The sequence below is a fragment of the Cannabis sativa genome, chromosome X, assembly GCF_029168945.1.
Source record: "Cannabis sativa cultivar Pink pepper isolate KNU-18-1 chromosome X, ASM2916894v1, whole genome shotgun sequence".
NCBI classification, from domain to species: domain Eukaryota; kingdom Viridiplantae; phylum Streptophyta; class Magnoliopsida; order Rosales; family Cannabaceae; genus Cannabis; species Cannabis sativa.
In genome coordinates, this window is record NC_083610.1 from 45,700,559 (window position 1) to 45,772,647 (window position 72,089).

General features: G+C 33.6%; 7 protein-coding genes across 7 annotated transcripts; 2 read left to right on the top strand and 5 right to left on the bottom strand.

The window, feature by feature from the left end:
* Positions 1 to 345: 345 nt before the first annotated feature.
* On the top strand, positions 346 to 1,162 carry LOC115708669 (uncharacterized). The gene has a single exon (XM_030636653.2). The coding sequence runs from the start codon at positions 484 to 486 to the stop codon at positions 754 to 756; it is 273 nt and encodes a 90-aa protein (XP_030492513.1). The 5' UTR covers positions 346 to 483; the 3' UTR covers positions 757 to 1,162.
* Positions 1,163 to 22,985: 21,823 nt separating this feature from the next.
* On the bottom strand, positions 22,986 to 24,395 carry LOC133032225 (protein FAR1-RELATED SEQUENCE 5-like). Its single transcript, XM_061106099.1, has one exon. The coding sequence runs from the start codon at positions 24,393 to 24,395 to the stop codon at positions 22,986 to 22,988; it is 1,410 nt and encodes a 469-aa protein (XP_060962082.1).
* Positions 24,396 to 34,014: 9,619 nt separating this feature from the next.
* LOC133032520 (uncharacterized) lies at positions 34,015 to 34,757 on the top strand. Its single transcript, XM_061106493.1, has 2 exons — positions 34,015 to 34,307; positions 34,405 to 34,757. Exons 1-2 carry the CDS (start codon positions 34,140 to 34,142, stop codon positions 34,606 to 34,608), a joined length of 372 nt encoding a protein of 123 aa, XP_060962476.1. The 5' UTR covers positions 34,015 to 34,139; the 3' UTR covers positions 34,609 to 34,757.
* Positions 34,758 to 35,240: 483 nt separating this feature from the next.
* LOC115718858 (uncharacterized) lies at positions 35,241 to 38,286 on the bottom strand. Its single transcript, XM_061105852.1, has 9 exons — positions 38,079 to 38,286; positions 37,829 to 37,966; positions 37,096 to 37,736; positions 36,925 to 37,009; positions 36,756 to 36,851; positions 36,568 to 36,663; positions 36,272 to 36,415; positions 36,018 to 36,194; positions 35,241 to 35,862 (listed from the first exon to the last, which is right to left on the bottom strand). The coding sequence occupies exons 1-9, from the start codon at positions 38,145 to 38,147 to the stop codon at positions 35,596 to 35,598; spliced, it is 1,713 nt and encodes a 570-aa protein (XP_060961835.1). The 5' UTR covers positions 38,148 to 38,286; the 3' UTR covers positions 35,241 to 35,595.
* A 1-nt stretch (position 38,287) lies between these two features.
* On the bottom strand, positions 38,288 to 41,430 carry LOC133032226 (uncharacterized). The gene is made up of 3 exons (XM_061106100.1): positions 39,151 to 41,430; positions 39,002 to 39,056; positions 38,288 to 38,875 (listed from the first exon to the last, which is right to left on the bottom strand). Exons 1-3 carry the CDS (start codon positions 39,246 to 39,248, stop codon positions 38,288 to 38,290), a joined length of 741 nt encoding a protein of 246 aa, XP_060962083.1. The 5' UTR covers positions 39,249 to 41,430.
* Positions 41,431 to 49,061: 7,631 nt separating this feature from the next.
* On the bottom strand, positions 49,062 to 50,098 carry LOC133032227 (uncharacterized). Its single transcript, XM_061106101.1, has 4 exons — positions 49,964 to 50,098; positions 49,635 to 49,862; positions 49,230 to 49,294; positions 49,062 to 49,116 (listed from the first exon to the last, which is right to left on the bottom strand). The coding sequence occupies exons 1-4, from the start codon at positions 50,096 to 50,098 to the stop codon at positions 49,062 to 49,064; spliced, it is 483 nt and encodes a 160-aa protein (XP_060962084.1).
* Positions 50,099 to 57,330: 7,232 nt separating this feature from the next.
* LOC133032228 (uncharacterized) lies at positions 57,331 to 59,040 on the bottom strand. The gene has a single exon (XM_061106102.1). The coding sequence runs from the start codon at positions 59,038 to 59,040 to the stop codon at positions 57,331 to 57,333; it is 1,710 nt and encodes a 569-aa protein (XP_060962085.1).
* Between the last annotated feature and the right edge of the window lie 13,049 nt (positions 59,041 to 72,089).

The window sequence follows — 72,089 nt, forward strand, 5'->3', positions numbered from 1 at the left end:
TATAAAGAGGTTTTGCCGCAAATTTCTCTATACTGAATTATAATATGTGAGTTCTGATATTAAATTATAAAATGACACTTATCAATATGTGTATAAGTAGGATTAGGTTTAGGGTTAGGGCCACACACACTACTGCATGCATGTAAAAGCATAGAAAGAAAGAAAATTAAAAAAGAGAGACCACTTGGAGCCCCATAACTTGGTTGGGGCCACCACACCACACCACCAATGGCCCAAATGATTCTCTCCATTGTCACGAACCAAAAGCAAATCCTTTCCCAAACATCACATATGAGCTGCCTCTCATCATAATGATTTCACACCTAATACTACTATACTTTCCATTCCCCCCTTCTCTCTCTCCCTTGATCATTATATATACATAATTGAAATTAAAAGCCATATACAAAGGAAGTAACTTAACACACACACACACACCCCATTTCCCTAAACTAAAAATTAATTAAAGCTTGTTTTTTTATTATGGAGAAGAGTAGGTCATTTCCGGAGTACTCGTCGGCTTATTCGGGTGGCGAATTCGGGTTCGGAGATCGGTCTAATTCCTATAATTTCAATGGACCTTGCCAAAAGGGAAGTGGATTTGTAACTTCTACAGATCCAGAGCTCCAAAGAAAGAAGAGAATTGCCTCATATAATGTGTACACCACAGAAGGTAAGGTTAAATCAAGTGTGAGAAATAGCTTCAAGTGGATTAAGAACAAGTTTAGTGACATACGCTATGGTGGTGGTGTATGAGATAATGTTTTAATTTATATATTTATAGGAAAATCTTAATTAATTAAGAGTATCTCTAGACTCTATATATAGGTGATGTTTAAATTACCTTCTTGATCTTTTAGATCCTTTTCTTTTTGGGGGTGTTTTTTTTTTTTTTTTTTTTTTTGGATATTGACAATGTTGTTCAAAACAAAAGAGGGACAGATCAAAATCCCTAATGGTATTATTGGAAATATGTATCAAATTTGGGAGAAAAAAAAATAAAAACTCACAAAACAATGTATTAATTAGTATGATAATGATAGATGGGGGATTGTGCTTGCATTGTAACCACATGCAATATATATTTGGGCATAGATATTTGAGCTGATTTAGTTTGTATTTATTGGTGATGATATAAATATATATAATTTGACTTTTCTTATCTTTCATTTGTTTTTCATTCTCTTAAATTACACACCAAAATTATGTAATTTGCATGTGGATCTTTTGTCGAAATAGAATGGTCTTACTTTTTCTTTTTTCTTTTAAATAAGTTGAAAAATAACCGATCCAAATCAACAACAATTTCATCAGCTCGGGTAAATTTTCAAACAAGATTGAATTTTTGTTCGTGAAACTATTTAATATTCACATAATTTATCATCGTATATTAACAAGGTTCACTTGATAAGTAATTAACAATTTCACTCATGTCATCATAAATTAATTAATCAATAAGATATTTAATAATAATAGAGGGCAAGAAACAAGATTGGTTTCTGAGGAAACAAAATATAAGTAGGTAGGGTATGAGTGTATCCAAATTTAGATCATATACACATGCTAATTAATGCTAATACACACCCTGTTCCACTTCCACTTATTATTATTGGTTTTTCTCTACACAAAATCTGATCATCATATTCATATGTGATTATGTTCCAATATCTAATCATCATAGGTAGATTAACTCAATATATGTAAATTTACCTTCCCATATTAAAATAAATAGTATATACATATAATATAGACTCTTCACATTAATTAATGGACATTAATTCTTGACTAAATTTCAAAACGAACATCGTGATTGGAAAAGTGGTGATGGTATAAATATGATAGTTGCTAAAAAGTATTATTGGTGTCTAGTATCTTTCTCGGTGTCATACTGTTATTTGGTGTAATTAATTATTATATTTTATATAAAATAAAAAAAATAATTTTTAGAGAATATTGCTAACCAATCGTGAGATCCACCTATAAAAAATGCTAGACACTACTAGTACTCAATAACACTAAAAAAAACTGCAACTTTTAGTTACAACTTTTTAGTCACAACATAATTTTTTTGTGACTAAATGTGACTTTTAGTCACAACAAAATATTACTTATGACTAAAACATATTATTTAATTACAATTTGTCACTAATTTAGTTTTAGTCACAACAAGTATTGTGACTAAAAATATATTTAGTCACAATAAATTGTAATTTTTGCGACTAATACCTTTAGCTACAGACATTTTAGTCACAACATAAGAATAATAATTTATAATTAGTCACAATTTTTTTCACTTTTAGTCATAAGTTTTGTTGTGACTAAAAGTAAAAATTTTTGTAGTATAACAATGCTCTATAAATATATATAAATCTTGACTAAATTTACTCACATAAAAATAAATGGTAAATTTGCGGCAAAAGTCCTCAAAAAGTTCAGTATGATACAGATAAGTCCCCAACCTCAAAAAATAGCGGTAATAGTCCTTAAGCTGATGTTTTTTATTTGTCCGTTAGTCCCAATTTTAACTGAGCCGTTTATTTTTTCAAAATTGCCACGTGTCGAAATATTATTAGTCTAAATTATTATTTTAATTTTAAAAAATAAAAATAAAAATAAATAAATAATTTCAAAATAATTTTTTTTTTCTTTTTCTTTTTCTTTCTTTTCTTCTTCGTCGTCTTCTTCTTCTTCTAACCTCACCAGAGTAACCACCCTGCAAGCTTTGGGAATTTCAGACATGGTGGATCAATGATGCACCACCCTACAAGTTCAACCATATATAATCAAACAAGATTCAACTATGGAAATTCCCCCCATAGAATAAAACTAGTAATACCCATTTAGATATATACCAAACATATTCAAAGGATTTAGCTCCGTTATTATTCTTTTTTTCCACCCAAACAGATAAACAAAACAAGCCAAATAATCAAACAAAATCGATTAGTAGCAAATTAAAATAACATTTTGACTATGAAAAGAAAAACTCAAATCTGAAGACTACCTCTACCTCTACCACATCCTCTCATGGCTGCAACTCCTCTACGTAGCCGAAGACTACAATGGAAGAATCGTCGGATACGTTCTCGACAAGATGGACGAAGAGAGCAACGAGTGCCACGACCACATAACCTCGCTCGGCATACTCCGAACCCATCGCAAATTAGGGCTCGCGACAAAGTCATAACCATGCACGGTCATCATCACCATGGTCATGGTGGTGGGTGTTATTCTTGTGGTGAACCAAAGAGTGTGGAGGCTAAAGGGTTGGGGGTTGATTGTTTCTGGGATTTGGGAGAAGAAAACGACGACGAAGAAGACGAAGAAGAAGAAAAGAAAGAAAAAGAAAAAAAAATTATTTATTTATTTATTTTTATTTTTTAAAATTAAAATAATAATTTGTACCAATAATATTTTGACACGTGGAAATTTTGAAAAAAAATAAACAGCTCAGTTAAAATTGGGACTAACGGACAAATAAAAAACATCATCTTGAGGACTATTACCGCTATTTTTTGAGGTTGGGGACTTATCTGTATCATACTGAACTTTTTGAGGACTTTTACCGCAAATAATCATTTGGCAAGGCTTATTAATGGGCTTAATTTTCCTGTTAAATTTTGGTTATCCTTGGAGATTTTAATGTTGTACGTTTTGATGGTAGACAAGAGAGAAATTAAGTTTTAAGGGATGAGATTAAGACTTAAATAATTGACTAGATTTGGGGAAGGTAGAGTGTTTGAACAAAATTGGCTCCAATTTTACTTGGACAAACAATTAGGATAGTCATGAATCATGATAGGATATATTCTCAAATTTTTCATGTGTTTAAGAATGAAGCCTATGGGAAATAGTTTCATATCACTGTTCTTGTATTGTTACTTTTGTTGTGATTCAAAATATCGGTATAAAACTTTTTAGATTTTTTAATTTTTGGATAGAGTACAAGGATTTTAAGTATTTGGTTTCTAAAATTTGGTGCTTTAGATTGAAGCACCATCTAAAGAATTTTAATAATTGTTCTATAGAAGATGTTGAGGCTAACTATCATAAAGCTAAAGCTCTCTATAGCTCAATTTTAAGCCCAAGCTCATCCAAAACATGACTATTTTATTGAGGCTGCTAATTATAGTTCTCAGGCTAGAATTTATAATAGTTTTTTGTTTCAGAGGAGTAAGATCACTTGGTTGAATAAAGGTGATGAAAATACTACCTATTTTTATGTTTGCAAAAAGAAAAGGAGAGAAGAAAATAGGATAGCTAGTATGGCCAAACTGTAGACAACTACTCTGAGGTGGTATATCATTTTATTAATCATTTCAGGAGCTTCATTTAATTGATCACCAACTGAATTTGTTGAAGCCCTTTTCTTATAAAGAAATTAAGTTTGTTCTATTCAATATCCCTAGCTCTAAAAGCCCATGGGTATGGGTTTGTGTTTTTCAAGGCAATGTGGCCTAAAATCACCTTGGAGGTTAGCAATGCTATTTTGAGTTTCTTTAATATTTGTGAGATACCTTCAGAGCACAATGAAACTACCATCTCTTTGGTTCCTAAAATTAATAGCCCTACAAAGGATATTGACTATAGACTTATTTTTTAGTTGCAATGACATTGATAAGTGCAGTTCAAAACTCCTCTATTTGAGACTTGTTGAGATCTTAGCCTCCCTTGTGCATCAAAATCAGGGTGCTTTTGCTAAGCACATGTCTATAGCCCCGTAATATTTTAATTTTTTCAAGACTTAATTAAAAATTATGGAAGGAAAAAATGCATCCCCTAGGTGTGTTACTAAAATAGGCTTTAGTAAGACTTATGATACGGTAGACTGAATGTTTCTAGAAGATCTCTTAATAAAAGGCCTTTGCTTTCTTGCTTGGTTCATAGGGTGGGTTATGACATGTTTGAGAGGGTACTTCTTATGCCGTAATGATGAATGTTAGAATCCAAAGGAGATTTAAAGGGGATAAGGGAATAAGGCAAGGAGACCCGATGTCTCTTTTGCTCTTTGTTCTCATTATGGAATACTTAACTAGATGGCTAAAGCTTGAAGCTAAGTAAAAAACTTTTAGGTATCATCCTATGTGTAAAGGCCTTCAACTCACAAGCCTTTGTTTTGCAGATGATCTAATCTTCTTCTATAAAGGGTCCAAGCAGGCAATCAGTCATTTAAAGGCAACTCTTGATGATTTTAGCAGTGTTTCGAGTCTTGTGGCAAATAAGAATAAGTCTCAGATTTTCTTTGGGGGTGTCACTAATAATGTTAAAGCTTACATTATTCAGGAAGTCTAGTTTGAGGAAGGCAAGTTTCTCTTAAATACTTGGGAGTTCCTATGAGACATACTAAATGGAGAATGGAGGATTGTGGTATAATCCTTAAAAAAAATCAACATGAGATTGTTAATTTGGGCAACAAGACATTTATCTTTTGTTGGTCAAGTGCAATTGATCCATTCTCTGCTCTCAGGGCTCAGGAATTATTGGAAGAACATTTTTTTGCCTTAAGTGTTATCAAGGAGAGAGACTTTGTCGTGGGTTCCTCTAGGGCCTAAATGGAAACAAAAGAAAGTTCCACATAGCTTCTTGGGAGAAAATGAATCTTCTAAAAGCTTATGGAGGTCTAGGTTTTAGAGATGGTGCTATCTTGAATAAGGCGATCTTGGCAAAGTATGTTAGGAAAATCATGGAGAAGCATGATCTCTCATGGGTCAAATGGGTTAACATTGTTTATCTCAAAGGCTCTGATTTCTAGGAGTATAATTTGCAGTAGGACTCTAGTTGGCACTGGCGCAAATTATACCATTTGAGATAGTTTTTTTTATTAGCAAACAAAGTATTCATGCTGTTGGTTGTTTTAGCAAGTTTAAAGCTACTAACCTGTATAACGATCTTCTGCAATTGCTAATAGCCTCAGGTGAGTCAGGTGAAGTATAAGCAAGTTGTGTGGTGTAGATTGAGTATCCCGAAACATAGATTTCTGATTGCGGTAGGTAATTAACTCACACCTACTCACTCAAGATCTTCTTACTCAATTCTACTTTCCCATTGATTCTTTCATTTGTCCAATTTATGTTATGTAATGAGAGTCATAGCCACCTGTTTTTTGAATGTTGCTTCTCTGCTAAAGTGGTGAATTCAGAGTTTAATTGGTTGGGTTTCAGAGCTTGGAATTTTGATTATAGTGGTTGGACTATTTGAATTTTCAGTGATAGAATTGGTCAGATGGCTACAATTGTTAATGCCCTAATTGTAACATTCCCGCTTCAAGTCTTCATTGGGTCCTTACACCCACAGAATAATGTCTCTTATACACGAGTACATCACTCCGACTGCTTCATGGACTGACGAATGACCTTAAAAACCAACACGAGTGTTTTCAGCATGTTTTGTCCTCACTCGCATGCTTCCTAGAAAACTTCCCAAGATGTCACCCATCCTGAAATTACTCCAAGTCAGGCACACTTAATTGTGGAGTTCTTTCATGATGGGCTACTAGAAAACAAGATGCACCTTGTTGATATAGGTAGTACTAATCAATCCATTTAAGCTCTCTTCAACTGTGCAGTCCAATACCTACAAAGTCTCAGCATCATCCCACTTGACCTTCCCAGGCGGTGTAGGATGGCACAATTTACCCGGTGTTTCCCCTTACAGATCACAGAACTACTGACTCTCACACTTGAAATTCCGTATTTTAATATTTCCAGTTTGATTATTTAATTAAGTGATTAATTAAATGCGGAATAATGAAACTGGTACTGAAAACAGTTTTTCCGTAGTTACAGAATACAACTCTGTAACTCCAGAGAAATCCAGAAAAACAAACAGTGCATAAAAGTAAAAACACACAAGATTTTTGTACGTGGTTTCAACAATCCTTTTAGATTGTTACTAGTCCATGGGGCCACACCCAAAGATAAGATTCATTAGATCGGTATCAAAAATACAAAGTAATTGACTTATGCATAAATAGACTCCCTCTTATTGTATGCCGCAAGCTTGATGTATTCCACCTACTAACCGAATCTTGATAAAACTCCAAGAGCTCGAACTCCCTTCGATCCCCTTGAAGAGTGCTTGAATCCTCCCGATTCAAGGCTTAAAGGCTATCTCCCGAAAGCCTATACAACCATCTCCTGAAGGTTGTGTGCTTGTATCCTCCCGATGCAAGACTTCAAAAGCAATCTCTCGAAAGCTTGTAAATACCCTTCTCCCGAAGGTGCACTGATGTTCTTCTTCGTTGTAGACTTGAATACAGACTCAAGACAATACAAACAACAAATAAACAGAGTAAGAGTAGAACAACTCTTCTCTACAAAACAAAGACACTCTTTTCTTAAGATATGAAAGTGAATAAAAGAGTTCACAAAACCTAGCTGCTATAGGATGTATTTATAATGAATACACATCATATTGACAGCTTACAATCGGTCTGAACAAGACCTCAACCCACTAGAAACTTCCCTAAAATAATTCTTCAATCAGTCCAGGAATTTCCGTTTCTGTACCTATAGAATCGTGGGCAGTAACTACAACTTTCCTTTTATAGAAAAAGAAAGTTTAGCTCCGGTTTTCTCTTCAAGAAACCTGATCTAAGAAAATGGGAAACTCAACACAAGATCAGATTAACAGCTGGTTAGAAAAGAGTAAATGTGTAATCAAAACTTACCATATTTACCTCAATTTCCATAAATAGGAAAGCTAGACAACTTTCCTTCCAAGTTTAGATATACACAAATAGGGAAACCAAATTAAACACTCCAGCCAAAATATACATTAAATAATAAAATATTTTTGTCAATTAAATATGCCAAAAATGGAATTAACAATCTCCCCCTTTGGCACTTTGATTGACAAAACATTTTATTATGAGAAAACCTGCATCAAGTGTTAGAAACCAAAGCAAATAGCTTTTTAAAGATACAAGAGTATAGAAAATACTCCCCCTGCATGAAAGCACTCTAACACATAAAACCTAGAACTTTTTTTGGACGGAAAAGCTTGCAAACCGAAAACACAACTTTTTAAACGGAAAAGTGTTAAACCACAAACAAGCAACTCCCCCTAAAACCAAGGGTCCAGAGTTGAAACATAGAATCCAAACAATGAATCCAAAAAAATAATACTACTCCCCCTTTTTGTCTATCAAGGAGCCAAAGATAGCAAAAACAAACATGGACAAAGTCATAAGTTCAAACATACATTAATAAAAAGCAAAAGATAAAATATTGAACCACTTATTCATCATCATTGGGTCGGAAGTATTTCATGATGTTGTCCATCTTCCTAAGAAGCAAGGCCTGGCTTGTCTCCATTCTTCCCAAACGCAAGTTGAATTCTGCCATTTCTGTAGGAGCAGAAGTAGAAGCAGATGCAGCAGCAGGATCATTTGTAAGACCAGGGGAAGCAGACCGAGCCTTTCTTTGAGCAGCTTTTCCTTGAGGAGGCTTCTCAGGAATTTTGAAAGTGGTTCCAACAGCAGGCATCTCAATTGATTCATTATCAAGAATCAATTCCTCTTGATCAGATAAAATTTTATAGATTAAGTGAGGAAAAATGAGATTGAGCCTAGGTTTCTTGCCCTTTCGAAGAGAAACAATTTGCTCCCAAATCATGTCAGCCAAATCAATTTTAGTACCAATTGAAACTTTATACAAAAAGAAAGCAAGTTCATTTGAAACATTTACCGGATTGGAGCAAGGAAACCAATTGGATAGGGCAAACCTCATGAGAGCAGCATGTTGATAGGTGAGTTGAGACATATGCATGGTGTCGGAAAGTTCAACTTCATTATCACTAGTGAGATAACCAAACACCTTTTGACGATCAAACTCCACATCAGTTGGCTCAATTCCCATGGGCAGATTGAGAGCCTCAGCAACATCCTTCACAGTAAAGGAATACCAGTGTCCTCTGACAAAAACTTTGCCAAACATGAAAGAGTCCTCATCGAGAAACTCATCAGTGATGTTAGCATAAAATTCCTTCACAATTCTAACCACATAGCCATCAAAACCGATCAAGGTATCTACCCGTTGTCTTTCTTTCAACATGTTATACACTCCAAAAGGCTTATGAGCAATAACATTAAAATTTTTCTCCACAGTAAAATTCCTATTCTCATAGAATTTCATATCTCTAGTATGATCATTATAACAAAAATAATGAGAATGAGGCTTGAAGTTATCAAGAGAAACACCAGAGGGCCTCTTTCTTTTCTGAGGAAGAACAGGATTTGGAGAGACAATGGGACTTTTTCCTTTGTCCTTCTATGGAACTGCAGCAGGGACAGGAACAGGCTCTGTAGTGACAGGATCAGTCTTTAGTTCTTCACTCTCGGATCCAGAATCATCAACAGCAGGTTGATATTTGGGCACAAATTCTTCACTTGAATCGGACAAGCCCTCTGAATCATGATCCTCCTCACTTTCTTCTGGTTCAGAATCCGAGGATGACACGGAAGGGGGACTCTCCTTGAGATTTTTGGGCTTTGAAGATGAAGAAACCACCTTTTTCCCTTTGGATACAATTTTAGGTTGAACCACTTCGGGCTTTTGAGGAGTGGAAACCTTGGACCTTGTTCGAGAGCTCACCGTGGGCAAGGTCACCAAAGCTTTGTCGACATTAGGAGCACCATTCGAGGAAGAGGACTTCGACAATGTGTGATCAGATGAATGGGATTCATCATGATCACCAAACCCAGGTGTTGAAGAAGCAATAGGAGAAGTAACAACAGGTGGAGAGGCGAGATTTACCACTGATTTTCGAGCTTGGGTCTTCGATTTTCTGGCAGATTTCGTCGGAGCAGAGGACGAACCAGAAGCTCCAGTTGTTGGTGCAGGCAGAGCCACGAGAGGGCTTCTTGGACGGTTGGGCATTCTTAGTTTTGGCCATTTTTTCTTTGAAACCCTAGAACACAAACACTCTTACACTTTGCAAAATATTAGACCTTTGAGAGAAAAAAAATAGAAGGAGAAGAGTGAGTGGTGATCGTGGGTGAGTGGGTAGTTGAGTATATATAGCATTTTGATTTTACTTACCCAAATTCAGAAAAATAACTGAAAAGGAAGGTAACTTCCTTACCTTTGAATCGTGTGGAGAGAAAAAGGAAACCAAAAAGGTTTTTCAAAAAAATGGTCAATGTTTTCTTAAATGGAAAAAGGAGACCAAATATCCCCACAAAATCTAAGAATTTAAATACCCTACCAAAACCGAAATTGCCACCAAAAAGGAAACCAAAAATAATTAATTATTTAAGGACAAGTTTCCTAAAAACACCAAAACAAGACTAAATCTCCAAAAATAAAGAAAACACAAAAATAGAGAATACAATTAAAACATGTTTCCATAAAATGAAAAAATAAAAGAAAAAATATTTACAAAGAATCGAAAAAATATGCCCTCCTTTTTCTTTAATTTTTTCAAAAAATGCCCCCCCAAAAAAATTTGCAAATAATGAACAAGAGAACACAAAGAGACACATAAAGCACTAATCATCACTTAAGAGCAAAAAAAAATATTGTCTAAGAATATAATGAAATATAACAAAAAAATAACAAGAATTTTTAACAAATCTCAATTGACAAACTCGATCACAAATTTCTTTTTTTTTTTATTGATTTTTTTTTATTTTTTGATTAAAAGACAGAAAAATAAAATAACCTTGATATTTTTGTAACTAGAATTCACAATGTCCACTTGTCTTTGTCCCTGATGAAAAAATTAAACTCATAAGAATAATCAGAAATTATTTTATCAAGCTAATGAAGTAATAGAATGAGGTCATACCGGTTACACAGGAAAAATTGACTCAGTCACCAAGAATATTAAAGCAAATCAAACAGTATGTAACAACTTTATAACACCATTTTCGAGAATAGAAATTTTTTTTACCACAAACTGTGTCAAGCATAAGTGTGTGAAAGTGTAAGCAGGGAACATTGCCCAATTTTTCAAAAATACTTTTTCTGATAAATTGTAACCATAGGAGACGTTGTCACACTACCTCAATGGTAGCCCTTTTCAATGGTAGCGTATCTTCTACATAACTCCTAATTACATAGTTCCAACTTACTCAGAGATGGCTTTCACACATTGAGATAGGTAGCTCTATTCTTCCAATGGAGCTTGAACACACAGTTTTTGAACAACATTATTCGAAAATGGTAGCTTACATAACACTGTTTGATGAACCTGAATATTCATGTGAGGAGTGAACAATATTCCTGACAAACCTGTATGACACCATAACATTACAACATTAGCAATAAAATAATGACTGAAATTCTTATAAGGTTGAAATTTTCTTCTAGGACAAGAACAAGACATTATGAACTCTAAGACAACTCAAATATCAAGGATTAAGAAAAACAAAAGCATTAAACAGTACAAACCCCTAAGGATTTCCTTAGAGAAATCAAGCCGACCGAGTCAAGAGCTTTAGTAAAAATATATGCAATTTGTTTGCTAATTTCAACATATTCTAAGACAAGAATTTTATTTTCCACAAGCTCTCTAATAAAGTGATGACGAATGTCTATGTGCTTTGTGCAAGAGTGTTGAATAGGATTCTTAGAAATGTTTATAGCACTAGTGTTATCACAAAAGATGGTTAAAGTTTTCAAATCAAACCCATAATCTGTCATCATTTGTTTCATCCATAACAATTGGGTACAACAACTACCCGCAGCAATATACTCAGCCTCAGCTGTGGACAGAGAGATTGAGTTTTGCTTCTTCCTATGCCATGAAACCAGATTGTTTCCAAGATAGAAACATCCACCACTAGTACTTTTTCTATCATCTGCATTACCTGCCCAATCAGCATCACTAAAGCAAACAAGATAGAGTTAGTGTCTTTAGAAAACCAAATCCCAAAATCAATTGTGCTATTTACATAGCGAATGATTCTTTTCACAGCAGAAAGATGGGATTCCATGGGATTTGCCTGATATCGTGCACAAACACCAACACTATAACAAATGTCAGGACGACTAGCAGTAAGATAAAGCAAACTACCTATCATACTTCGATACAAAGTTTGATCTACCTTTACTCCTTGTTCATCTTTGCTTAATTTCAAAGTTGTGCTCATGGGAGTGTTGGTATGTTTGGCTTTCTCAAGACCAAACTTTTTCACCAAGTTCTTTGCATACTTGCTTTGAGTGACAAACGTTCCCTCATCTGGTTGCTTCACTTGAAGACCGAGAAAATAAGTGAGTTCACCTACCATACTCATTTCGAACTCCTTTTGCATTTGGGAAACAAAATCCTGCACTTCAGAGTTAGAAGTAGAGCCAAACACAATATCATCAACATATATTTGAGCAACAATTACATCAGAATTAATGTTTTTGATGAAAAGTATTTTATAAACATTTCCTCTCTTGTAATCATGAGAAAGCAAAAATTCAGTTAGAAGCTCATACCAAGCACGTGGTGCTTGTTTTAGACCATACAAAGCTTTGTCTAACTTATAGACATGATCAGGAAAATGAGGATCCTCAAACCCTTTAGGTTGTTCCACATACACCTCTTCTTTTAACAGCCCATTCAAAAAAGCGGATTTGACATCCATTTGATACAATTTAATACCAAGAATGCAAGCTATGGAAAGAAGTAACCTGATCGATTCCAGTCTAGCTACTGGAGCAAATGTTTCATCAAAATCAATACCCTCAACTTGAGTGTATCCTTGGGCAACCAACCTTGCCTTGTTTCGAATGATAGTGCCAAACTCATCACTCTTATTTTTGAAGATCCACTTGGTTCCAATGATGTTCACAAACGGTGGTCTTGGAATCATTTTCCAGACTTTGTTTCGAACAAACTGATGTAGCTCATCTTGCATAGCAAGAAACCAATATTCATCCATTAGCGCTTCTTTTACAGATTTTGGTTCTAAAGAAGAAATAAAACATAAAAATTGAATTATATTAGCATATTTTCTTCTTGTAACCATGCTCTCATCCAAGTTTCCAAGGATGAGATCTGAAGGATGATTCTTTTTAACCCTGGAGGATGGTTTCCTCTGTATTGGATCAGTGATTGAATTTGAAGGATACTCAGATTCTTTTGTTGTTGGTATTTCTGTAGCAACAGATTCCTGCACAGTAGCCTCGACAACTGCTTCTGTAGCTTCGTCAGGGTCCTTTTCCTCAGCAGCAGGCTTTTCAAGCAAATCTTCAATCTGTTCTTCTGTGGAAAACTCAGAAAAATCTTTTAGATCATCAACAACAACATTAGCAGATTCCATAACAGTTTGGGTTCTTATGTTATACACACGATATGCCCTACTATTTGTGGAATATCCTAAGAAAACACCTTCATCACTTTTAGCATCAAATTTACCAATGTAATCACGATCTCGTAAAATATAACAAACACATCCAAACACATGAAAGTGACTTACATTTGGTTTCTTACCTTTCCAGATTTCATATGGTGTTTTGTGAGTACCTGGACGTAAGAATACTCTATTGATGGTATAGCAAGCAGTGTTAATAGCTTCAGCCCAAAGACGCTTTGTGAGCTTCTTGCTATTCAACATTACTCTAGCCATTTCTGTTAGAGTACGATTCTTTCTTTCAACCACTCCATTTTGTTGAGGAGTTTTAGGAGCAGAAAATTCATGAGAAATACCGTTAGCTTTATAAAATTCATCATATATGGTATTTTCAAATTCCTTACCATGATCACTCCTAATCCTAACAATTTTACCAATGTTACAATCTTTTTCAACTCGTAATTTCAAACACAAAGATTGGAAAGCTTCAAAAGTATCAGATTTTTCTCTCAAAAAATCCACCCATGAAAATCGAGAAAAATCATCAACACAAACAAAAATATACCTCTTACCATTTAAGCTTTCTACCTGGATTGGACTCATTAAGTCCATGTGCAAGAGTTCGAGAACTCTAGAAGTATTCACATCCAGGACACTCTTGTGAGAAATTTTCAATTGCTTACCTAACTGGCATGGTCCACATTTTCCCAATGACTCTTTACCTAATTTAGGTAATCCTCGAACAATCCCTGAAACAGACAATTTTTTCAGATTTTTAAAATGGATATGACCAAGTTTTTCATGCCATAGATCAGTAACATTTTCAATGACAGAATGACAAGTAGCATACGTAGTGAGAGTATAACAATTATCACTAGATCTCAGCCCTTGTAACACAATTTCATCAAGAATATTATATACATAGCAATGATTGCTATCAAAGCTCACAGTATAATCCTGATCACAAATCTGACTAATGCTAAGTACATTAGCTTTTAGTCCTTCAACCAACATGACATTCTTTAGTTTAGGAAGCCCTTTGAACTTGAGAGTTCCCATTCCTATGACTTTTCCAGTAAGACCGTTACCAAATGTAACTTCTCCACAGTGCATTGGTCTTATGTTCACAAGAAATTCTTTTTCACCTGTCATGTGTCTAGAACAACCACTATCAAAATACCACATGTTAGAAGCAGCAGTTTTAAAATAAGTAGAACCTACCAAGCATTTGTTTTTGACAACCCATTTTTGTTTTTGAAAAACATGTTTATTTCCAAGATAATTAGATTTAAACATATTTTGCATGGTTATGCACTTAGGTCGAATGTGACCTTTTACTCCACAAAAATGGCAAATAGGGATGAAACGTCTTCCAATCCCTTTGAAATTGTCAAACTTACCGTGCTGCTTCTTTTCTGTAACAGCAGAGTGCTTTGCTGCAGAGACAGAAACTTGCGAGGTAGAACCAGTTCTTCCAGAAACAAAACTATTAGATTTAACAAAAGTGGTATTCGAATCAGTTTGATTTTGAACATAACCAAGCCCTGCATGATTAGTTTGGCCAGATTTTTGAATTTTTTTAAAGATGGTGGAGCCTGGATTTAGCATTTTAACATTCTTTTTAATGTTATCAATTTCCTTGGTTAAAGAAATAATTTTTGACTCTTTTAAAGACAATTCAGATTCACAACATTTAAGTTTATCTTCCAACTCATTAATGTTGTTACACAAAACTTTATTATCTTTAACTAGGGAGCGATTTTCAGCACATGTTTCCAACCACTTACCAAACATTACCTTGTAGGATTCAGCCATAGAATTCTCATCAATTTTTGACTCATCTGATTCGGATCTAGATTCTTCCTTGTTGTCATCAATCAGGATATTGTTCAAGCAAATGCTCTTTCCTTTTTCCTGCAAATTTCTTGACAAAACACTTGTTAGGACAACCTTTTCTTTTTCATCCTCACTACTCTCAGAATCATCACTCCAAGTAACATTTAATCCTTTTTTATTTTTCTTTAAGGTATTAGCACATTCGGATTGAGTGTGACTAAAACCTTCACATTCACTGCAATTAATACCTTTTTTATTGTTAGATGAAAAAGGTTTAGAGGGAATATTACCAGAAATGTTACATTTTGGGTTCTTTGAAAAGTTCTTTTTATTTCCAGCAGATTTCATGAATTTTTGGAAATTCTTTGCCAACAGAACCATTTCATCATCATATTCATCATCAGAAATAATATTTTCAGAAACATTAAAGGCAATACCTTTACTTTTCTCATTCGAGAGACTTTGCTTACTTTTTTTCTTGATTTGTTGATTCAACTCAAAAGTTCTTAAAGACCCCATGAGTTCCTCAACCTTCATTTTGCCAAAGTCTTTTGCCTCTTCCATTGCAAGCAATTTTGTATCAAACCTGTTAGGAAGAACTCGAACAATTTTTCGAACCAAGACAGATTCATCTAATTTTTCTCCCAAGGCAAAAAACTCATTAGAAATATCAGATAATCTTTCATAAAAATCATTTAAAGTTTCAGTATCTGACATTCTCAATTCATCAAATCTAGTTTGCAGCATGGTAAATCGTGATCTCTTTACATCAGCAGTACCTTCAAATTGAATTTGAAGGATTTCCCATGCTTCCTTTGCAGATTCACAAGATGAGATTAATTTAATAAAGCCTTCACCAACACCATTAAAAATAGCATGTAAATCCTTATTATTATAACCAGACAATTTTTCATCTTCAGTGGTCCAACTGAGTTCAGATTTTACCTGAGTATTACCTTTTTTATCATTTTCAGTAGGTTGAGACCAACCTGTAAGAATAGCTCTCCATGCCTTCTCATCTTGCGATTTGATGAATGCTCTCATCCTGACCTTCCAATAAGGATAATTCGACTCATTCAATAAAGGAGGTCTAAAGATAGAACTTCCTTCTGCAAACAAAGACATCTCACACAAAACAAGTTAAACGGAATAACCTCAAGATCTCACTAAGAATTTAGTGACTTGCTCTGATACCAAATGAAATTCCGTATTTTAATATTCCCAGTTGATTATTTAATTAAGTGATTAATTAAATGCGGAATAATGAAACTGGTACTGAAAACAGTTTTTCCGTAGTTACAGAATACAACTCTGTAACTCCAGAGAAACCCAGAAAAACAAACAGTGCATAAAAGTAAAAACACACAAGATTTTTGTACGTGGTTTCAACAATCCTTTCAGATTGTTACTAGTCCACGGGGTCACGCCCAGAGATAAGATTCATTAGATCGGTATCAAAAATACAAAGTAATTGACTTATGCATAAATAGACTCCCTCTTATTGTATGCCACAAGCTTGATGTATTCCACCTACTAACTGAATCTTGATAAAACTCCAAGAGCTCGAACTCCCTTCGATCACCTTGAAGAGTGCTTGAATCCTCCCGATTCAAGGCTTAAAGGCTATCTCCCGAAAGCCTATACAACCATCTCACGAAGGTTGTGTGCTTGTATCCTCCCGATGCAAGCCTTCAAAAGCAATCTCCCGAAAGCTTGTAAATACCCTTCTCCCGAAGGTGCACTGATGTTCTTCTTCGTTGTAGACTTGAATACAGACTCAAGACAATACAAACAACAAATAAACAGAGTAAGAGTAGAACAACTCTTCTCTACAAAACAAAGACACTCTTTTCTTAAGATATGAAAGTGAATAAAAGAGTTCACAAAACCTAACTACTATAGGATGTATTTATAATGAATATATATCATATTGACAGCTTACAATAGGCCTGAACAAGACCTCAACCCACTAGAAATTTCCCTAAAATAATTCTTCAATCAGTTCAGGAATTTCCGTTTCTGTACCTACAGAATCGTGGGCAGTAACTACAACTTTCCTTTTATAGAAAAGGAAAGTTTAGCTACGGTTTTCTCTTCAAGAAACCTGATCTAAGAAAATGGGAAACTCAACACAAGATCAGATTAACAGCTGTTTAGAAAAGAATGAATGTGTAATCAAAACTTACCATATTTACCTCAATTTCCATAAATAGGAAAGCTAGACAACTTTCCTTCCAAGTTTAGATATACACAAATAGGGAAACCATATTAAATACTCCAGCCGAAATATACATTAAATAATAAAATATTTTTGTCAATTAAATATGCCAAAAATAGAATTAACAACACTAATAGCAGCTACAGTGTACAACCTATGGTTGAACTGTTACTCTATTATGTACATAGTGAAAAATATAAAGAGAGTTATTCAAAATAGAATATATAATAATCACTACAAAAAATTTTACTTTTAGTTACAACAAAACTTGTGACTAATTATAAATTCTCATTCCTACGTTGTGACTAAAAAGTTCGTGGCTAAAAGTATGTAACAAAAATCACAATTCATTGTGACTAAATATGTTTTTAGTCACAATACTTGTTGTGACTAAAACTAAATTAGTAGCAACTTATAACTAAATACTATGTTTAGTCAAAAGTAATTTTTTTGTTGTGACTAAAAGTCACAATTTTTTTATTGCGACTAAATTATTATTACTAAAGATGGTCTTTAGGCAAAATTTACTTGCACGCTTATTAAATGATAGGTAGAGAGTGAGGGTTTTATGGTCGTTGTGGCTGTTGTTTTGTGTTTGGAGGTTCTATAGTTTTGATGGTTGATTAATGAATTTTTTTTGTTGATAAAAAAAATATGAAGGACTACAAATAATTTATTTTCTCTTATATTGATCTATAAAATTTATTTTCCTCTTGAATTTTATTGCGTGTAGCAAATTAAAATTCCTATAATAGCAATATTTATTAAAAATGTGTCCCTTCTATAATTCTATTTTGTATTGTTTAACTTTTTTAGTAGTATATATTAATATAGAGCAATTTGAGAGTTCAAATAAAAAAATACATGCATATATAAATAATAATATTTAATAATAAATTTTGATAATATGTACAAGATGATTCTTATAACTAATGTATGTAACATCAATAAATTCAATTTCAATTTACTTTAGTTAGTTAAATAAACATTCATACTAAATCAAGTTTGTGGCTAATATAACAGTATCTGAACTAAGCATGTGACCATTAACCATTTTGGTCGACAAAACTATCCAAACCCTAATAATAATGGTCCCACCACGTGTTGTGTGGTGTAGTGGTAGGGTTACCTTTATTGGCATCCTCTCTTGCTTGGGTCAAGAGTTCCAAACCCACCCGAGCCTCTTTTGAAAGGGATTAAAAAAAGGCTTGATTCTTGCTGTATTTGTGTGATGAGAACCCTTTTGAAGTGACTACTGGTGACTCAATTAAGGTAGATTGAGGTATAAGACTCCTATAATTAACACATGATCTGACCAAGATTGCCAAAAATGATCGAAAGAGTAGAGAAGAGATATATACCACATGATCTCCTTATTTCAGTTTTTAAAAAAAACAATAATGGTCCCAAAAATAGCAAGGACCAAAACACTATGAGAGGTCTACATGCGATGATGATGACATGATTTTCCCTTGAAAGACTTTGTTGCCACAATTTGTACATTCACATCACCTAAAACTTCAACAAAAACAATATATCATGTATATAATTAATTTATTAATTAAATTCAATAAGTCGAATTGTATAATAAAATAATAAAGGGTAATTTTACAGTATGTAAATAACTAATATTTGTTTCGGTATTTAATTTTCTTTTAATAATCTAATTTTTTATCATAATTGTGTACATTGTATTATTATTTAAGATCAAGTACTCATAAATTTTCAAAAAACTCTTAACAATAATTTACAATATCTAAAATAAAATTAAAATATTTGTATTATGTGAGTGATAACCAACAATATAATATAATAGTGAAACGGATAATAAAGAGTGTACCAAATAAGATAACTCTTTCTGATATACTATAAATCTTTCTTATAATAATATTATATTTATTCTACAATAATATGCAAAATTTGTTTCTAATTACTTGTACATATTCTCTAAACAAACACTTTTTTCTTTGTCAAATACATTCATAGAAGAAGAATAGTGAAGACATTTTTTTTTAAAATAAAATATGTATAAATAATCTTTATTTGAAAATGTTGTATATTTAAGTTAATGATTAATGCTATGTTTGTTTTGTTAAAAAATCAATGCATATGGTATGTTTGATTTGTTTTAAGCTGTAGAAGAAACACTTTCATTTCAGTCCAAAAATATACTTTTTTATAAGTTTGTTTTTGTCAAAATAATAATGAAAATATATTGTTTTGATCCCTTAATAATTTAAGGAACTACGTTTATCATTATGTTCTTAAAGAACAAAAACTAACTTTTAATTTAATTCGATTCCAAAAAAATAATACACTTTTTTGTTCATACTAAAAATTATTTTTGGAATTATCGTATACAATTTTTTTTAGAATGAAAAAATAAAATTCTGAAAGAATATTTTTATTGATTAAAATAATTAAAGTAAAAAATTAAATAAATTATTTGTTATTATATTTTGTATAAATATACCACTATTGACTTAATAATGATGGCATAATTTTCATAGACCTCCATACTGAAGTAAAATCGGCTATCTATTGTTGTGATATAGGTCAACAGGAAGTACACCGAGTAAAAGATATGACTTCGTCAGGAGTAATATGTCGTTTAAGTATTTATGCATTCTCATTTGTATGAAAGGGTTATCTCATGCTGAACGTGAAGGCCTTATAGAGAAGATGGTAGCACGAATCATAATATGGAGTTCATCCCACCTATCATATACAGGTCAAATTACTTTGATTAACTCAGTGTTGATTTTTATTCATTTTTATTGGGCGCAAATCAAGCTATTCCCCAAGAGGGTATTGAAGCAAATAAATGTAATGCCGTCTTTTCTCTAGAAAGAAATGACTGATTTTGGTGATTCGAAGGATTTATGTAAGTCTTGCAAGGAATGGGGTTTAGGTTTTAGGAAGTTATTGGAATGGACACTATAAAAAAATTATTAATTTTAGTGATAATTTTTTAGTCACAGTATAAATTTTTTGTAATTAAATGTGACTTTTAATCGCAACAAAAATTTACTTGTAACTAAAATATAGTGTTTAGATACAGGTTGTCACTAATTTAGTTTTAGTTACAACAAGTATTGTGACTAATAACACATTTAGCCACAACGAATTGTAATTTTTGTGACTAATGTCTTTAGTCACAGACCTTTTAGTCATAGCATAAGAATGATAATTTATAATTAGTCACAATTTTTTTAAATCAAAACTTTTGTTAAAAGTAAAACCTTTTGTAGTGGGAATCAATCGGTGCTTAACAAATATGTTTAAGTAGTAGCTACTAAACAATATACATTATGAATTAAGTGAGTGCATAATATATACATCAAATTAAAGGAGAAAATTGGTAGGATTACAAAGTTAACTCATAAAGTAGTTATATATTGGCACCAAACTGTGCAAATGAAGGAGAAATTTAATTAATTAAATTCTTAATCTCCAACAGTTTTCGATGTGTAAATATACAATGAAAAAAAATATGAAATTATAGTTCATGAATACAAGAAGCTATGAATAAATTGGTATAAACTAAAACAGTTCACTTATTTGTTAAGGTTATATTTTTTTTATTATACGAAATTAATTTATTTGAATAAATTGGTATAAAAATATTTAAAAAACAAAGAATAATTAATGAAAGCATATGAACAAAGAGTATATTACAATTATTATTGCCCCTACTGGTGGCCGGCAGTGTACCTAAAATTAACCATTCATCATTTTTTTTTGTTTGTAGAATATAAAAATAGATATGTCTTCTTTTTATCAGAAAAAAATATAAATAAGCACTTATTGTATTTCATTGGTTCCAAACTTCTCTGTGTCTGCAATAATATATTCTTATTTAAAGAAATAAATAGTTTATTATTAATATCTTAATCACTTGTACCAAATATAATAATTAAAAGGTAGATAAATAGAATTAAACTATATATATATATATAGGCAGCCGATTTTGTGCCCAAATGTGCAAAACACGGATTGGAATCCGTGTACGGCAGGTAGGTCACACGTTAGAATAGTTATAATTTTTAATTATTTAATTAAGTTGGCAACCGGTTATTCTAGGTTTGGTAACCGGTTGTAAATTTGTATTTTTAATTAAAAAATAAAAAGGTACAATTTAATTACTGTTCACGTCAGTTAAAGTAAAAAAAAGTACAACAGCTTTACTGTTCGTGGCAGTTAATTGTACAAATATACTGTAGGCAGTGGGTCCATGTTGTCGGAGTGGGGTTATTTTGGTATTTTACATCATGTATGTAATTTTGGAATTGTAGTTGAGTACATAATATCACGTACCGAGTACATTAATTGTTTATGCATGCTGTTTAGTAAAATTAGTGTACAAAATATCACGTACCGAGTACAATATATCACGTACAGAGTACATTCATTTTTGTTTCGTAGTACATTGTTAAGAATAATTTGTTATAAATTATGAAATTATGTGTTGGTATATATTGAGTTTTACGTTGGTGTATTATTTTTATTTTTATTATTGTGTATAAAAAAAATTAATTACTATGGAAATTTTTGACCTTATAAGATTGAATTTTCTTGGGTAAAATAATTTATTTGTTCATTAATTATAAATTTGAGATTTGTTGAGATAAATACCTTAAACACGGCAAACATAACATGAAGTATATAAATGTAGAGTTTTTGAAGCAATAACTAGAGTCATAAACCTTAAAACATCAACGGTTAAAAATAGCTAGTTATATATATGAATGACCATAGTATGATTCTTGTGTGGAGGAAGGCGGTTCAGGGAAATACGCGTTGGAGTGTTCATTGAATGAGTCAGTTATTGGTTGATTGTGTGCTGACTGTTGCCCCTGAGATCCAGTATTCTGCTGACGGTTTGGGCACCGCCGATAATCATGGCCTGATGAGCGACAAATGCGACAATGTCTTGAGTTTCTTGGGATCTGCTCCCCGTTCGGTCCTTCCCTTGGATTTCCCGTACCCTTTGTTCTCACAACTTCAGGGTCTTTAATAATGTTGGGGTTGTTACGATATCTTCCAGGTTGTGGCGTCTGTCCTTCTGGATTGGAACTCATCTCAAATTCTTCCTTGAACATTAGAGTTAGCCGTTCAATCTCTTCCTTTGCACGCGTGTACGAATCCTCTGTTTTTGCTGCATAGAAAGTCAAGTTATAAGTTAATGAGCTGAGAGATCCAAACCTAGCCATCTCATAAATGTGTTGTTGTTCTTGGGCCGGGGGGTTAAAATGTAGGTGGAGATTTGTCTTCGCGGATTTGCTCCATCGCTTCATGAGAAGAGTATTAGGTATTCTTCTGATGTTTAATCTTTTCATTGTAGCCCATAAATGTCTACAAGGGTACCCCTGACTTTCATATAGCATGCAGCTACAGTGTAGTGCTCGTTGGCCTTCACAGTAATGAACTCGGTATCGGACTTCCGGATGCTGAAACTTTCCAATGGTGTATATCTGCCACTCTCCTTCTTGCTCATGACTTATGACAAAATAATTATTCTCTAAATCAAGCTGCTCAGCAACCTTGTGGTACATAGTTCTTGTGTAGAATTCAGCACATTGGTCGTAGTACGTGGTCAAGCATGTAGGATTAGGTGGGTGAGGTCGAGTGCATCTGCTTTTGAAGTCATTTGCAGTCTCGTTGTGTACGAGCTTTGAGGCTTGTCATATCTATGGTTGTTACGAATTCACGCAAGCAATAATTCTTCTCTAAAAATTTTTTTAGGGCTGAGTTGATCGATTCGCAACGTTGTGTGGTTCTCATTCCTGCAACGAATGAACCCCTTAAATAAGTTTCTGCCCACTGTTTTCTTGTGTCGAATGTTGTTTGGCACCATTCATTATCTGTTAGTTGTTGGGTTTCGACGACGTCTAACCATCTTGCTTCGAAATCCTCCTCCTCGTAGTAGTTGTACATTAGATCTTTAAATATTTTCAAGAAGATCGGATCTTTAACCTTTTTGGAAGCATTTGTATTGAGATGCCAAGCACATAGACGGTGTGTCACATCAGGCATGTGTTCCATGATGGCCTGTTTCATGGCCACATCTTGGTCAGTAACTACAACATTTGGCTTCTTATCTCCATGGCATTCGAGAAATTTTTGAAGTAGCCAACGATAGGATGGAAGCTTCTCGTGGAGGAGTAGAGCGAACCCGAAGATGCATGTGTTGAAATGGTGGTTTACGCCAATGAGAACAGTGAGAGGCTTATTGTACTCATTTGTCATGTAGGTGGTATCAAACCCTAGTACATCCCCAAAAGCCACATAGTCGACACGTGAGTTTCCATCTGCCCAAAATAAGTTAGCCAATCGATTCTCCTCGTCCACCTGATATACAACGAAGAAATTTGGATCCCTCTCTGCGAGATAATCAAGAAATCCCAACGCTCCTTCCGAGTCCGTCTCTATCTTTTCTTCTCGCTTGGCACCAGCAACCCTGTTGTAGACATCTCGAAGTTGACATGGCATTCTCTCGTAACCTCCACTTTGCAAAGCAACATGAGACATTATGTTGGCAGTTTTAATTCCAACTGAGTTCATCGACCTAACTTGGGCAAGCAAGCCATCGGACACTACTCGGTATGATCTCAAAAATTGTACCTCACTTGATGAAGCGAGGTCGTGATTGTGTATTGTGCTGAACTCTTTGCATTTCCAAGTGTTAGACGGTTGTGTGAGTAAAATACGTAATGCTGCCTGACATCCGGTTCTAGTGACATCATGAGGTCTCTTTTTTCTTTGTGTTTCCGTTATTGTGATTCTTTTGTAACCCTCGGAACAACAAACCCACCTGCGCATTACGATGACTCCGTGAGAACGTCGTACATCATCTTTTCTTGTGCCGAAACCCATCCGTTTCGCATACATTTCGTAGAATGCTTCCCATTTTCCCAGTTTGTCGAGACTCTTGCCTAGGACGTCACATATTTGAATCTCATTCACTGGTTTTGTGATGTTTAGCTCTGCTGTTATGCTTTCCCATTCGTAGGTTTGTTCCTCATTCATGTTCTCTGCTTGAGACTCGGCCTCCATATTGTATCTGTTTGAATTAACAAATTAAATGATAAAGTTAATAGGTAAGGAATGGTTTTCGAGAAAGATAAAAAAAAAGGACTTACTGATAAGTAACCAATTGTTCCTTCGACGTTAATGTACTGGAGTGGAGTTACAGTGTTTGATTGTTATTGATATCCAAGAATTAGAGATGAAGAGTAAGGGAAAGATAGTGGTGAGTCGATTTAAATTAGATTTTATGAGATTGAATGCCTCAGATTGTAGAGTAATATGGGTTGGTGATCACATTTAAGTGTGTTGGGCTGATATTAATGGGCCTTTCAAATATTGGAAACTCTATTCCACTCTCTTCGTACTTTTGAACAGTAAAATAGTACTATTACATTTACTTTTGAATAAATTAATTGGAAAATAATGTTATTGTATGATTTTTGGGTTTAGATATTTTGTTGAGTTGTATGGGTTGGTGGTAACATTTAAAATTGTTGGGCTTATATGAATGGGCCTTTACCAACCTTTTTTAATGAATTAAACCACTTCGTACGTCAGGATAAAAGTAATAGTACATTTTTGTATTTGTGGAGAATAAAGATTGAAAAGTAAGGATATTTTTTTTTGTATGAATTGATGACATTTTTTAGTAGAATGGGTAGTTTCTCCCATTTATATATGTTGGGCATTTATATATGTTGGGCTGATATTAATGGGCCCTTCACCTACATCTTCTTATGAATTAAACCGTCGTTGTACGTTAGAACAGTACCGTAGTACATTAGGTTTTCTGGGAAAACGGGATTGATGAATAATGTTGACATTTGACCATACTACGTGCGCCTACACGTGTATTTAACTGTGTAATTCAGAAATTTAACCACCCCTTTTTTGACACATCAGATGTGCCCAATGGAGTACATCCCAATAGAGTACAGCTAACTAAAAAACGTACTATAGGGTTATTCTCCACGACTTATATAACACACTTGAGACGTTTTCCAATCCAGCCTCAAGTTTATAGAGAAATTAACTTGTAATTTAGTTATTAGCATTACATATATCAAGTATGAGTTCAGGTCCACACTGGGTTATTTTCAATGGACCAAATGAAGGTATCTATAGTAGGTACGAAGACGCTGTAAGCAAAAACACTAATTCTGATGCGTCCATAAAAATAATTCGTTATGAATCTTTCATAGAAGCTTTCTCTGCTTTATGTCTACATGGAGAGACGGGACAATGCTTCAATGGGCAGCAAGTTAGAGAACTTTGCTGTGTTAATGAGTTTCCCTGCATGTGGGATTCTGATGATGATAATGATGAAGAGGCTATCCTTAATTCTGTTTCCTCACTGTTTGATGAGGGTGAATGCTCTGGTGCAAATAAATCACCCGAACAGGACAACGTGAAAGATTCGACTGACAAAGGTGAGGACCGAAATGGAGATGATATAGAAGTTGGGGACAAAGAAGGAGTGGATACTTCTCCAAAAAACAGTAAATGATGCTTTGTGTTAGTGTCCAAGTTATGTTATTTTATATTTTGATGCTATAATGTACTATCAGTATTTGTTATGAAATCTGTACTTCGGTTTATTTTGCAGTATTAATGTCACTTTCCTCATTAATTAATTGTGGAATTAAAAGTGAAGTGAATCATTGTGAAATCACAACTGCAAACAGAAAGAAAATAGACTTAAAATAATATTGTAGAGTTGCATACAACTATATATATAATGGAGGTAAGTTCTTCAATCTCATTAAATGGCCTAACAAAAAGTTGATAGAACGGCCATATGAGATGAGTTGTAACAAAAGTACACTATATATATATATAAAATACCACGATTGAAACCGAACGGATGTTCAATCAAGTTCTATAACTTGAGGGAACTTCCGTTGAGACGGAGGGCTATTGTCTCTGAACGGGGACTTTGGTCGTGAAGGAGTTTCTCTTGGAGTAGTGATTGGTGATTCTTGTTTTACATGAAGTGGGTAGTGGGGTATGGACACCTCGGTGTAGTCGAGAATGTCATCCATGGTACCCTCTAATTTTTGTCTTGAAGTGTTGGCTTCTTGCATGAAGTGGGCTGTATGGTACAGGTGTTCCGCCAGTTTGTACGACTCCTGCTTGGCCTCCGTGGCTCGTGAATGAGCCTTCCTTATCAGCTTTTCGTGTTCGTGGAGAACAGACTCCAGCCTTGCACAGTTTGGACATCCTGACATGGAGGCTGAACGGAGTCTTGGACTCCGTGACGGTGTACCTACGGGTCTTGTGGAAGAGAAAGGATGCGGTGGGGATTTTGGAGGACTTGTTTCAAAAGGGTTGAAGTTTTGGTAAGGGTCCATTTGATTTAGGAAATAGTAAAACGGGGTTTCAAAATAAATGCTTAGTTTGTATAACCTAACCTTTACTTATATAGTGGTTTGGTGGGTTGATGTACACGTAATTCGGTTCATGTAATTTAATAATGGATTTTTTTTTCCCAATTAAACCATTTAATAGTTAATAAATTTTGACAATGGTAATATCCACTTACGACAATCTCAAAAATCCCAATTTACCCATTTAGTTAACCAATTTTAATAGAAGGAGAAGGTGAATCAAATCCAAACAAAATCTAAGTAATATAAAAAAAGTACTATGTGATGTGACATTTTTCTATTTAAAAGAATAGTACGTACGGTTTTTTGATTTAAATAATAATTTCCAGAATTGAAGTAAAAAAAAAATGTCACATCACCATCTTGAAATAATAAGTACATGGTTTAAATGGTGAAATAAAAAATGTGATATGACATCCACTCATTTCAGTAGTCAATAATTTATTAACATTTCACATCATAATCGTTGTTGGGACCACTACCATAGTTAATTAACTTAGTTTTGGTAATTTTGTTGGGTAATACTATCATAGGGACTACTATCGTATTAAAGCTGACCTAATTCATTTGTCCAAATTTTAATAACAAAAATGTGATATTAGTATATTACAGCCCAACAAATATTAAATCTCCTTAAGTAATATACCTAGGTTTCGTGTTTGCATATAGTATCTTAATTAACTCAAATCAGGGAATCCCATGAGATCTGCATGTACTGAGTTTGATTTGACGTTACACTGTGACATCTCTGACGTACGTTATTTAAAGCATATGAAATATTCCATTTAACGTCAGTGAGTACACTGTGGGACGTAGACAGAAAATTAAATATTGATAAGACAACAATTGGTTTTTTTAGTGAGTATGTAGAAATTAAAATTAGAGGAAATAGTCCATACTTGGCTAAGAAGATTACAATATTTGGACAATTTTGAAATAATTCCCAACAATATAAGAATGTGGACTATTAAGAATGGGTAGTACTCCAAATTTAGTACAACTCCTAAATAGGAAATGCTTGAAACTGTATTAAAATAAGTATTTTACGAATAAATATGTACGAAATTATAGTTTACATTTCACAACAACTTCTAATTATCTCATTAAATTCAAATATTGAGTAAACATAATTGCACCATACTGTATTTACGGTGTGAAGTACTGTGCACATATATTGATGTACGTTATTTTCAAACTTGAACTTATTGAGATATGGGAGATCCAAATTGCCGTACATTGAAATACGTCCCAAATATATTTGCTAATTAATTTGTGGGAACCACATTACAATTTTTCACATCTTGATTTAAACATTACAAATTTCCAATATTAAAAGTGAACACCCAACTACCATTACCATGAAGATGTTATGAATCCGTGTTGGTAAAATTAATATTAAATATTTTCATTTAAAACCTGATTTGACTAGACTGTACACCCTATCAATCAAGATGACTTTGTCAATGCATTGGAAAAAGACATTTGGAAAATCCAACCCAAATGGTGAAGTGAGTTCAAATTTCAAATGAAATAATATTTAAAAATAATAATTAATAATTTCAAAGGTATTACTAATTACTTGATAGTAATTATATGTCATTATTTCACTAATTTTGTACCATTAATCCGTATAAGGTCACAACATTAGGGTGTACCATCTACTTTGAAAACCCTAGCTCATCCACTTATTTTATTATGGAATTATTTTTTAAAATCTGACATTGCAAGTGTTGTTCGTAACTTATTGGAAATAGTGAAACTCAATGGCACATATTGGGTCAACATAGTTCCATTCCAAATAAAATTTAAGTTTACAGTTACAAAGACATACACAATAGAACAGAATTTGTACATAACTTAGTTGTATCCCAAAATAAATTAATTAGGATGTTTTTTACACTGAAAAATGTAGGTTGTATTGAGATATACTATAATATCGGATACTATTATCACATGATGCTTTATCGACTCAAGACTTTAGTTTTCCACCCCGCGTGTCGATTTTGGTCCGAGGTTTGGCGCACCGACGGCTGTATCAAATATGATAACACTCATCCCCCGATGGCCTTGTGGACTACGGGAGGTTGGGTAGGTTCGGTTGGATGGGAGATTTGGCGGCGTCTCAAGTAGTTCCCTCCAGCCTAATCCACCAGTCCGAACCCTTCGTCAACATTACCTGAATATACATGTAGCACGTACATAAAATTTCTAAGAATCAATTTGTAATAATATAATATTGAAAAAAATAGACAAAAATAGTTGAGTTATTACCCAGATTTATTATGAGATGATTGATTGAATTGCTGAAATTTCCTTAATGCATCTACAACACACGGTTGTATTGCATACCAATCCTTCTGTTTACACATCTTCACTTCGGTGCAACAACAATACATAATTTATTTTTTCATATATTATCCCTACACATATGTGTACAGGAAGGGAGTGAGTTCTCTAGGAAAGAGAACAATACTAAATTGAGGTGTGAAGGAGTAAGGACAGGTAGAGGGGTATATATAGTACTTGTGGATGTGATTGTGTTGTGTAGTCTTTTCAAAAATTAAAAAATAATAATTAATACAAACTGGTATGGCTAAAGATGGGGTGATATGACACCAATACAAACCTGATTTTGTCAATGCATTGAAAACCGTTACTTCAACATACCCAACCAACTAATAAATTTTCCTTGGAAGACGTAATTTGAACCAACCTATTGACCGGTTTTGTTATGGTTTGGTTCAGTTTGTACGTGTAAGAAATTAGTACAATTTGTGAGAAAAAAAGTTGTTATTAGTTTGTATTGGAATTCTAATTTCCAATAATCAGTTGACATGTGTAGGATGTATTACCTTCTTTAATAAAATAAAAAATACTTATTTAAATATACTAACCTTTGAAGTCAATATGAATGAAAATAATGTGTGTCATTTAAATATACATTTTGAATTTTGACTGGGTTAATATCAATGAAACTTAATTTTTGTCTTATGTTAATAAAATCTCCTACAGTACATATGATGTGACATATAACTATGTAAAACTCAGCCAAGTACGTTTTTACAATAAAATAATAATTTCAACACTTAAAGTAAACAACAAATCCTACAAAACCCTAAAAAACGATTTTAAATAAATGAGGAAGACCTTTTTTGTATTTTAAAATAATAAACATTTTAGTAATATTTTCCCATCAATCCATATACGGTCAAATCAGTAGGTTGTACATGAGGAAGCAATTTGACCTAAGACTGTAAAAAACGCTGACATTCGCCTCCCGCATATCTTTTCTTCAAGAGTCTGGCGCACCGTTGTGTCAAATATTATAACACTCATTCCTCGGTCACCTTGTCCACTCGGGAGGTTAAGGTTCGGTAGGATGACATATTTGGGTGGCCGTTTTGGAAGTAGTTCCCTCCACCCTAGTCCACCCATCCCAAACCTTCGTCAACATTTCCTGAATACACATGTACCACATACATAAAATTTTTAAGAAACAATTTGTAATAATATAATATTGAAATAAATAGACATAAAGAGTTGAGTTATTACCAAAATTTGTTATGAGATGATTGATTGAATTGCTGAAATTCCCTTGATGCACCTACAACACACGGTTGCAGTGCATACCAATCCTTCTGTTTACACATCTTCACTTTGGTGCAACAACAATACATAATTTATTTTTTTAATATATTATACACACGTCTACATATAGGGAGTGAGTTGTCTAGGATAGAAAACAATACGAAATTGTGAAGGAGTAAGGAGAGGTAGAGGGGTATATATAGTACTTGTGGATGTGATTGTTGAGTGTAGTCTTGACAAAAATTTAAAAATAATAATTAATAATATAACCCTAGGTACGGCTACAAATAACCTAAAGCTATTTATTTGACTTTTTCAATCCCTTGAAAAACGTAGTATCAACAAACCCAACCCCCTACTAACTTCTCCTTGGAAGACGTAATTGGAACCAATATGCATGCTCGGTCACAACATTGAATTGGTTCACTGTGCTAAACAAAAATTATGTATTTAAATAAGGTAAATGTTGCTCCCATTGTTATCACATGTAGCAACAAATATCCTAATATTATGTCCAAATAAACATGTGTGGCCAAATGAATAAGAAATTAAATTAGGATGTTTACTAATAATGAAAACTCAATATTTATTTAAATACGATTTTAATATTTCATTAAAATATTATTCGTTGGAGTAAATATTGCAATAATTTTTGTAAGATTACATTAACGTATCAATCGTTGGAATCAAGATTACAATATTTTTTTGAATACTATATAAATATAGATATTTAATAACAAAACTGTTTAATGTTATGAATACAATAGTAGTTTAAGACAAGAAGTGACTCTAGTAATAAAATCAGGAGAATAGTGAATCCGGTACGCTTCATGATGAACTGAGTACACACTCAGCCCAAACAACCTAAATTCATAGTGCGACTTCTGCCATACTGCATCGGTGTCACTCTGTACAACCCTAGGTCGAACTTGATTCGGTGAGTTCGTTAGAAGAGGAGTGACTCCGGTACCCAACAGCAAACTTCACTACATACTGTGTCACCACGCATGTAAACACCGCGAGTGACAACGTCAGTACTGCCGCTCATTAGAACCCTAGCCCGAGAGGACGTTCAGTGAGTTCCTCGTGAGGATAGTGACTCCGGTACACGAATGGTGACACGAGTACTTACTGTGTGTCACATTAAGCAAAAAACACCCCAGTAACAGTGGGAGTGCTACGAACGGTGGACTCCCGCTCATTAGAACCCTAGCCCGAGAGGATGTTCAGTTAGTTCGTCCTGAGGATAGTGACTCCGGTACACCAATGCTAACCTGAGTACTTACTGTGTGTCACATTAACCAAAAAACACCCCAGTAACAGTGTGAGTGCTACGAACGGTTGACTCCCGCTCATTAGAACCCTAGCCCGAGAGGATGTTCAGTTAGTTCGTCGTGAGGATAGTGACTCCGGTACACCAATGCTAACCTGAGTACTTACTGTGTGTCACATTAACCAAAAAACACCCCCAGTAACAGTGCGAGTGCTACGAACGGTAGACTCCCGCTCATTAGAACCCTAGCCCGAGAGGATGTTCAGTTAGTTCGTCCTGAGGATAGTGACTCCGGTACACCAATGCTAACCTGAGTACTTACTGTGTGTCACATTAACCAAAAAACACCCCAGTAACAGTGTGAGTGCTACGAACGGTTGACTCCCGCTCATTAGAACCCTAGCCCGAGAGGATGTTCAGTTAGTTCGTCGTGAGGATAGTGACTCCGGTACACCAATGCTAACACAGTACTTACTGTGTGTCACATTAAGCAAAAAACACCCCAGTAACAGTGGGAGTGCTACGAACGGTAGACTCCCGCTCATTAGAACCCTAGCCCGAGAGGATGTTCAGTTAGTTCGTCCTGAGGATAGTGACTCTGCTACACCAATGCTAACCTGAGTACTTACTGTGTGTCACATTAACCAGAAAACACCCCAGTAACAGTGTGAGTGCTACGAACGGTTGACTGCCGCTCATTAGAACCCTAGCCCGAGAGGATGTTCAGTTAGTTCGTCGTGAGGATAGTGACTCCGGTACACCAATGCTAACCTGAGTACTTACTGTGTGTCACATTAACCAAAAAACACCCCCAGTAACAGTGCGAGTGCTACGAACGGTAGACTCCCGCTCATTAGAACCCTAGCCCGAGAGGATGTTCAGTTAGTTCGTCCTGAGGATAGTGACTCCGGTACACCAATGCTAACCTGAGTACTTACTGTGTGTCACATTAACCAAAAAACACCCCAGTAACAGTGTGAGTGCTACGAACGGTGGACTCCCGCTCATTAGAACCCTAGCCCGAGAGGATGTTCAGTTAGTTCGTCGTGAGGATAGTGACTCCGGTACACCAATGCTAACCTGAGTACTTACTGTGTGTCACATTAACCAAAAAACACCCCAGTAACAGTGTGAGTGCTACGAACGGTTGACTCCCGCTCATTAGAACCCTAGCCCGAGAGGATGTTCAGTTAGTTCGTCGTGAGGATAGTGACTCCGGTACACCAAAGCTAACTTGACTACATACTGTGTGTCACATTAACCAAAAAACACCGCCTGTAACAATGTGAGTGCTATGAAAGGTTGACTGCCGTTCATTAGAACCCTAGCCCGAGAGGATGTTCAGTGAGTTCCTCGTGAGGATAGTGACTCCGGTACACGAATGGTGACACGAGTACTTACTGTGTGTCACATTAACCAAAAAACACCCCAGTAACAGTGTGAGTGCTACGAACGGTTGACTGCCGCTCATTAGAACCCTAGCCCGAGAGGACGTTCAGTGAGTTCCTCGTGAGGATAGTGACTCCGGTACACGAATGGTGACATGAGTACTTACTGTGTGTCAGAGATACTGATAGTAACAGGATTTTCATTGTTACCATAACGAACCCCCCGTGAAAAATTATAAATTTTTAAAAAATATTCCAACATGTAATTTTCGGCTTCACGACAGAGATACTGAAAGTAACAGGATGTTCACTGTAGACAACACTATTTTTTTTTTTATATAATAATTATATAATATTAAAAAAAACTAAATAATTATAAAGAAATATTAATCAAGACTTTTTATAAATGTATTTGTTTGTATTTTTATATTTTTAAGTGTGGTAATAATATATTCGGGTGTTTGCAGTGTGGGTAGTGTAGTTTTTAACCCTTTTTTTTTAACCAATCCATACATGCGGTTTTTCCAATTTCTCAAACCGCAGTCGCACCGCGAAACTAAAAATCGCAGAACTCGCACTGCGGAAAATGGTGCGATGCGGTACTGTTTTTTCGATTTGGACTATTACCAATAATTAAACTATCACAAATACAACAAAACTTGAGCAACATTTGTCAAAAATTAAATTTCAATCAACGTAAATTAAAATATTGAATGTTTACTAATATTGGCATCCCTACTAATATTATTTAATGGATTTAACAAATATTTAGTAGTGTAATATGGGACGTACACTGTTCACTTGATGGACCTTGTCAATTCACACAACACTAAAATATTATTTTAAAAGAAAGGACTGCTTGAGACATGACATGATACGCTTCCCAACGAAACAATCAGCCATGCCCTATTATGTTGTACGAATTAGGATTTGAAATTGGGGTTTATTTTGGCACCAAGATTTATAATGTTAGAAAATTTTTAAAAAAAATTCATTTTCCCACCACTAACTCATTTGGAACAGCCTATATATAAACAGGTGCCCCCTTTCCTTGTGAGTAACACACATTATCTCCACCATAGTTAGAAAAAAAAAAAATTTGTACACCTCACTCACAAATTATAGTACATCGCACATGGTGGCTGGTGGTGGAGAAGACTCATGCGGGTTCGATGGGGGTGGTCCGCCTTGGAGAAATTCACTTCAGGGACACCCCCATTGCTACTGTGGTGATCTAGCTTATGTTTGGACTTCTAGTAGTAGAGCAAATCCTGGTCGTCGATTCTTCGGATGTCCACACTATGTAAGAGTTTTGTCTTTTTAGATTCAAAAGTACTTCTCATTTATGTTTTCTGTACTTAGGCAGCCATGATAAACTAATAGGGTTATTTTCAACTCAGGAGAACGATGAAAGTCGAGGATGTGATTACTTTTGTTGGATCGATAAATCACATGGTAAGAGAAGTACAGATGCTACACCTGGATTGCGGAACCAAATCAAGATTTTGGAAGAAGATAAGAAACGCAATGAGAATGTTATTAGAAAATTAATTTTTATCATTTTTATTTGCCTTCTCATCATTGTCCAACTTATATTGCGTTGAAGATATGGGTTGTCCCAAAATGCAAATGTTTTGTATATCTTATGTTCTCAAAACTTGTTTAACTTAATTGTGTAGAACTTAATAGATGCGTGTGGATGATGACGAAAATTTCATTTGGTATGAAGTACCCACTACGTTCTCAAAATTTTATGTTTTCTAAATTTTTAATTTCTGTAGCAAATTTCGTCAATGGGTTCAATGTGAAGTTGCAAAATTATATATTATTCACATCTTCGTATTTGTTATGTGAAGTAGCGCAATGAGAATGTTCTATATTCCATATTTTTCCTCATTACTATGTTATGAAAAACCAAATTTAAGGGGGCTATTGTTTATTTACATTTGGTTAGAGTAATGGGAGTTGATATGGTATGGTTTCAATCTTTTTTTTTAAATGTTCTCAAAACTCAGTTTAAAGTTGAATGAGTACAAAGATTTGGTAACTAACATCAAACAATTAACAAGTGACCTTTGTCGTTATTTGTAATGTTATAGTACATGTGTTTTGAAAATTCGGTTTAAGGAAAATTCGGTTTAAAGTTTAATGACTACAAAGATTTGGTAAGATTAGGCAAGTAACATGATTTCCTTCAAATAATTAGAAGAAGTCACCTCTTCACCAAAAAAACAAATAAAGAAAATTAAGAAGTCACCTTTGTTTTCTGGTTAAATAATTTCTGTGAAGTACAATCAACTACTTCTGAAGTATGGGTACATTGTAAGAGTTGTTACGGTATGAGTACAAAGATTTGCTAAGTATGGTTTAATATATTGTCAAAACTAAAATAAACACAAGTCTGTGAACATAATAACCAGTTCCAAACGTGAACTAATAAAAACAGATGTCTAAACCCAAAGGCTCCCAAATCCAAACTAAACAACACACAAATAACACAACCTATGCTCCCAAATCCAAACTACACAACACACTAATAACACGACCTATTAATAACACAACCTATTAATAACACAAGTGTTTTTCACACACTATTCACCATATGAAATCTTAGTCTTGGTAGACTGAAGCCTAGGGGAGGCTCTTGACGGGGGAAACATGTTTGCATTGCGAGACTTCGCTGTACTGAACCGAGGATCGCGTGGAGACTTTGACGGACTACGCAAAGGGGCCGAGGATGATGCAAATGAGCTGCCTTGTGCAGCCCTACGATCTTCAACCACTTTGGTACGAATTTCATTTTGTTCATCAGTTATGATCCTCGCAGCGATTTCCAAACGTGCCTCAACCGGGTGAAACTGTGCCACAATACAGAAACAAAAACAAAAACTTAGAAAATGTAATTAACTCTAATCAACTTGACAGTAAAACACCGAATAAAATTTAAATTACACAACGTTAATCTCAATCAAACTTGCGTAGTACATTCTGAAATATTTAAAAAGTGGTATACCTCATCAACTACTTCTTCCTCATTGGCCACAGCGTCCATGTACTTCATGACGTATACACCGCAATCTCGGTCATTGTCTTGTTGAGGAAGCCCGCGATCTTTCCTGTCAATTCTGAAATCCACGAAAGTCACATTCTTCGACCTATTCTCCTCAAACAAAAGGTCCAACGTCGACAACTGCAAACGTATACAATTAGTTAGATTCAATGAAGAATGAGTTATTCACATCAAACAATGAAACTTTGCAAGTTTACCATTTCTTTCGTAGCCTCCACACGATACTTCTCATTCATTGCGGTGTGTAGGGAGTCCATAAATGAGACAACCTTGGACTTCATATTTACTTCGGCACCAAACCAATGTGGTGCACCTTCTAGAGTCAACACCGGCACAAACATCTACAATTGAATAGAGGAACAATAAAGTCAAAAATAAATTGAAATTACAGACCATATAGATATTCGACACTACAATGACCAATATGCATCGCTAACATATCTCAGTTTTCAAAATTACAATTAAGAACGACCATGTGTATATGATGAAGTACCTTGACGCATTTTTCCAAGTTGTCTTCGTAAAACAGTTTTGACCACTCCCGGTCTTTCGCAATCCTCTTCACATTAAACGAACCGAGAGTTTTTTGCTGCAAAAGCATTGTTCATCTTGTCAAGTAACAGAAATTACAACCAAACTGAATTACAAAATTTAAAATAAGTTGTACAGCAAAGCAATTACCGAGATGCGAGTGGGCATGTACCAAACACGAGGTTGGTCAGGTAATCGACTATCACGTTCGTACTTGTTCATTAGTATAGAAAAACAGTCAATGATCTGCAACAAAATGAAATATGATTTACACATGTACAATAAATGATACATATTTAGTTAATACTTTGACACTTACGGATCCCTCAACTTCTCGCATCGGTCGCAACGATGCCATGCACCTCCTATCCACTTCAAACTTTCGAAATTTCGCAAGCACATATCTGATTCAATTGTAATCAATGTAACTGTTATTAAAAATTTGTACAAGTATATCATAATGAGAAATACGAAAATAACATTTACTTACCCCGGATCTAACGTGTTGCTAAAAATAAACTTGTAAAACCCATATTGGTTACGGGGGATCGCTTCCTTCGTCTTGAAAGGCCCGACAACAGTTCTGCCCGACTCAATGAATTGCTCGTACGCCTTATCGTTGAAGTCATCCTCAATTAAAGGCACATTCTCCGACTGTGTCTTCTTTGATTTGACGAGGGCTTTGCCTTTATTCCAGAAAGATGCCACTTCGACTATATCAAAGTCCTCATCGTCGAAGGTCTTATGTGCAGCACCTTCATCTTCAACAGATTTTGTAACAGATAGTGAAGGCGTACTTACAGAATCCACCACATTTTCGTCAGATAGACCAACAACATTAGTCTTCGAACGGACAGGGGACTTCAACGGTGACTCCTCCACGGCCTGGCTGCACTCCGCCTTCTTCCCCATTTCCGCAGCAGCATCCTCCTCCAACTCTCGGTCAATACCACCTACACCTTCTCCTTTGTCCATAAATTTCAAAGAAAATGATCTCAACTGAGACTTTAACTCATTCGAGATGTACTCCTTCAACTCGTTGATAGAGCTGACAAAGTGGTCACTGCTCTTTCTTCCTTCCGAGTCGGAGTAGTAGTTGGGCAGTATTACGAGATTCGAAGTGAGCGTTATCTGTTAAACATAACAAATTTAATTTTTCAAACCCAAAATAATTAATATCAACTGAAATCACATTACCACATTGTAACCAAAATTCGATGTACCTTGTCGCTGTTGGGACCCCCATTGTCTTTCACAAATTTGTAAGCGGACTTACATTGTTTACTACCCCAAAAATCAACGGGGAGCACTGTTCGGTCCACATATCCAAAGTTCCACTCCACGTGAGTCAAGTACACCAACTGTCACAAACAAACAATGTATTAGTAATACATTCGACTAATAAATGACAATATTATATTATAAACTGAATAAACACATTTACATAATTGAAAGATAACAAAATCAATGTACCTGGAGGAATAAGGTGCAGCCAGATACATTCTTCGTCGCCTTATTTCGGAATCTGAAAATTGAGTTCATCAGATACCTGAACCCCGCAGTCGCCCAGTTCTTGTGGCGAATGTCCCTGGTAACCCTAAGGGAGTGCAAGTACCCCGAAGTGATATCGACCCCCGTTTTCGGCGCAAGGACTGTCCCTATGACCACCAAAGAAAATTTAATCAGAAATAGGTACATGCTGCCTCAACGCACTCCAACAAAGATTTCTCCAACATTGTCAAGGACACGGTGTACTCGACAACGTTCAATATCTCCTCCAGATATCGAGTGTCACTATCACCCTCGGTGACTACAGGATCCCCTCCGTCGTCCACCCCCATAACATCTCCGAACATCGCGGCAGATAAGTGAATTTTCCTCCCATACAAATCCAGTATGCTAGTGGTTGGGTCAACATGTTTGATTAACCAACTCACTAGTCGGGTGTCAACGTATGGTGCATCCTCTCTGATGAATGATCCAAATCCAGCATTTTGGATCACATCTTTCTGCTCCAGGTTCAGGTTCTTGCAAATCCTCATTAAACGGTTGAAGGAGCATCGACCGTACACAGATGCTTCTTCACTTTCAGGAGCACCCTCTTCCTCATCCACCTCCACTTTCTTCCCCTTGGCATCAGCTGCCTTTGGTTTCCTCCCCCTTGTTTGCACCGCCTTCTTAGCGGGATTAGGGTTAGGGTCATAGCTTCTCCACTCAGACTTCTCCTCGTCGGTGAAACCTTTATATTGCACTTTCAATTTGTCGGTAGCCTGTAATATGAGGCAAACTTACATCAACTACAGAGTACATGGAAAGAATCTTAAAGTACGTCAAACAACCCTAGGTCAATTACGGACAATTGATATAAAAAAATTAAGTAACAGTTGACATCAAACCTCTTTCTCAGTTAATCCCTTCTCAGCTGCTCGAAGGGCTTTGTAGTTCGCATTGCTACATATGGACATAAATTCAATCAAATATATAATTAAATAAATGTTAAACATCAATCACACGAGTAAACAACTATCCATCATTCAAAACTTACAAGAAATTTCTCCAAGCAACCGCATTATCGTTCGGCTCGGGGGTGACATCCTTCTTTACGGGTTCATTTCCCCCTTTCCTTTTGCGTTTCCCAGCCATGTATGATGAACCTAACCAAATTAAAGATAAACAAATTTAAACAATAAGGACTACATATTTCAACAAATACACTATATAAAAAAAAATTGACCAAAACACAATGAAAATCGTGCATTGTAATCACCCAAAATCACATCAAATCAACTTAACCATTCGGCATTGGAAAAATTCAGATTTCAAACACACATTTCATGCTTCTTGCATGTTACACATTAAAGTACATTAAAATGATGTGAAACTCTTTTCAACTAAATGATTTCCACAACCAAAACAATGAACAAAACAAACCTTAACTACTAACTCCCATAACTAAAAAGTGGTACAAACGAGTTGGTACAATCCGTGAGAACCAAGAACATAAAGCACACACATGAATAGACAAAATTCCCCCAAACTTAACCAATCTGGGTACCTTGTACCTCTTAATTCATAATGAACAGAGTACAAAACCAGTTGGAAAACATTTAATATCAGAATTAACAAAACAATGCTTCACTACTAACTGTCGTAACCAATTTCAATAACTTCTCCAATAATTCATATACACAAAAAATCCAAACTGCCATAGTTTTTATCAATACTGTATCTCATTAACTCATGAATCTTGTGTCTAAACCATCCAATTTTTCAAAACAAATTCATAACAATAGTAAAATCTAAACTACAACTTCTAATTAAAGTACAACAATCACTCACAACAGATAACAAAAAACATCACATTTGGTAAGTAACAATCTGAACTAAAAAATTTAATACCATAGTTTCTTTACCTAACTAACCATTCCATTGTTTTCCTTACTTTCAAAAAAAAAATTTCGGTCAATATAGGGCAGCCCACGGTAAAACATTTGGGTAAAAAAAATACACACCAAAATGACCATACACGTGAATACAAAACACTTTCACAATAAAATTACCAAATTACCAATCAAAATTGATTTTCAAAAATAATTATTTTCCACCAACACTATACATACCAATGTTTACATTGCTTTTCTTTCTTTCATTACATTATTTTCTTAAAATTGTTTCACTGTATTAGGATTGTTAATCCTTCTGTTCATGATTCAAGAATCATGGCAGTGACAATGGTGAAAACAGAGAACGAAATCCAATCTTCAATAACTGAATATATTCACTATTATTGCATATATTCAGAGTACAATAGAAGAGTACTTTATATATTCATTACACACCATAACCAAAAAAAATTAAATGCAATCTTCACTAACTGAAAAATAACAACCACTTACAGTGATGAACAATCTCTAACAGACTCTGAACAAAGACCCCTAATACACAGGGAATAAATTAATCCAAAATACTTTCACAATAAAAAAAAACAAACAAAAACTGTACACACATGTAACTTCGATTTTCACCACTCTCAGAATAAAAATCTTGTTCACGAAGCAGATTTAAAGCATGTAGAAAAGATTAAAATTACTCAATAAACAAAAAATAGAACACAAAAACAAAATAAAATGCACATACACGGTTGAAGAACAACACTTCTCTTTACAAAAGTTTAAATCTTTCTTTAACAATGTTAGACAATTTTTCACATCCCCAAACTAAAGAACGAACAAACATGCAAAAGAAGAATAAAGTTGGTACATTCGGAGAAACTTACTTGTACACCAAGGTCGGAGACGGAGAACCAGAAAACGAAGTACAGTAACTCCGAACGTACTGCAGTTTCCTCCCCCAAATTTGAAAATAATTTTAATCACTACAAGAAAATGTGAAGAAGAAGAAGAAGGAACTGTGAAGAAGAAGAAGAAGGAAATGTGAAGAAGAAGAAGAAGAAGAAGAAGAAGAAGAAGAAGAAGAAGGCAATGTGAAGAAGAAGAAGAACGAAATCTGAAGAAGTGTGAAGAAGAACCAAATGTGCCCTAAATACCCCACGAACCCACTATTTAGTGACTTTTCAAAATTTCTAACTGTCACCCGTACATCAAACGTCACACCTCACACGTCAATCGCCAATCGGTGTCAGTTTTTCAAAAATTAATTAATTTAAAATACAAAAAACCAACCGGTTACCATTTTCCCCCCCCTAAATACCCCTACTTTAACCCCAGCCATTAGATCATGCCCCAATTTAATCCAACGGCTACAGTACAATCACGGATTGTATTCCCTGTTTTGGCATAACGGGACCAAATCCTGTCCCTATATATATATAACGTGTGAAATTTTTCATTTAACGGTATTAATCTTTTTATTTTTTTTGTAAACTTTAACAAAATATATTATTATTTAATATTTAATTTTATAATATTATATATATTTATAAATAAAAATTATATAAATTTTTTATATAAGAATATTTTAATATATTTTTTTAAGGATGTTTAATTTAAATTTAAATACATAAAATATTATATATATTTTTGACCACACAATACAAGAGTTTGTTCATAGACTATTCCATAATACTCCAAATTTGCTGCACTTAGTTTCCATAGAATGAATTCAACAATTATTGTAACATCTCCGCTTCAAATCTCCATTGGGCCTTTACACCTACGAAATAATGACTCTTATACACGAGTATGTCACTCTGGCTGCTTCATGGATTGATAACTGACTCTACAAACCAACACGAGTATTTTCAACGTGCTTTGTCCACACTCGCACGGTAGGTCACCCATCCTGAAATTACCCCAGGTCAAGCACGCTTGATTGTGGAGTTCTTTCGTGATGGGCTACCAAAAAACAAGATGCACCTTGTTGATATAGGTAGTACCAATCAATTCATTTAAGCCCACTTCAAATGTGTATTCCCATACCTACACAGTCTCAAAATCATCACACATGACCTTCCCTAGGCGATGTGGGATTGCACAGCTGACCTGGTATTTCCCCTTACGAATCACGAGACTACTGACTGTCACAATCACCCCCTTTACGGAGTCCGACGTTCTCATCGACCACACCTCTGGCTGGGTCATGGCTCTGATACCATTTGTAACGTCCTCGTTTCAAGCCTCCATTGGGCCCTTACACCCACGGAATAATGGCTCTTATACACGAGTATGTCACTCTGGCTGCTTTATTGATTGATGACTGACCCTACAAACTAACACAAGTGTTTCTATCGTGCTTTGTCCTCACTCGCACGCTTCTTGAGAAAACTTCCCAAGAGGTCACCCATCTTGAAATTACCCCAGGTCAAGCATGCTTAACCGTAGAGTTCTTTCGTGATGGGCTACCAGAAAACAAGATGCACCTTATTGATATAGGTAGTACCAATCAATCCATTTAAGCCATCTTCAAATATGTAGTCCCATACCTACACAGTCTCAAAATCATCACACATGACCTTCCCCAGGCGATGTGGGATTGCACATTTTACCCGGTATTTCTCCTTGCGGATCACGGAACTACTGACTGTCACAATCACCCCCCTTTATGGAGTTCGACGTCCTTGTCGACCACACCTCCAACTAGGTCATGGCTCTGATACCATTTGTAACGTCCACGCTTCAAGCCTCCATTGGGCCACAAAATAATGGCTCTTATATACGAGTATGTCACTATAGCTGGTTTATGGATTGATGACTGACCCTACAAACCAACACGAATATTTCCAGCATGCTTTGTCCTCACTCGCACGCTTTCTAGGAAAACTTCTCAGGAGGTCACCCATCTTAAAAATACCCCAGGTCAAGCACGCTTAACCTTGGAGTTCTTTCGTGATGGGCTACCAGAAAACAAGATGCACATTATTGATATAGGTAGTACCAATCAATCTATTTAAGCCCTCTTCAACTATGTAGTCTCATACCTACACAGTCTCAAAATCATCACACATGACCTTTTCTAGGCAATGTGGGATTGCACAACTTACCCAGTATTTCTCCTTACAGATCACGGGACTACTGACTGTCACAATTATGCAGATTTAATTCCTAAGTGAGATTTATTTTATTAACTAATTATGGAGGAATTTAAGTTCATATTACACAAAAGTCACAACCCGTTATGTTTTTAGAACAATGTTTAAAAGTAATAGACAAAGAGTGATAATAAAGTTATTGACTGATTATGGAGTTCATCTTATTTTAATCAATAAACAAGTGGAATAGAAATGCTTTGTTTCTATTATATGTTTTCTTTATTTAAAACTTTATATCAAATATTTAATTTTTTAATATAATAATGTTATTTTTTTTTAATAAATTACATCTTTACTTAATATAACAATTAAAAGTTAAAATACATTATATACCTAATTAAAAGAATCCTCTTAAAAAAAATTAAAAGAAAAAAAAAACTAAGTATACCTGCAAGTTGTGCACCTCATGTAACATCAACCTAGTATATATATAAATATTAGAGGACCTCCAATGGAACACTATTTCACCAAATTAATGTTGAATCTTTACACTATTTCACTCCAGTGACACACTAAATTATGCACCAAATTAGTATGCACCAAATGTTAAATCATTAATGGCGTTGATTTTGAATCTGCATCAATTCGGTGTACAACTTTTTTTTCACATTCTAATCCTTATTTAATTTTATTTTATTATAGTTTAGTCCTCAAATTAAAATTTATCACAAAAATAATAATTGATTTAAAATACTAACATATTTTTACAAATACAAAATAACAATAAAAATTACTAATAGTAATAAAATAAGAACAACATAATTAACACTAAATTATAAAACTAATTAAAATCAACAACATTTAAGTAATTAATAATTTAATAGTCAAATTGATCACTTGTGAATCTTAGCCTTAAAGAATATCAAAATATTAACTATATAGACTTTAAATATTTTGAGAATCTTGATATCTTTAATATGCTTGATATTATTGGTGAGCTCTTTAAATTTTTACATAATTATTTTTTTGATCGTTTTGAAACTAATCGTGTATATTATGATCAACTACAGAATTTCAATAAGATTCTTTTTTGAAAAAAAAAATTGTGTTTTTTAATAAATATTTATTTTACTAAATTATTTTAAGATTTTAAATTCTTACTAGTGGCCAATAGCCATGATATAATTCTTACTAATTATTCTAGAAATTTTTACACCAAAAATCTATTTTGCACATTTTATTACATTTTTACCCCTACACGCCTACATCAACTTTTTTACTTACCATCTTTGTTTTATTACAAAAATACCACTTACTCATCATTCCCATGCACAGACACGTGTGCCATCCCCATCACACATCAATCAAATCCCACTCTCTTCCCTCTCTTTTTTCCTTTTCTTTTAATTTGATTTTCGATTTTCCTTCAGTTTTTTTGTTGTTTGGAAGATCAATAACCTCCATTGATTAGCTTCACCACCCATTATTCATCACGTTTTTTCCCTCTCGTTTCTTGTTCTTCCAAAAAATTTCAACTCCCACTCAACCCACGATTCCTCAACTGTTTTTCCCTCTCAGTTTCCTCTTCTTTCAAATTTATTTATAAAATGGCCATCACTCGTTCATCCTCATCTCCTTCCCCAGTTCAGAAACAAAAATCGAAAAATGGGCAAGAAAACTTTGGCTAACAAATCAAAGGGTAAACGCCCGATCGTTGAAGAGTATGATTCTGATTTTGATGCTCCTCTGACCAATCGTGGGAGGCCACATACTTCGAAGAAATCAAAGCTCAATGTGGAGGAGCAAGTGGTTCAAGAAATTTCTGGGAAAAAAGCTAGTGCCTCTGCCAAAGTTCGAACAGAGGTTGGTTTTCAGTTTCATTCTCGTTTCCCCCTTTTTCAACATTTAGTCTTTTCCCAGATTTTTGCGTTTTTTTGTTCATTCTGCTTTGTGTAATTTTAGGGTTTCATTTTCAACATTTCGTTTTATCTTGTTTAAATTTTTAGGTCTTTATTGTTGGTTTTGAGCAATTTATTTTGTTCTTTTCTGGGTTTGGTTTTTAAATTTGATTTTGTTTTCTTTATTTTCAGTGTTTTTTTTTTTTTGCGTTTTAGGTTCTGTATTTTGTTTTTCGTTTTTAGTGTGTACAATTAGTTGTCTGTAGTTTCTTATTAGTTTTTTTATAGTTTAATGTTGTTATGTTTGATGTGTTTTTCGATTTTTATTAGGTCTAGTTGTTTGCTGTTAGTTTTTAGGTTTCAAAACGATTTCAAATCTTTGTTGTTTATTTTTGTATAGTTGTATCTGTTTGGTAGTTTGTTTTTGGTTTGTTGCTAGTTTTATTGTAGTTGTCATACTGTATTATTCACGATTAATAATTTATTATGGCCATTTTGGTTATGTTGCAGGTTTGGGACTACAAATTTAGTCCTACTAATTACTATAGATCTAAGTATGTTTGCACTAGTCTTTTTTCTGTCATAGATAATATTAAGAAAACTTTGTCTGTTAATTTACTGTCTATGTTTCGTGGAACTCAGTTTGGCCATTTTCTAGATATGCCTGAGTTTATTTTTCATCCGCAAGTTGTCCATAGTTTATTACTGAGGGAAGTTTTCCAGCCCAATCCTAAAGAGTTTTGGGCTAAGGTTGTTGGACGTTGTATACGGTTTAGTGCTGAGGAATTTTATTTGATTTTTGGAGTTGATTGTTTCGGCGATTGCAACAAGTTGTTGTTTTCACATGAAACAAATCAGTTGGTAGAAATCTGTTTTCGTGGTGTAAAAACCATTGACCACAAAGCCATTGAGGATGCTTTCTTGGGTAGTAGGTGGGGTTTGGATGAGTCACTTGGTTTGAAAATGGCTGTTTTGTATTTTATTCAGTGTTTTCTTCTTAGTAATACTCCTGATAAAGAAGTATCTAGGTTTGATCTAGATGTTGTGGATAGCGGTCGGTGGGACGAGTATTGTTGGGGTAGGGAATCCTTTGAATTGACTATTGATTCTTTCAAAGGTAGAATTCAGCATGGGATTTTAATGAAAAATAAGAAGGCAGAGAAGGGAGGCTAGTATGATGGTTGGTATAGGGCTTTGGGATGTCCATGGGTTTTTACGGTTTAGTTTTATGAATGTTGTCCTGCTATGGTGAACTCTTTCTGTAAAAGAGTTTCATCTTCTATTCCAAGAATTCTGAACTGGAGCAACACCATTGTCACCAAAAATCCAACTCTTCGAGACATGAAGGGCAAGATTTTTGATTTGCTGTTGGACAAGGTAAAATACAGTTTCTTTACTGTTTCTTTTTCAGTTTTATTTATGTTGTTAATTTTTAGTTTTTTAAATTGTTTTTATATTTTCATATTCTGATTGATTATGTTGTTCAGTTGAAGATCAAAAACATGTGTCCTACTGATGAAGAGAGGCAGAAGCTTCAACTTGACGATTTATTTCTTGATGAGTCTATTGATGACCGTGGTGTAGCGAAGCAATCATTTGAGAGTGGGTCATCTTCAAAGAAATATGATTCAGCGGGTATTGATTTGATGAAATCTAAGTTGGAGATGGTCATTTCGAATCAAGCATCATTGGCCGAAGACTTCATATCCTTGAGGTGTTTTGTTGATCTTAATTTCAAGTCCGTAATGACTGTAATTAAGGATATTCAGGAGAAGGTTAATGTCATTCATTGTCGTCCTTCTGATGAGGTATTTATTCATAGTTTATCGTTTATGTTTTTTCATATTTTTTTAGTTTCTTTACTGTTTCATTTAAGTTGCATTTGTGTTGCTTGATTCAGAGAAATTCATCTGATGAATTAGTAACTCAAGATTCTGATGATGATGGTGATGATGATGATGATGATGATGATGATGCTGAGGATGATGAGAAGGAACTGCCTGATCTAGAAAATATTGATTCCGACTCCGACGATGGTGGTGAGTTGGTTAAAGTTGGTGGTGATGCTGATGATGCTGATAAGGTTGTTACTGATGTTGCCCCTGCTGATGTGAATCTATCTGAGGCTGTTGGAGGTAGTGATGAGAATGCTAAGGATGTTGAGAAGCCAAAGGGCGATGAGTCTCGATTAAAGGGGGACGATTTCTTTGATGGGTTAAGCCAACTTGAAATAGATGATGATCAAGTTGTGTTGGCTAGCTTGGAGGCTGTTGGTAAAATCCATGTAAGTGTATTTTTATTTGTTTGCAAGAAAATTAGGTTTCTTTTTGGTTGCTCAATAGTTTTTAGTTTGTTTTGCAACTGTTTAAATTCAGTCTTTCTTTTTTAGGTCCCCGCACCCAATCTAGATGTTGTTGGTCAAAAGTTAGCTGCCCTTCATACTGATGAAGAAACTGAGGACATTGTCTCTGATACACCTCTGTTGGATAAGAGGAAGCGTGCTCCGGCCTTGAAATCTCCTTTTGTTGATTTCGGGTCTGCTGATGTGGGGAGCACTCCAATGGAGCTAATGTCCTCAGGTTCTCAATCAGCTGGGGATGATAGGGATTTTAAAATGGTGACTTATGTGAAGGGCCTTTATGCTCTTAATGATGCATTTGCTGATCCCGTATCTCCTGAGATTGAGGCAAAGTTTGACGCGTGGATTGGTCAAGGCTTGCTTAAACATCCTAGGTGACTGTTTTTATTAAATCTGTATTTGTATTCTGTTTTATTTTTTCAGTTTTATTCTGGTTTTAATGTTGTTTTTTTTTTGTTGTTTCTTTGTTGTTTTAGGCATTACAATTGTTATTTTAATGGCGCAAAGAAATTTACCCCGGGTTTTAGGCTAGGTGTTGATTGTGTGGAGGATAAAACTTGGTTTTATTATATGGCTACATGCGACATGTTTATAAATGACTCGGTAAAGTTTCCATTTTCCATTGTAGTTATGATAGTTGGTTTTCAGTTGCTTTTTAAATGTTTTTAAGTTTTGATACTGTATTACAATTTTTAAACAGTTGTTCAACCTTTTCATTTGTGTTTTCTGTGATGTTTTTGTTTCAGCATATGAACACCATATTCTATTACCTTAGGAAAAAAGGTAAATATTCTTCCGCTATGACGTTGAATTTTGCGACAACTGATTGTCTCTTTGATGATTCCATCCAAGCTTTGTACCACAAATATAACAAAGCCAAGTCAATGAAGACTAAGATGTCGCACATTCACGCTGCCCACCCAATAGCGCATTACATTCGAGGTTTGTGGATTCCGTGTTCTAAGCCTTGGTATGAAGCCGATCATGTGTTATTCATCATCAATCTAAGGAGGGAAAGTCATTGGGTGTTTGGTCGTCTTGACTTGAATGAAGGGATTCTGTTTCTGTATAATTCTTTGAGGACTGCAAAAATGAATGTTGCAGCTAAGAATGCCATGAAGGCTTATTCTGTGTTGCTGCCTTTGTTTTTTGATCTACTTGGTTTCTGGAAGAATAGGTCACATGCTCCTGCTTTAGGTTCTGACCCTACAGCTCCTTTAAGAATCGTGGAGATTAGTGGTCTGCCGTCTCAGCAGAAAAAGTGAGTTGTTTCTTTTAAGTTTATTTTATGTTGTTTTTTAGTTGCTAAACTGTTTTTCTTTTTTCTGTTTTTATAGTGATTGCGGAGCATATGTCGCTGCATTTGCCGAGTTCTTTATCCATGGAAAGGATGTTCCTGCGGACTTTGATATCGAAGTTTATCGTACTCGGCTTGCTGCACTTTTCTTCTCATATGGCCAAAGAAAATTGATGAAAGCATTGATAGCGAGGATGAGAAGCAAAGCAAGTCTTCTAAGGCTTCTAAATTGAAAAAATAGGGTCTTTTAAATTGGTGACTATTTGGTGTTATTGGTTAGTGTTATTGGTTGAATATAGGTATTATATTTGGTTTTATACTCTGGATCTGGTTTAAAACTTTTAGGATATTTGACATTTAGTCCTTATAATATGTTTATTGTATAGGTTTGTATCAGCAAAAGTTGTATGTTTTTCTAATTGTTCAAGTTTTTATATACAGTCGCACAACTACAGAGAACTATTATCCAACTGAATACAAACAATGTACTTATATTTTTAAATTGTGCTATGAATGTATTTTTATTCCCTGTTTTTCCATTGCTCCTTTTTCCTTTATTTAATTATGTTTTATCAATTCTTACCTGACTGCTTTTAAAACTGTAAAGAAGAAGTTATTATTGTACTTAATATTTACGATGTGTCGCAACTGTAACAAAACAATATTGCAACGATTAAAAAACTGTTTTAAATTTTATAAAAATGAAATCCCATGTATTTAGAACATAACACATCAACCTGTTTGAATTTGCACACAGAATTAAACAATTCAAATATTTCATATGTATCTATTTTATTGCTTGATTGTTGCATGTCTTTCGATTGTGTCCGTGTTGACCACATTTGCTGCACCTGTTAAGTTTTTTTGTATCCCATTCAGATAAAAACCTTCGTTTCCTTGGTCTTCCAGATCTTATTTTCTGGTTTGGTGGCAGAACAATGATATCTTTTATGTTTTGTGGCACATCCCATGTTGTGTAATTGTGTACCGGATATGTTGAGCCGTTGTATGTTTCAAGCCATGTTCTTGTGGTGTAATAGCCTGAACAGTAGTTGTAAACATTCAAGTTCATCTCTTTTATAACAGCAAGCGCATGAGCACATGGTAACTCGTCAAGTTGGAATCTGTTGCAACTGCATGTTTTCTCCTTGAGGTTGATGACCCATGATCTGGTTAGTTCTACGACTTCGAACATGGTCTTGTTTATTGGTTTTACCTGCGGATTACGTAAATTTATAAAATTGTTATTATGTATAAAAACGGAAAACAAACTATTAAGAAACTATAATGCAACTTAAATATTAAAGAGATTCTTACATTTTCTGTCAATGAGTCCACAAAGTTGTTGACTAATTTCTTCTCTACTGTAGGGGTTAAAAATGTTGTTGTTTTCTGTGCCTTTTTCCTGTTTGTGTATGTCCATTGTTGTATCAAAGCTCTCAATGACTCCATTAGTGTTTCATTGGTAGCTCTCTAGCTGCTAAGTTTGCTGCATTTAGAGATTCAGCAATGTTTGAAGTCATAGTTGAATACCTGTTGTTTTTGCAGTGGTATCTTGACCATTTGTGGTATCCAACTTGTTGTAAATATGGTCTGACACGGATGTTCAAGCTGTCCAACTCGCTCATATGGTATTCAAATTTCCTCTCTGTGTATGCTCTGGCTGTAGCGAAGAATGGTTTATCCAGCTTGCTTGCATTCTTCTTGAAGGTTGCTTTTAGGTTGCTTAACAGGTGGTATACACAATAGCAATGCGTGATTTCTGGAAATACTTGAGCAGCTGCCTTAATTATGCTCTCATGTCTATCTGAGATCAAGCACTGTTCCTCTCTAATCCCATATGTTTCTCTTACTTTTGTGAAAAACCATTGCCATGAGTTGTTGTTTTCTGAATCCACAACAGAAAAAGCTAGTGGAAAAATGTGCCCATTTGCGTCTTGTGTACAAGCAGAGAGAAATGTACCTCCATATGTTGATTTAAGGAAAGTTCCGTCAACAACTATTATAGGTTTGCATTTCTTCCATCCTTTTATTGAAGCATCCAGTGCGACAAACAAGTACTTGAAGCTGTTGTCATCCTCTGTTTGCATGTGCACTATTGTTCCGGGATTAGTTTTTTGTAACATGTGCAAAAAACCGGGCAGCAGCTTGTATGATTCGTTGGCTTTTCCTCGTAATTCTTCTTGCGCGTGCTCTTTGCTTCTCCATGCTTTCATGTAGCTCATTCTCACCCCATACTTGTGTTTCATTTCTCCTCTGATGTCTTGTGGCGTTTGAGTTGTTTTTATGTTGGTAAACCGTGGCTTGATGTAGTTTCCAATCAATTTCGTTGTAGCTTGTCTTTTGTCGGCAAATCTTATGTTTAGATCACAAGTGTGTATCACCTTTCTGTCGTACTTTCGAATGATGAATGACTTTGTTGGCCCGTTTCTGGATGCCGTTAGTGCCCACTTGCATTTTGGATCCAAACAACAAATCTTGTATGTTCTTGCACATGATTTTTTCACTCTGAATTGGAAGTTGTTCCTAATTGCATAGAAACCAAGCAAACTGTTCAGTGTTTCTTTGTCTTTGTATATTTGTGCTTCTTCTATTTCAGGATGTTGCGGTTCTGTGATTAGTAGTTCGTCATAATCTGTGATTTCTGGTTCCTTGTTTTTGTTGTCTTCCAGTTGCTCAACCATCTCCTCTGCCACAAGTTTTGCATAGTCCATGAAGTCAAAATTTTCTCCCACATATTCCGGTACTGTAGCTTCAATTGTATGTTGTTGATTTGTTGAGTCTTCTATTGTTGCTGCATTGTATTCGATCGGTTCGAAGGCGCTTGTATGTGTAATTAATGAATTGTCATTTCCCAAGAATGATGCATTGATGGTTGTTGTTGGGTTGTGGATGACATTCATACACAATGGGTATGTTGTGAAGTCGGGGTCCTTCAGTTTGAGTTGTATGTAGAAATGCAGGCTTTAATCATCCTTTATCCTCAATGGTTGGTATCCTTCCTTCACTTGATATTTCAATTGCAAAATAGTATTTTCTTGGTTGCATTCCATGACATCTTTGAGTTTCTGTTGCAAATCTTCATAGTTACAATTGGCTGAAATGTAATGTCCACTGGCTTCATAATTTTCATAATTCATTCGATCATCGAATTGTCCATTGTAGAAAACTAGGAATGGAATGTCTTTCCTTTCCTGTGATTTTGCAATGGTTATTAGTGCAAGGCAACGAATTTTAAAACTGGTTTGATTCTGTTATGAAATAGAGTACAAACTTACTTCTATCTCTGTCCCTTTGTTCAAGCATTGTATTTCCTGTCATGATTCCTGCTTTTTGCTATTTTTTTTTTTTTGTTGTTAATAAACTATAAAGAAACGAGAATAAAACTATTAAGAAACTTCAACAAATATTTCAGCAGCTAACCATTTCTCAAACTGTTTTATCCTTTATCTTTTCCAAAATAAATTCCTGCAAAAAATGTAATTAAACTATTCTTAAATGGTTATGCAACTGTAAATCAACTTAAAAACCACAACTCTTTTCTCAAAATTACATAGTTCTTAGTCATTGTCACTTTTCATCATGTTTATTTGAATCAGATCAATTGCCAACTATTATAAAACTAATTTGCCACCATTTACATAAATCGTACCTTGTATATCTGCTAGCTTTTAGTACTCGTCAAGTGACACTTCTTCATGATTTGTAAACCATTTTAAAACGATAATGCAACTGTAAGGCAACGCAAAAAAATTAAAAAAAGCCTTATTCGTATCATGTGGTTCCTTAATTAGAATTAGTTCTTGTTTTTTGTTTTAAGAATCTGAATTGCCTGTTGTACACCAGTGAATCAACCAGAATGCAACTGTGTATGACGTATATCATTGTTGAAAAAAATTTCATTTCATACCTTTTTTGGATTTAAGGGGGAGCTCCAGATCTGTTCAATACAGATTTACATTGCTTCAATCTGGATTTTCGAGGCTCGATTGAGTGATTTTGCACGATAAAAAACCGAAATCAAATGTTTAATTTCAGTCTCTCTACGGTTTGCTGGTTTTTTTTTTTAATTTTCTATTTAGATCCTTGGATTTGTTCGTTTCAAATCGAAATTTGCCGGAATATATGGTTGTTCTACGCTCGATCTGGTTTCATTCTGGTTGCGTAGCAGTCTGGATCGATGGAGGTTCCTTCATCGTCTCCGTTCGTGACGTGCGGCTGAAGGTATAGGTCAGGTGATATTTTTGTAATATATTCAATGTGAGTTGTATAAATGTTGGTCACTACAACAAATTTCATTATTACCGGCGGAAGCATCCGCCGGTAATAAGTAACTAGACCGCCGGTAATTATTAATACCGGCGGAATCCGCCGGTAATTATCCGCCGGTATTAATTGGTCGCTAAAAATGGTTATTACCGACGAAAGGGGGATTCCGCCGGTAATAATATTAATACCGGCGGATTAATAGCGGTGGGGTCCGCTGGTATTAATATTTTTAAATAATAAAAAAAAATATTATAATCATAAATACCGGCGGACCCATCCGCCGGTAATAATAATTTTAAATATTAAAAAAAATATTGTTCTGATTATTTAATATAATTAAATTAATTATAATAATTATTTTATAAATAAATATATTAATTAGAAATAAAATATCAAAATTAAGAAATTAAGCATTAAACATTAATTAAGAAATTAAGTATTAAAATTAATTTGTCCATTACAATAAAAAATATATTATCTTAAATAAAATTAGAAAATTGTCTTTAAATAAACTTTAAAACATAACACATAATTAAAAAAAACCTAACTATCATTGTTCAAATCAGTAAACTCTAAAAATTCATCTGCATTTGCGCTAAGTCTTGAACCATCAATATTTTCACGGGATTGAGCCGGCGGGGCAGGGTAATAAGGTTGTCCAGTCTGCGGCGTAGGTAAGATCTCCACATATTGTCGAGGGTGCGGGCGAACCAAAATTGGTTGTTGCTGTTGTTGCTGACTCTGAGCACTGAAAAAGCCTCCATACATAGGCTGTTGTGGAGATCCTCCCATTTGACCATACACTGGTTGTTGCTGCAACAATGACCCAAATTGACCGTACACAGGGTATGGTTGTTGGGATGAGCCTCCAATATTACCAACCATAGGTTGTGTCTGAGATCCTCCAGCGGCTTCCGAAAAAAATATAGGAGGAGACTGTGAGGGAAGCCCGAACATGTAATGCAACTGAGGCGATTGTGAAGAGCCAGCAGACATGTTGGGAGAATGTTGTTGTTGTTGTTGAAAAAACTGGGGCTGCTGAGGCGATCGTGGTTGTTGTTGTTGTTGTTGTTGTTGTTGTTGTTGTTGTTGTGGCATTGACGTTGGAGGGGGGGCTGAACTGGACGCGCTACCTTGCGGTTGTGATGGTAAAAATTTTTGTAAAAAATTATTAAACCTCGGGTCATGCAGAGACGCGTCACTGGAGGTGCCAGACTGATCAATCTTATCACGCATTTTTAACATAAACTCGGCGAAGACTCCCATATCTTCCGGAGTAATGGATGAAGTCGGTACTTGTGATTGAGCTCGACTTTGAGTACTAGAACTTGATGTCGAGCTGCCTTTCAATTTATAACCCAATCCTCTTATATAGTCCGACCGGCTCCCAAGAACTTTATTCATAGCTTTCAATTGCTTGTATTTGCTAGCAGACCCATCGCTGGAATCATCTTCTGTATCCGTCATGCTAGCAACCTCTTCAAGCATTTTCTCCTGACCAAATAAAATATTAGAAATACAATAACAACAACATGCATTAGTTGGAAGAAAATTATTAAAAAACATATTTAAACTTACATGTAGTTCTTTGCATGTCTCGCTGATCCAAGTGTTTTCTGTTCCTTTTTTGATGTGGCCTTTCTTCCAAGTATCAATTGCGTAGTCTTCGGGGACGTCCTGTTTAAAAATAGAGTTAGTTTATGCTTAGTAAAAGAAATTTCTAATAGAAAGTTGATAATTTTACTTACATGTTCATTTCGAGACGCTGCCATCGACCTCGAGCCTTGCATTGACAAATACTGCATTTCTCCTCTATTTTTCTTGTTTTGATTTGAACGCGCCCTGAATTTTGGGCTCAAAAATAAGTCAATGATTTGCTTCCAACTCTCTGTAGTGCAGTGATCAGGTACTGCTTCAATAACACTTGCCAAATCATTTGGATCCCCGGAATAATGTTCCTGAAACCACGTGTGCCTCATATTCTTTCTCTCAGAATATCTTCTCTTCATCTCATGATAAAGAGTACTCATCACTTTTTCAGGCTCAGGATGGCCATCAATATCGTACAAATACTACAAACAAATAGTATTCGTTAAAAAATTATGTGTTAATTGAAATTAATTATTTGAAACATTAAACTTGTTAATGTGTTTTACCTTCATTTTTTGTACAATTTGGTCTTTAAAGTGTTGAGGAATTTCACTGAAATTCAAGTAGTGTCCTGGCAACGTAATTGTGACCTCAACACCCATTTGGCGTACAAAAGCTGAACTCTCCTTACCAACCACTTTTCCTGTCACGGCATCAAGTTTTAGTGGTAATGGTTTCCCTGCATCACGCCTTCTTTGCTCAACATCCAAGTTGGTAGCAAGGCCACGCCCCTTTCTTCTTGGCGGTGGAGCAGTCTGACAAGTTGGCGGTACCCTACTAGGGTCCGGTGGATCAGTACCGCCCCCGTCTCCACCATGATAAGTGGATACATCAGCTGACATTACTTTTTTTTAAAAAAAAAAATATTTCATTTATAAGTAATAGTAAAAATAAAATTAACTTGAAATAAGAAATATTAACTTGCAATTAATAATTGTATGATTTACAAAATAAAGTGATTGAAAATTAATTATCCATATCACTATCATTATTAACTAAATGATCATTCACATCATCTTCACAAAGGTCAACTAAAATTTCTTCGTCTGATTCTTCAGTAGCATCTTCGTCGTCCACGTTGCGGTCATCTTCGTTGACAGGCGAACTAGGTTCAGAGCCAATGTCTATAGGAGGTTGATTAGGTAGCAAAATTAACTCCCCAAGATCTACTGTTAACACAAAATTGGAGGAGTTGGTGTCGTGTACCAAATCAATTTCGACGTTAGGATCATCATCCACGATATCCCAAATTTGTCGGTGATTTACATTCTCAACTATTTTCCAATTTTTCCCTCTCAATAAATCATCGAGATAAAACACTTGCTTTGCTTGACTAGCAAGTATGTATGGGTCATCTTTATACCATACACCACTGACATTAATACTAGTGATAAGGTTCTCGACGATTGTCTTCTTCCGTCTTGGATTTGTATTGTACCACTTGCACTTAAATAATGTGACAGAGTAAACACCAGTGAAGGTTAACTTTAGCACTTCAGTGAGTGTGCCGTAATAATTAAAACCTTCTGTTCCTGCCACAAACACTCCACTATTTTGTGTGCTCCTCTTCTCATCTCTTTTGGTAGCCATAAATCGAACTCCATTCACAATACAACCTTCATAGTAAGTGCCTAAGTGATCAGACCCGGATGCTAAAGCTAGCAACTCTTTGCCATTGTCTAATGATCCGGACTTGTGCAAGTCATATATCTATAAAAATAAATACATCATTAGAAAATGACAAACACCACTTAGATAATAAATGTTTACAACACTTATGCATTCACCTTCTTGTGAAACCACGGACGAAAATATCTTTTGTGTAAGACATTATGATCTCCATTCAGGTAATTTTGTCGGATCACTTCCAAGTGTTCACTGTAAAATAAAATAGATTTGAATTGATTGATTGAAATTTAAGTTTAAAAAAATAGAAAAATAACTATGGGAAAAAACTCACTCTAAGTAAGCTTGAATTTCAGGTGAATTGTTGAATATATACCACTCTACTTGTTCACGAGATGCGCGATCAAGTGGCCGGAGATTGCCTTTTGTGATGGGTCGACATTGAGATTGAAACACAGAAAGCTTTCGTGGGACAACCTCATCTTCATTACGATCAAGACGGTTAAACCTTGTTTCAACCCCCTTGAAATACATTGAACAAAATGTCAAAGCCTCATCAATCACGTAACTTTCTGCTATCGACCCTTCAGGACGTGCTTTATTTCCTACGTAGTTCTTCAATTTTTTCATGTATCTTTCAAATGGATACATCCACCTCATAAAAACAGGTCCACCCAAAATTGCTTCTTCAGGCAAATGAAGGACCAAATGAATCATTATGTCAAAAAATGCAGGAGGAAATATGGACTCCATTTTACACAAGATTAAAATAAGATCTTGTTGAGCAACCTCCATGTCTTTAACATTTATAGTCCTTGAACAAATTTGCCTGAAAAAGTTACACAGTTCAGAGATGGTGGTCGATATAGCGTTCGGGAGAAACTTGCGAACACCAACAGACAGTAATCGTTGCATTATTACATGACAGTCGTGTGACTTTAATCCGATGACATTTGTTAAATTTTCATTTACTTTTTTTTTCAAATTCGAACAAAAGCCATCGGGAAATTTCACATCCTTAATAAATTTACAAAATTGGATCCTGTCATCAGGTTTAAGCACGTAAGGTGCATGAGGTTTCAACAACTTCCCCCTCTCGTCTTCATAAATCCACAACGATTCTCTGACGCCTAGCTTCTTTAAATCATGTCTTGCATTGGTAGTGTCCTTGGATTTCTCATTGTCCAATATTGTGCCCAATAAACTATCACAAACATTCTTCTCAACATGCATGACATCAATATTGTGTTTAAGAATATTTGAACACCAATAGTCAAGCTCGTAGAAGATGCTTTTTTCCGCCAATTATGATTTTCTGCAACTCGCCTATGTTTCACACCACCAAAGAGCTCATGATTTCCAGGGAGGTGGGGTGGGAGTTTGTTTACTTGTTCTAATACTTCTTCACAAGTAAAACGTCTTGGAGGAGGTCTTCTCTCAATTTGTCCGTCAAATTGAGTATCCCTTCTCATTCGATGGTTATTTGGCAGAAATCTTCTATGACCCACGTAAGATGTCTTACCAATTACTCGAATAGAAGATGTATCTTCATTGCAAGTAGGACAAGCTTTATATCCCTGACCACTCCAACCAGACAAATAACTACGAGCAGGAAAATCATTCACTGTCCACAAAAGAGCTGCACGCAACTTGAAGACAGTGTTGGTTCGACAATCTCTCGTATCTACTCCGTTAACCCACAACTCCTTCAACTCATCCACCAAGGGTCTTAAAAATATGTCTATGTCCATTCCGGGTGATTTATCTCCAGGAATTAGAATGGTCAACATAAAATTATTATCTTTCATACATAACCAAGGTGGAAGATTATAGTTCGCCAAAACTACAGGCCACATACTGTAAGCTTGGCTCATATTGCCAAATGGATTAAAGCCATCGGCAGCTAAACCGAGACGAACATTTCGAGGTTCACTAGCAAAATCAGGATGTTTGGCATCAAAGTCTTTCCACGCTGCACCATCCACGGGGTGTCGCATCACACCCTCATCTTTTAATTTACCACTGTGGTGCCATACCATGTATTTCGCCGTATGCCTTGAAGTATACAGTCTTTTCAGTCGCGAAATTAACGGAAAATAACGCATCACCTTATGAGGCACCTTTTTTGCTCCTAAATTTTCTGAAGTTATCCATCTACTAGTGCCACAGACTGGACATGAATCTTCATTTGCATGTTCATTGTAAAATAAACAGCAATTGTGCTTGCACACATGAATTGACTCATACCCCAATCCTAATTTTTTCAATCTTTTCTTGGCATCATAATAGTTTGATGGAATTTTATTTTCCTTTGGAAAAGCAAATTTTAATAACTTCAGTAATTCATCAAATATGTTGTTAGGAATTTTTCCTCTAACTTTCAAATGCAATAATTTTGCCAAAAAGTTAAGAGAAGATATCCAATCACAACCAGGATACAACTCGGCCTCAATTTCTTCAAATAATTCGTCGCGCCATTGATTTGCATCAGGATTATCATCCATTTCGAATGACGGCTGAAGGAAGTCATCCACTATTGGAATCATCTCGTCAATTTCAGGATCATCATCAGCGGCATCATGGTCGTTCATTGCATTAGTGGCACTAGATTCTGCTTCCCCGTGGTATGTCCACTTCTCGTAACCAGTAAAAAAACCCCAATCGAATATGTGTGCTTTCACAACAGGTAAAGTTTGAAGCCTATTGTTCACACATCTTACACAAGGGCACCTAATCCTACCATCACAATCTTTACATTTCGAGGCCATCTCTAAAAATGCATTTAGACCATCCCAATATTGTGGACATCTACGATTTCGCAAAGTGGTCCAAGACTTGTCGATTGTCATCTAAAATTTTATGAAGACATAAGATTTAAAAGTATAACGAAAAATTGAATCATCAAATTTTATGCTATTTTATGATATTTTATGATATCTTATGATATTTTATTAAAAAAAATTACATTATTAATTTATATTAACTTACACAATTATTTATATATTATTATAATAACTACAGTTCATTATTAATTATCTTTTATATTGTTAATTTTTAAAGGAATATTATTTTAAAATATTTTCCTATATTGACACTTTTTTTTCAATAAAATTATAATTAAAATCGTAAAAAATATAATTTTTTCCTTTTATATTTATTTTTAAAGTAAATATTACACTAAAATTTTCATTTATTAAAATTTTTTTAATTTTAAAAAAATACATTATTATTATTAATATTTATTTTTCTCATATTTAAATGTTAAAATTTAATTATCTAATTACTTTTATATATTTAATTATTAAGAATTTATTTCATTAAAAATTTTTGGAACTTAAATTTTTATTATTAAAAAAAACTACCAAATCTTATTTAATAATTTATGTAAAAAAGTTTTATGATATTTTATGCTATTTTATGATATCTTATGACTTTTTATTAAGAAAAATTACATTATTATTTTATTATAACTTCCATAATTATTTATATATTATTATAATATTAAAATTCATTATTAATTACATTTTATATTGTTAACTTTTAAAGGAATATTATTTAAAAATATTTTACGACACTATTTTTTTAAAATAAAATTATAGTAAAAATCGTAAAATATATTTTTTGTTCTTTACATCAAAATATTTTTTTCCCTTTTGTATTTATTTTTAAAGAAAATATTACACTAAAATTTTCATTTATTAAATTTTTTATTTTAAAAAAATACATTATTATTTTTAATATTTATTTTTCACATATTTAAATGTTAAAATTTAATTATTTAATTATTAAAAATTTATTTCATAAAAACAAATTTTAACTTAATTAAAAAAAACTATCAAATCTTATTTATTTAATAATTTATGTAACAAAGTTTATTTTTTTTTATGTTTTATATTCATAAATGAATTATATTTATTTATATTTAAATCATAAATGTTAATAAATATTTTACTTATAAGTATCTTTTCTAATAATACAAATTTATCCTAACTTTTTTAATACATTTTTTTAAAAATAATTAATTGTATATTAATTTTATATATATTTACAAGTTGTTTATTGTTCTAAAATATTAATGATATAAAATTTTTTGAAAAAATTAAACACTAAACTCTATAAATTACATTTAATATTACATAATATATATATAACATTATATAACATTATATTAAATATACAGTATATACAGTGTATATACAGTATATATACATTGTAGATACAGTATATATACTGTGTATATACAGTATATACAGTGTATATACGGTACTGTGTATATTGTATACACATTATATACCCTGCATATATTGTACACACAGTGTATAAACTAACAATATACACATTATACAATACACATTATACAATATACAATACACAGTATAAATACAAAATATATAATACACATTATACAATATACACAAAACAAAAATTAAAATGACAGTAAACTATAAATCCTAAATCTCTACAAATATATAATATATAAGAGTATATATAAAATTTTCAAATATAACACATATATCATATTTTTACAGAAAAAAAAATTATGAGATATATACATAAATATAATAAGAACTAACCTCCAAATATTTAGAACTCCGATCAACCCCGGCGTTTTACTCAGAAATGTCCTCCCCACCGATTATTAATCTCAAAACTTTGAAGATGAAAAAAAAAATACATATTAAGAATTAAAAAAACAATATATAAAAATGATAAAGAACAACAACAAATACATTACCGTGCACTGACTTACGGCCACTGCAGTGGTGGTGGACGGCTGACGCACGGGCGGTGCCGAAAAAAAGTTGAACGGAGAAGGTGGAAAATATGGGCGGACTGTGTTTGAAGGATGGGGAAGAGGTGAATGGGGGAGGTGGAAATGAAAAATGGGGAAAATGGTTTTCTGAAATGGGGAGGGGTTTATATAGACTTTTAATACCGGCGGGACCCGCCGGTATTAATTGGGTTCCGCCGGTATAAATCTAAACGGTCAGAATCCCAAATTAATACCGGCGGGACCCGCCGGTATTAATCCGCCGGCAATAATATTTTCAATTAAATGGGCGGTAAAATTCCCGCCCTCATTTTTCGAGGCGGGATTCCGCCGGTAATAAGTCCTATCCGCCGGTAATAATTGATTTATAATTAATTAATATATATTTTTGGAAAATGGTTTTTATTTAATAACTATTACCGGCGGATTACTAAATCCGCCGGTAATACCCAGGCTATTATCGGCGGGTCTATTCCGCCGGGAATAATACCGCCGGTATTAACCTAATTTCTTGTAGTGGGTTGGACCGGCCCACAGTAGTTTTGTAATATTTTACCCTTTTTGGAATTTTCCTGTTTTTTTTCCTATTATTCTATAAATTAGTTATTTTTAATTATTAATATAAATAATATAAATGTGAGATCTTAAATAAATATATTTATTTGGTAGAATATTTATATGATATTTAGTGTACTAATTACTAGAGTTATTGTACTAAAAAAAATAAAAAATTCTACACTAAACTAGTATAGATTTCACACTATATTAGTGAAACCATTAGAGATGGTGTTATGATTGATATTGGCATGTGTGGTAGGTATAGGGATACTTGTTATCATTTGATAGAAAGAAAAAAAAAAAAGTTTGCCTTATTAATAATTATTTTTAACCCATCAATTGTTTTTCTCAAAATAAAAATCTATTCTATCCTAGTCCAATTATAATAGATAATAATTATATTGTTTTCTAATTAAAATCCATGGTAAACGAGATAATCTCATGGAAAAGCTCGTATTAACTATAATTATTCATTATTAGGGTTAATTATATATAGCATTATTGCTTTTGGAGCAATATTTTCTTGGATCTTAAAATTTGTAAGGTTATATATTGGGTAATATTTTCATTATTATAGTCAACAAAAACTAATAATCCTAATATTAATTAATTAACTCCAAAACCAAATAATTAATGTAAGCTTACTTTTTGGGAGATTATATTAATCATGATTTATTATGCTTTGATTTGGCTTGCCTAGACTTTAAATAAAGACAAAACAAATTAAAACACGGTTTCAAACCTTTTCTTAAGACAAGGAAAAAAGAGAAAAAGACACATTTTACTCCTTTATTTCCTTGATTTTGTGTAATGATAATCAACCCATAATCTAGAACATTTGTATTTCATATTGGCCACAATGATAAAATTAAGGAGGAAAATTTGCAACACAAATGCTTATTTTATGTTTTTTGTTGTTAATAAATACCTAATTTTAAGAAATTGTGACACTAATACTAATACCAATTTGTTAATTCCTAGAAAAACAAAAATGCCACGTGTCGAATAACCATTTGTCTATATCATAATTTTTCAAAATAATAAAATATAAGAAAAATTAAGTACCTTTATTTTATTTATATTTTTTTGAAAATTTAAAAAATAAAACAAAAAATAATTAGTCTATAGAACTTAAAACAAACTGTTTTAACCTGAGAAATTAGAGCATTGCTATGAGGCACTCATGGTGTTTAGCACCACAAATGGTTAGTAATTTTTTATAATATTTATTAAAGTAAAACAAGTCAAGTGAAACTCAATATTGAGTTACACCAACAGTGATATTACACCTCATAATAGTGCTATAGATACTATAGGTGTCCTTTAACATTTTTCAAGAAATTATATCATCTTCCTCAACTCACATTGTCTTCTTAAAAGTTTTAAAAATTAAATAAAACAAAAAAAAATATTCTATAAAACTTAAAACAAACCCTTCCAACTTAGGAAATAATATAATCTTCCTCAACTCACACCGCCTTCCATATTCCACCCTTAGAAATTAAAAAACTATGTTCCAAAAGAACATATGTGGTGTCCCTAGGGGTTAGGGCATTACAAAAGGTGTACATGAATACTGACACAAGTTGCTACACTAGATGGACATCAGTTTGAGGGAGAGCCTGAACCAGTTCAAGTAAAACAAACTAAAAAGTTGCAAGACTTACCAAAAGAAGAAGATACACGAGAAGATCAAGTTCAGGGAGAAAAGTATGATGAGTAACAACTGACCAGGGACATAGGTAGAAGGAAAATCAAACCACTTGGAAAATTTGGCTTTACTGATATAATCCACTTTGCACTTATTATAGAAGAAAATGAGAGAGATGAACCTCTAACCGATGAAGAAGCCATGTGTTCAACAGATAAGGATAAATGGAATCAACCATGGATCAGAAAATAGACTCTCTTAGAAGAAACAAAACTTGGATTTTGGTGATCAAACAACCATGACAGAGAGAAATAAGTGTAGAAGGATTTTCAAGCACAAAGAGGAATTCCAGGGGTAGAGAAGACAAGACTTGTAGCTAGGAGATTTACTCAGAGAGGAGTGGATTACAATGAGATTTTCTCTTCAGTGGTTAAGCATATACTTCAATTAGAATTCTTTTGAGTTTGGTAGCTATAGAATACCTTGAACTAGAACAGCTTGATGTCAAGACAACCTTTCTACATGGGGACTTGGAAGAAGAAATCCTCATGAAGTAGCCATAGGGTTTTGACAAAAAGGGAAAAGAAGATCAAGTATGTTTACTGAAAAAGGTCTCTTTATGGCTTAAAGTAGTCACCAAGGCAGTGGTATAAGTAATTTGATGAGTTTGTTACCAAAGTAGGGTTTAAAAGAAGTGCATATGACAGGTATATCTATGTTAGAAACTCAAAGGTTATGGTATGCTTGTTGTTGCATGTGGATTACATGCTCATAACTTACAAGAACCTTGGTGAAATTGAGAAAGTAAAGATGCCTATGAATAGGAGTTTGAGATGAAGGACTTTGGATCTGCAAAGAAGATACTGGGGGTTGAAATCATTAGAGACATACAGAGAAGAAGATTGAAGTTGTCTAAAGAGGGCTACATTAGCAAAGTCTTAGACAGATTTGGTTTCTTTGAAGTCAGACCAGTATGCACTCCAATAGATCAGCAATTAAGATTGTCAAATACTCAAGCTCTTTTTACAAAACAAGGAAAAGAATTCATGATGAAGATTCCTTATACTAGTATAGTTGGAAGCATAATGTTCATTATGGTCTGCACTAGACTAGATTTGTACCATGCAGCAAGTATAGTGAGTTGATTCATGAGAAATCCTAGAATAGAGCATTCGTGTGATATCAAATGGATCATGAAATACCTAAAGGGAACATCTAATGTTGGCCTAATCTATGGTGGAAGTTCAAGTGAAGGTGGTGTTACTAGATTTGTGACCTCTGATTATGTAGGGAACATAAATTCAAGGAGATCACACAGGTTTTGTTTTCAAGTTAAATGTTTGTACCATCCGTTGGAAAGCTAACCTACAATTTGTGTAGCACTCTCAACCACTAAAGTTGAGTATATGGCATGCACAAAAGCTATCAAAAAAGCTCTTTGGCTCGAAGTAGTCACAAGAGAACTCGACTTATACCATAAAATAATCCAATTAATTATGTGTGACAATCAAAGTGCTCTTCACTTAAGAAAGAACCAAAAAATATATCATGAGAGGACTAAACATATAGATGTGAGACTATATTTCATTAAAGATATCATTGTAGAAGGCAAAGTCAAGCTACAAAAAAGTTTCTACTAAAGAGAATTCAGCTAACATGCTCACCAAAGCCCTCACAACTGCAAAGTTCAAGTTCAACCACTGCTTGGAGCTGTTGCAAGTTAACCAAAATTGAAGGTTGTGCCTATTGTTCTAATCCTAGGTCTATTAATTACCAAGGTGGAGAATGTTATTCTATGTCTAGGTGGCAAGTAATACAGTTAGGCCTTAGTTAATCTTCTAGGCAGTGAAGTTAGTTATAGTCCTTATAACTAGCCTTTGTACATAGTTTGTTTTTGAACCAGTCTATACTTCTATAATAGAATGTGTTCACCTATTATTTTTAAGCCTTGTATTCAATAGCAATAAAGGGAGAAACTCAGAGAATTTCCATAAATGTTCTTGTGTGTGTTGAAATCTTGGAAGTGTTGTGATCATTAATATGTGAATTAGTTCTTTTTAGATGAGTTGTAAACTCTACACTAATGGCATGTTTACTAAAGGGGAATGGGAATCAATTGTATAGGATTGATTCCCATTCATTTGTTTACTATATTTTAAAATGGGAGAAATTAGTGGGGCCCACACAAATTAAGGAGAAAACAAAAGGAAAAGTTCTCCTCCCATTTTCATAAGGAATACCTTTCATTTTCCTTAACTTACTTTATATTAATTATATTTTTATTAATTAAAAATAAAAAAGACAAATATACCCTTCAAAAATATATAAATAAAAAATAATTACATATTCTAACAATGGCAATTTAATCAAATTAAGTCATTCCGATCACCTTTTCTAATTATGTAAACAAAATAAAATGATTCTGATTTTCTTTCCGGTTAGTTTAGTAAACAACAAAATAAAATATTGTTTCCGATTATTTTATATTTTAACCTGATTCATTTCTTCCATTGATTATTCTAATTCCAATTACAGTTTAGTAAACGTGCCATAAGCATTGTTAGCAGTGTATCCTAAAAGCATGTAAGGATATTTATTATTTTAACATGAATAAATAATTACAATGATTTATTATTATTATATTTGAATTGTTAAATTATTGATTCAATAATTTATGTAAATATCAAAAAATTCTATATTCATTATTGAGAATGTGATCTTGTATTAGCACAAGAGAATTAAGATCACATGAATGAATAAAATAGTCAACAACTAATTAAAGTTTTTAAATTTTTTAATTAGAGTTTTAAGTGTGATTTAGTGAGTATCATAAAATGATTATATATGACAAGGCCCATATGAATCAAAGTCTTTATACAAAGTCATTTAATAATAAAGACTAGTATTCGTATCATAACAAATGATCGTTTATAGATCAACCTAAATGCTAAGTGTTCATGAACTCCTATCCATGTTAATTGAATTTTTAATTCATTTATTAAGATCTCTTTGTAAAATGAGGCTATTAACTTTTGTTTTAGAGATTTAATTACTTGGATAGTTAGAAACATGAATTAACAAAAAGAAATCTAATCCTTCTTAACATGTTGTATATTGGTTTCCTTAAGGGTTAATTCTAGTACTAAAAATTTTTAGCTCAAATCTATAATTAAACTATAGATTAATTATTCAATGGTGAATTAATGGTACTTAAGAAATAAGCAATAAATTAGAAGAGTAAAATATTAATTATTTTATTTTAATTATATGAACCAATTTATTGAAGGGGTGAACTATTGTAAGATGATTATATCGACAAACAACTTAAGAAAAGATTTATGTAAAAGTATATCTACAACATAAAGAGTTCAATTCTGAATTCAAATATCATAATTAATAAATTAACTTATATAATTAAAGAGTTTAATTATTTAGTTTTAATTTATTGAAATTTAATGTTATAGGTTCATGGTTTCTAAGATAGTTCAATCAATAATGGTCTAAAGGGCCCTGCTCTGTGCTATAGTTTCTGACTGCAGAATGATTGATCTTTTTGTTTTACTGGTATGTATGGCAACTGGCGGCGGTGGAGGGAATTTGAGTGAGACTGTGGATGATATTGTTTCAATGACAAGTAAATTAGGGGTCAGTAGTGAGGAGGATTGGGAGGAGAATGAGGAGGCAGCATCCTCGTTCGGTGAACATTCTCTAGTTGGCAGACTGGTTGCCAAGAGGGAGATTAAGGAATCTCTGTTTACCACAATTTTTAATCGTATGTGGACATGAATTGGAGGGTGGGAAGTTAAGGTTTTAGAAGAAGATGAGGAAGACTCATTTGTAAGAATCACATTTAAAACCCGAGAGGAAGCAGTGGGTATCTTGAATAAGCAGCCTTGGATCTTTAATGGAGGTCTCTTGTTGTTGGAAAAGTGGCCTAGCTCAGGTCTGTGGAGAGAGGCACGGTTAGATAAGGTCTGTTGCTGGATAAAGATGAAAGGATGGCCAATTAGAGCGTTTACTCGAGCCAATGTTATGAGGTTGGGAGAGATGGCGGGTGAAGTACAGGAAATTAGGTGGATTAATGAAAACTGAATGTTTTTGAATGGATTTGTGAGAATGAAAATTGGATTTCCCTTGAAGCAGAGCATCTTTGTGGGCAGGTATATACCTTGTGGTGGGAGGAAATTTTGGATTCAATTTAAGTTTGAAAGATTACCAACTCTTTGCTTTGCTTGTGGAGTTTGGGGACATGAAAAGAGAGAATGTGGTAAAGGAACTTTAATGGAGACTTCTGAAGATGGATTGGAAGTTCCTAAGTATGGTCAGTGGTTGAAAGATGATGATCCTATTCCTCATTGTTTTAGTGCATTTCACCAGAATCAAGCAGAAACACATCTTTCAACTGGGATTTCTCGGGAAAACGAAGGGGAAGGGCTGACGGAGGTAGATGATGTTGGGTTTTATGCCCTAAATAAAACTCTTTACAATCTGATTAGTTATCAATATAAGAAATTTGAAGTGATTGATGTTTGCATGAATTTTACATGCTAATGGTTTAATATGTTTAATATGTTTATTACGTTCTTACACACAGAATCAGTTAAATTCAGATCATATGTTTATTCACAATTACAGTATCGTCAACACAGTGGAATGTGATTGTGATCATATGAATCAAAAGTTTTGGTCCCTGTTTCATCAGTGTTATTGGATTTACACTAATGTGATAATCAGGGATGATGTGTACTTACACTTGGAGTAAGTGTTATGTTCTTTCCAGGACATTAGTAAAGTATACTAGTTTCGAATGTATGGAGTATACATTGGACTGGACCGATATTGCAACTAAGTTAAGATATTACAAACTTACCGTTATACATATCTTTCCAAGTCAATATCAGTAGTTGATCTTAAGATTAAAAGAATCTAAATCCTGATATGCTTAGGCTCAACTCAGGAGTGCTATTCATGTTCTTTGATTTATTAGTTAAGCCTACTTTTGGGTCAGGGTGATACGTATATTTTGGGAACATGATAGTATGATTGAGTGGGAGTGCTGAACATAAATACGGAATCTATAGCTTCTACTGGTGTATAGAAGTCAAGTGATGATTCCCTTCGAGCTTAGCAAATAGAAGTAAATGGATGAGCTCTTGTTTAACTGACTAATTATTAGATCACTAAACACCATTTACAGGTAGCTAAGTGTTTTAAGGGGCAAAATACATTGAGGGGTGAGAACGGTAAAGAAATCCCATCTCGATGTAGATCATCTATATAGAAGATCTTTAAATCACAATAAGATTATAACAATGGTTAAATGAGATAGCATATTGATATCGTGGAACATACAATATGCTCTATATAAGTCTGAGAGTGCAATTCTAAGTTCTAAGAGTGGATTCAACGAAGAATTAATAAGTAGGAATTTACTTGGTAAATTTGGTTCACTTATTGGAAGCTCAGCATATAGATCCATGGTCCCCATTCTAGTTGAGAACATTCTGCTTGTAAGACTCATTAATTGATTCGTGATTGATCAATTATAATTCTAAAGTTAGACTATGTCTAATTTTATGAATTTTCACTAAGCAGGGGTGAAATTGTAAAGAAAAGAGTTTTCTAGGTTTATTTATTTATTAATGGACTTTATATGTCTAATTAATAATTAAATTAAATGACAATATTATTTAATAATTTATTTTAGTTATTAAATAATTAGTTTTGGCATTTAAAAGGTTAGAATTGGAAAATTTGCGTTTTTGAGAAAATAGAGATAAAATTTGATAAAATTGCAAAATTAAGTGAGGCCCATTACAACACCATGGCCGGCCACTTAAGTTGATTTTTCAAATTAATATTTTTATTATTTTAATGCCAAATAATTCTAAACCTAAACCTAGTAGTTGCCTATAAATAGAAAGTGATGGCTCAGTCAAATACATATCTTTGAATTAGCTTTCTGACAGAAATTTCTCTCTTCAGAAAAACTGAGCCTTCCCACTTTCTATACCTGGCCGAAACCCTCTCTCTTCTTTTCTCCTTGATCAATTTCGACCCTAGTGAAAGAGTAAGTGCCCACACACAGCAAGCAGTAACTCAATCATAGATTGGAAGACTGTGAAGGATCAAACTTGAAGAAGAAGGACATTCGGGCTCAGATCTTGATTATACTCTGCTACAGAAAGGATTCAAGGGTTAGAGATCTGAGTGGAAGGAGACATTAATTCCGCTGCATCAATGTAAGGTTTTCTTAACTTTATATGTGTTTAATTTATCGTTTTAGAAAGTTCATATTTAGGGTGTTTAAACAACATACTTGTGAGTAGATCTAAGATCCTGGTAAAATAATTTCCAACAACTGGCCTCAGAGCCATGGTAATTGATTTACTTGCATGAAATTTGGACTTTAAAACGATTGTTTGTATGTTCTTTGGATGGTATCATGTTGTATTGAGGGTTATTTGATGATTGATTGATGTTTGTTAAATTTTCGTAAAAAATAATTGTGATTTTGTTTCTGGAATTATTTTTATTGGATAGTATGGAAAAAATTAAGCAAGTTAGCCTTTTATAGAACTTAATTTGGATTTTATTTGAATTAGTTATGATTTTTTGAAGATTTGAAAAAAATCGGGGTTGTGCTGATATTTTCCTGCGATCGCAGAACAGTCCGTACAGTTCACAATTTTTTCGTTTTTCTTCGATTTTTCATGCTTTTTCATGTAATTAACTTCCGATTTTTGGTATAGTTTTGTATATATACTATTACTATTCCTAATTCAATTCTAATTATAATTTTGAATTAATTTAATATTTTTTTTAAAATTTAATTCAAGATATTAGTGTAATTTGAATTTGAATAGAAATAGTATCTATCTTCTTGCTTAAAAAATCTATCTTATTTTTAAATTTGATTATATCTTTTATTTTAAATTTAAGGTCAGATTTTATAAGATATTTATAAAATCTTTTAAGATATTTTTAAGATATCTTATCTTTTAAGATATTTTTAATTATATCTTATCTTTTAAGATATTTTTTTTTTTAAATTAAATCTTTTTAGATATTTTGACCTTATTTAAATTTAAAATAAGATATTTATAATCATGTAATTTTAAATAGATGTAAGATATTTTGCTAACTTTTAAATTTTGTTATTTTATTTATTTAAATTAAATTTAAAATGTGAAAAGATATTTCATTTATCTTTTCTAATTTTTATTTAATTTTTATTTTTAAAATAACATTTAATTTTTAAAAGTAGTTAGCAAATTTTTTGAAATGATATTTAGGTTGGTTGAAACCTAATTTTTCAAAAAGTAGGTTTAATTTTAAATTTTGAAATTTAAATTTTTTTTATTTCCGAAATTAAATATTTTTTTTAATTTTTATTTTCGAAATTAATTAAATATTTTTTTTAATTTTTCGAAATTATTTATTTAAAATTAAATAAATCCTACTTCCAACTATCCAACTAACCTTGTTGCAGGAGTATGTGGTTTTAGCTTGTGTGTAAGTTTTCAAAACCTATTATTACTTGATTGCAAATAGTCATGGTTACTTTTTGTCAGATCTAATGATCTGATGGCTCCCTTGGTCAAGTTAATAATTTGTAACAGGTAAATTTTACAATCTTCTTTCATCTGTGTATGACCTAGCAACATGATAGGATCCATCCAAAGTGTGCCTGTGTGAGCCTATATGTTTATTTTATTTTATAATATAGATACATATAGGTTGTTGCTAAATAAAATGTCACACCATGATAGATTTTATTTAGGTCCATTTAGTTATTGGACCTATTCAATTAATAACAGTTATTCATTTTAAGGTTAAATTCCTCTCTTTTGGGCCTTGTGTGAGAGTTGGGAGCCATAGAAGTGGGTACGACATACTGAACCCAGCACCCCCTCACATGAACTACCCCAATTGTGAAGGCCCATTTCCCTGATTTGAATAACTGTACTAGGTTAATTATATTAGTTTGACCTAATAAAATTGAATTAGCAACATAATTAACTTTTAAAATATATGAAATTTATTTTCATTTTAATATTTTAAAGTTAATTTTAAGAAAAATACTTTTAGTTTAGATATTAATTCTAGACAAACTATTTGTATTTTTCTTGTATTTAATTAAATATAGAATTTTAACTAACTAAGATTCTTTCTGGAGCTTATTTAATTAAATATTCCTGTTTAAGTTATAAATTAGTTGTAACAACTGATTTTTCTTATCTAACTTAAATTTGAATATTTGATTTAAATTTTAAATCAAGTTGAGGAATCCTAGGCATTAGTTATTAAAGATTCTTAAGATATTTTTTAAGTTAATATCTTTTCAAATATTAACTTAAAATGGAATATTTTAGATATTTTTTTGGTTAATATCTTTTCAAATATTAACTTTAAAAAGATATCTTCAAATTAAGTGGTTACAACTTAATTTTTGATATTTAATTAAATCTAAATATGAAATTATTTAAGTTTTAGATTTTTTCTATATAACTTAAATTAGATATTTTTCAAATTTTTTGAAAAGATACTTAGTCAAATAAGATATTTTCTAGATAGTAATTTCTAGACTACTTATTATTTCTAATATTTAAATAGAAAAAATTATACTTTGTGAAATTAATTATTTAAATAATTAATTTTGGTACAATTTTATTAAGTATATTTTTCCTAGTATTAAATAGAAATTAATAATTAAGCCTTCTCTACACTTAATTATTATTTCTTGAATTTAATACATTTAATTAACTTGAAGAATCTAAATATCTAAGTTGATTTTCATCATGATACTTAAATATTTATTGATTTTTCATGACACTTAATTAAATAGAAAATTATTTTTAGGTTGAAATTTAATTTTTCAACTTAAATTTAAATAATTTTCAATATATATATATTTT

Coding starts and splice junctions, on each gene's coding strand:
- LOC115708669 (XM_030636653.2), top strand. CDS start 484: ATGGAGAAGAGTAGGTCATTTCCGGAGTACTCGTCGGCTTATTCGGGT.
- LOC133032225 (XM_061106099.1), bottom strand. CDS start 24,395: ATGGAGGCCGAGTCTCAAGCAGAGAACATGAATGAGGAACAAACCTAC.
- LOC133032520 (XM_061106493.1), top strand. CDS start 34,140: ATGGTGGCTGGTGGTGGAGAAGACTCATGCGGGTTCGATGGGGGTGGT. Junction 34,308..34,404: donor TCTTCGGATGTCCACACTAT/GTAAGAGTTTTG, acceptor TTTTCAACTCAG/GAGAACGATGAAAGTCGAGG.
- LOC115718858 (XM_061105852.1), bottom strand. CDS start 38,147: ATGAACTCAATTTTCAGATTCCGAAATAAGGCGACGAAGAATGTATCT. Junction 37,967..38,078: donor GCTGCACCTTATTCCTCCAG/GTACATTGATTT, acceptor TGTTTGTGACAG/TTGGTGTACTTGACTCACGT. Junction 37,010..37,095: donor AGCAACACGTTAGATCCGGG/GTAAGTAAATGT, acceptor CAATTGAATCAG/ATATGTGCTTGCGAAATTTC.
- LOC133032226 (XM_061106100.1), bottom strand. CDS start 39,248: ATGGCTGGGAAACGCAAAAGGAAAGGGGGAAATGAACCCGTAAAGAAG. Junction 39,057..39,150: donor GTTGCTTGGAGAAATTTCTT/GTAAGTTTTGAA, acceptor GTCCATATGTAG/CAATGCGAACTACAAAGCCC. Junction 38,876..39,001: donor AGGGATTAACTGAGAAAGAG/GTTTGATGTCAA, acceptor CTCATATTACAG/GCTACCGACAAATTGAAAGT.
- LOC133032227 (XM_061106101.1), bottom strand. CDS start 50,098: ATGGAGTCATTGAGAGCTTTGATACAACAATGGACATACACAAACAGG. Junction 49,295..49,634: donor ACAACGGCTCAACATATCCG/GTACACAATTAC, acceptor GTTTTGTTACAG/TTGCGACACATCGTAAATAT. Junction 49,117..49,229: donor ACAGTTTTAAAAGCAGTCAG/GTAAGAATTGAT, acceptor GTTTGTATTCAG/TTGGATAATAGTTCTCTGTA.
- LOC133032228 (XM_061106102.1), bottom strand. CDS start 59,040: ATGACAATCGACAAGTCTTGGACCACTTTGCGAAATCGTAGATGTCCA.